Source organism: Schistocerca cancellata, chromosome 11, assembly GCF_023864275.1.
Source record: "Schistocerca cancellata isolate TAMUIC-IGC-003103 chromosome 11, iqSchCanc2.1, whole genome shotgun sequence".
NCBI lineage: Eukaryota > Metazoa > Arthropoda > Insecta > Orthoptera > Acrididae > Schistocerca > Schistocerca cancellata.
This window is the reverse complement of record NC_064636.1, coordinates 105,208,527-105,280,615: the sequence shown is the minus strand read 5'-3', so window position 1 is coordinate 105,280,615 and position 72,089 is coordinate 105,208,527. Positions and strand designations below refer to the sequence as shown.

Genomic DNA, 72,089 nt, shown 5'->3' with positions numbered 1-72,089 from the left:
CAACACTACAAAGGGGTGCACAATAATGTATCCACTGTTTAAAAGTCCATAACTTGCAAACTAACTGACGGATTTGTCTCATTTTTGGTGAAAGTGTAGCTTAAAGTCCAACTTAAAATATCACTGTAGGTATTCGAAATGGTCACCATTAACACCCACGTACAAACGATGCAGCCGAACTGCAGCACGAATTACTGACTGCAATGCACAGGAATGTACGATGGAGTCTCGAAGTTCATCCAATGTGCGTGGCTTTTGTCGATAAACGACGTCCTTTAGTGTTCCCCACAGGTAAAAGTCCAGAGGAGTTAGGTCTGGGGGACGTGGTGGATACTCCACAGCACCTCTACGGCCTATCCATCTTCCTGGTAGATTTTCGTCGAGATACGCCCTACCACGATTTTGGTAGTGGGCTGGGGCACCATCTTGTTGACAGTAAACTCTTCCGTCTCCATACAAGTCTCGGATGGCAGGTAAAATGGATGTCTGAAGCTTCTGAAGGTACACCTCACCGGTAACTGTACCGGTGGAAGATGGATAGGCCATTAAAATTGCTACACCAAGAAGATGACTTTCTACGGACGCGAAATTTAACCGACAGGAAGAAGATACTGTGATATGCAAATGATCAGCTTTCCAGAGCATTCACACAAGGTTGGCGCCGGTGGCGGCACCTACAACGTGCTGACATGAGGAAAGTTTCCAACCGATTTCTCATACACAAACAGCAGTTGACCGGCGTTGCCTGGTGAAATGTTGTTGTGATGTCTCGTCTAAGGAGGAGAAATCCGTACTATCACGTCTCCGACTTTGATAAAGGTCGGATTGTAGCCTATCGCGATTGCGGTTTATCGTATCACGACATTTCTGCTCGCGTTGGTCGAGATCCAATGACTGTTAGCAGAATATGGAATCGGTGGGTTCAGGAGGGTAATACGGAACGCCGTGCTGGATCCCAACGGCCTCGTATCACTAGCAGTCGAGATGACAGGCATCTTATCCGCATGGCTGTAACGGATCGTGCAGCCACGTCTCGATCCCTTAGTCAACAGATTGGGACGTTTGCGAGACAACAAACATCTGCACAAACAGTTCGACGACGTTTGCAGCAGCACGGACTATCAGCTCGGAGACCGTGGCTGCGGTTACCCTTGTCACTGCATCACAGACAGGAGCGCCTGCGATGGTGTACTCGGCGACGAATCCGGGTGCACGAATTGCAAAACGTCATTTTTCGGATGAATCCAGGTTCTGTTTACAGCATCACGATGGTCGCATCCGTGTTTGGCGACATCGCGGTGAATGCACGTTGGAAGCGTGTATTTGTTATCCCCATACTGAACTATCACGGGCGTGATGGTATGGGGTGCCATCGGTTACACGTCTCGGTCAGCTCTTGTTCGCATTGACGGCACTTTGAACAGTGGACGTTACATTTCAGATGTGTTACGACCCGTGGCTCTACCCTTCATTCGATCCGTGCGAAACCCTACATTTCAGCAGGATAATGCACGATCGCATGTTGCAGGTCCTGTACGGGCCTTTCTGGATACAGAAAATGTTTGGCTGCTGCCCTGGCCAACACGTTCTCCAGATCCCTCACCAACTGAAGACGCCTGGTAAATTTGAAAGCTCTCGTCTACGCAACCCCGGTACCAAATGTAGAGACTCTTCGTGCTCGTATTGTGGACGGCTGTGATACAATACGCCATTGTCCAGGGCCGCATGAGCGCATCAGGGATTCCGTGCGACGGAGGGTGGATGCACGTATCCTCGCTAACGGAGGACATTTTGAACATTTCCTGTAACAAAGTGCTTGAAGTCACTCTGGTACGTTCTGTTGCTGTGTGTTTCCATTCCATGATTAATGTGATCTGAAGAGAAGTAATAACATGAGCTCTAACGTGGAAAGCAAGCGTTTCCGGACACATCTCCACATAACATATTTTCTTTCTTTGGGTGTGAGGAATGTTTTCTGAAAGTTTGGCCGTACCTTTTTGTAACACCCTGTATACACCAAAAAGCGATTGTACAAGTTAGTAAAAAGGAACAAACATAGATGAGAAGCACACCATAGAAAAAATTTTAAAAAACTTTTTTAAAATTTTTTAAAAATTATTTATCATTATTTATCATTATTTATATTATGGAAGAGCAAAAGTTAATCATAATGCCAAAACGTAAAACGGTGTTGGCATCCATCTGGCGTACAGTTAATAATATTCAGGAAGATCGGATTTTTTTTTGGCAGATGGCGCCACATTGCTGAATGCACATGTAAAGTAAACTAAGTTGAAATAAGAAAATTACGGACCGAACGAAACATACGTACTAAAGAAACAAGAACAAATGCAGAAATAAAGTGCAAGCACACTTCATACATGGGAAAATTAACACAGGCTCGATAGGATGAATTGAGAACTCGTAGGGGCTCTTACGGTGTGCTCGTATATCATGAGACATAAATCCACACCATGTGTGTTCCTCCCTCCTCGTTTCTCCCCCTCCTCCAGGTCCCCCCCCCCCCCCCCCATCTGCGTTTGGTTCGGGAGTGCCATATTTGTGCCGCCATTTTCGTGCAGTGTTTTCCAGTGTGTGTGTTTTCCAGTGAGTGTTCCGTGTTGTGTCTTTTGGGAACTGTAGCGAACAGCCATCATACTGTCGCTGGGTGTGAATTTTTGTCTCTTGCGAACAGAAACCAGACTGTCGCCCTGTTCTTTAATTGTGTGTCTACTATGTTACTTGTCTGATTCCTGTGTATTTTATCAACATTGCCAACCCCTTTTGCTTTCTGTTTTACCTTTCCGCATTTTTACGCCATTTTACACTTTAAGTCACCATTTTATCGCCTGTTTTTCCTTGTTTCTTTCTTCTTCCTTTTTTTTAAAAAAGAAAGTCTGTAGGCTGTAGAGCAGCGTACTAAGCTGCTGCCAGCCCGCCCCATTCGGGGGGAATCGAAAATCAATAAAGGAAAAAAAAAAATACACCATGTGTCTGTTGGTGCGGCCGACAAGACGGCAAAAGCCAAATTAAAGGGCGTCAGTGCAAACTCAGTCACAATAACATCATTCATATCACCTATCTACACTTCTGGAAATTGAAATAAGAACACCGTGAATTCATTGTCCCAGGAAGGGGAAACTTTATTGACACATTCCTGGGGTCAGATACATCACATGATCACACTGACAGAACAACAGGCACATAGACACAGGCAACAGAGCATGCACAATGTCGGCACTAGTACAGTGTATATCCACCTTTCGCAGCAATGCAGGCTGCTATTCTCCCATGGAGACGATCGTAGAGATGCTGGATGTAGTCCTGTGGAACGGCTTGCCATGCCATTTCCACCTGGCGCCTCAGTTGGACCAGCGTTCGTGCTGGACGTGCAGACCGCGTGAGACGACGCTTCATCCAGTCCCAACGATGCTCAATGGGGGACAGATCCGGAGATCTTGCTGGCCAGGGTAGTTGACTTACACCTTCTAGAGCACGTTGGGTGGCACGGGATACATGCGGACGTGCATTGTCCTGTTGGAACAGCAAGTTCCCTTGCCGGTCTAGGAATGGTAGAACGATGGGTTCGATGACGGTTTGGATGTACCGTGCACTATTCAGTGTCCCCTCGACGATCACCAGTGGTGTACGGCCAGTGTAGGAGATCGCTCCCCACACCATGATGCCGGGTGTTGGCCCTGTGTGCCTCGGTCGTATGCAGTCCTGATTGTGGCGCTCACCTGCACGGCGCCAAACACGCATACGACCATCATTGGCACCAAGGCAGAAGCGACTCTCTTCGCTGAAGGCGACACGTCTCCATTCGTCCCTCCATTCACGCCTGTCGCGACACCACTGGAGGCGGGCTGCACGATGTTGGGGCGTGAGCGGAAGACGGCCTAACGGTGTGCGGGACCGTAGCCCAGCTTCATGGAGACGGTTGCGAATGGTCCTCGCCGATACCCCAGGAGCAACAGTGTCCCTAATTTGCTGGGAAGTGGCGGTGCGGTCACCTACGGCACTGCGTAGGATCCTACGGTCTTGGCGTGCATCCGTGCGTCGCTGCGGTCCGGTCCCAGGTCGACGGGCACGTGCACCTTCCGCCGACCACTGGCGACAACATCGATGTACTGTGGAGACCTCACGCCCCACGTGTTGAGCAATTCGGCGGTACGTCCACCCGGCCTCCCGCATGCCCACTATACGCCCTCGCTCAAAGTCCGTCAACTGCACATACGCTTCACGTCCACGCTGTCGCGGCATGCTACCAGTGTTAAAGACTGCGATGGAGCTCCGTATGCCACGGCAAACTGGCTGACACTGACGGCGGCGGTGCACAAATGCTGCGCAGCTAGCGCCATTCGACGGCCAACACCGCGGTTCCTGGTGTGTCCGCTGTGCCGTGCGTGTGATCATTGCTTGTACAGCCCTCTCGCAGTGTCCGGAGCAAGTATGGTGGGTCTGACACACCGGTGTCAATGTGTTCTTTTTTCCATTTCCAGGAGTGTAATATATGTTGTTCGCGGTTTGTGTACCTTCTACTGAAATAATTTTGAACTCCCAGCAATGGGAACAATTGTGTTACCTGGCTTTCTACTTAGCTAACCTACGATACCCCCACTTCACCTACACATTTTTTTTCTTTTGGCTACCCTGCACGGCGCCTTGGAACTAGCTGTGTGTCGATGACCCCCCGGCCTGCAGGAGGCGCTTCTGGGAATGCGTGTTGAGCAACGCCCTCACCCCACAGCCGTGCGTGTCCAAGCAGCGGCGCGCCGCGTTGCGTACTCGCCAGCCTGCCCTGCGCGTGTCAGGTGTCAGCTGTTACGAGTGTGGCGGACGCAGCAGTGTTCCCTGTCGCGCCCGACTCTGACGCTTAAATGCTCAACCGCCCATCAACAGAGACATTTTTTAATATTTTTGTTATTTTTATCCTTTTAAAATGCGGCCCGCCACGAATTCATCTCCTGTGCCAACCCGTCCCTCTCCGAGTACCACTTGCAACGTACGTCATCAATTATCTACATCATACTCTGTAAGCCACCTAATGGTGTGTGACGGAGGGTACTTTCGGTACAACTATCTGATCCCTCCAACGCTCTTCCACTCGCGAATAGTGCGTGGGAAGAATTATTGCCGGTAAGCCTCTGTATTGGCTCCAACTTCTCGAATTTTCTCCTCGTGGTTAACATGCAAGATGTATGTGGAGGGAATTAATATGTTGTTCAAATGTGTGCGGATTCCTAAGGGACCAAACTACTGACGTCATCGGTCCCTAGACTTACACACTACTTAAACTAACTTATGCTAAGGACAAAACACACACACACACACACACACACACACACACACGCGCCCGGGGGAGAACTCGAAACACCGGCGAGAGGGGCCGCCCAATCCGAGACATGGCGCCTCAAACCACGCGGTCACACCGTGCGGTTAATACGTTATACGACTCCTCCTGAAGAGTGCTGTCCCGAAATTTCAGTAGTAAATCACTCCGCGGTGCACAACGCCTCTCTTGTAACGTCTACCAGTGGAGTCTGTTCAGCATGTCCGTAACGCTCTCGCGTCAACTAAACGGTCCCGTCACGAAACGCGCCTCTCTTCGTCGGATCTTCCCTATCCCCTCTATCACTCCTATCTGACAGAGATCCCAGATAGACGGACAACACTCAAGAATCGGGCCAACAAGCGCCTTATAAGCCACTTCTTTCGTGGATGAGCTACATTTCCTTAAGATTCTTCCGATGAACCTGAGTCTCGTGTCTGCTTTTGCCACTATCTGTTGTATATGCGCATTCCACTTAAGGTCGGTCTGGATAGTTTCGCCTAGATATTTTACGGCAGACGCTGTCTCCAGCTGTTTGTCATCAATGGTGTAGCTGTACAAAAAACGGCTCTGAGCACTATCGGACTTAACTTCTAAGCTCACCACTCCCCTAGAACTTAGAACTAGTTAAACCTAACTAACCTAACGACATCACACACACCCATGCCCGAGGCAGGATTCGAACCTGCGACCGTAGCGGTCGCGCGGTTGCGAACTGTAGCGCCTAGAACCGTTCGGCCACCACGGCCGGCGTAGCTGTACAGTAGTGGATTTCTTTTCCTGTGTATGCGCAATATGTTACATTAATTTACGTTCACACTCAACCGCCAGAGCCTGCACCATTCATCAATTCTCTGCAGGTCGTTCTGCAAATTGTTACTATCCTTTGGCGTTGCTACTTTGGTATAGACAAGTACATTATCTCCGAATAGCCTTAAAGAGCATCCGACGCTTTCTACTAGATCTTTTATATATATTGTGAACAGCAGCAGTCCTATAACACTTCCCTGTGGTACTTCACATATTGCCTTTACATTTGTCGATTTACACTACTGGCCATTAAAATTGCTACACCTAGAAGAAATGCAATGGACAAATATATTATACTAGAACTGACATATGATTACATTTTGCCGGCCGGTGTGGCCATGCGGTTCTAGGCGCTTCAGTCCGGAACCGCGCGACCGCTACGGTCGCAGGTTCGAATCCTGCCTCGGGCATGGGTGTCTGTGATGTCCTTAGGTTAGTTAGGTTTAAATAGTTCTAAGTTCTAGAGGACTGATGACCACAGATGTTAAGTCCTATAGTGCTCAGAGCCATTTGAACCGTTTGATTACATTTTCACGCAATTTTGGTGCATAGATCCTGACAAATCAGTACCCAGAACAACCACCTCTGGCCGTAATAACGGCCTTGATACGCCTGGGCATTGAGTCAAACAGAGCTCGGATGGCGTGTACAGGTACAGCTGCCCATGCAGTTTCAACACGATACCAGAGTTCATCAAGAGTGCTGACTGGCGTATTGTGACGAGCCAGTTGCTCGGCCACCATTGACCAGACGTTTTCAATTGGTGAGAGACCTGGAGAATGTGCTGGCCAGGGCAGCAGTCCAACATTTTCTGTATCCAGAAAGGCCCGTACAGCACCTGCAACATGCTGTCGTGCATTATCCTGCTGAAATGTAGGGTTTCGCAGGGATCGAATGAAGGGTAGAGCCACAGGTCGTAACACATCTGAAATGTAACGTCCACTGTTCAAAGTGCCGTCAATGCGAACAAGAGGTGACCGAGACGTGTAACCAATGACATTCCATACCATCACGCCGGGTGATACGCCAGTACGGCGATGACGAATACACGCTTCCAATGTGCGTTCACCCCGATGTCGCCAAACACGCATGCGACCATCGTGATGCTGTAAACACAAGCTGGATTCATCCGAAAAAATGACGTTTTGCCATCCGTGCACCCAGGTTCGTCGTCGAGTACACCATCGCAGGCGCTCCTGTCTGTGACGCAGCGTCAACGGTAACCGCAGCCACGGTCTCCGAGCTGATAGTCCGTGCTGCTGCAAACGTCGTGCAGATGGCTGCTGTCTTGCAAACGTCCCCATCTGTTGACTCAGGGATCGAGACGTGGCTGCACGATCCGTTACAGCCGTGCGGATAAGATGCCTGTCATCTCGACTGCTAGTCATACGAGGCCGTTGGAATCCAGCACGGCGTTCCGTATTACCCTCCTGAACCCACCGATTCCATATTCTGCTAACAGTCATCGGATCTCGACCGACGCGAGCAGCAATGTCGCGATACGATAAACCGTAATCGCGACAGGCTACAATCCGACCTTTATCAAAGTCGGAAACGTGATGGTACGCATTTCTGCTTTTTACACGAGGCATCACAACAACGTTTCACCAGGCAACGCCGGTCAACTGCTGTTTGTGTATGAGAAATCGGTTGGAAAGTTTCCTCATGTCAGCACGTTGCAGGTGTCGCCACCGGCGCCAACCTTGTGTGAATGGTCTGAAAAACTAATCAGGGAAACATTCCACGTGGGAAAAATATATCTAAAAACAAAGATGCTGTAACTTACCAAACGAAAGCGTTGGTATGTTAATAGAGACAATAAACACACAAACACACACACACAAATTTCAAGCTTTCGCAACCCAAGGTTGCTTCATCAGGAAAGAGGGAGGATCTGGGTTTTAAGGGAGAGGGAAAGGAGTCATTGCAATCCCGGGAGCGGAAAGACTTACGTTGTGGGGAAAAAGGACAGGTATACACTCGCGCGCACACACATATCCATCCGCACATATACAGACAGTGTGCGGGTGTATACCTGTCCTTTCTTCCCCCCAAGGTAAGTCTTTCCGCCCCCGGGATTGCAATGACTCCTTACCCTCTCCCTTGAAACTCATATCCTTCCCTCTTTCCTGATGAAGCAACCTTGGGTTGCGAAAGCTTGAAATTTGTATGTGTGTTTGTGTGTTTATTGTCTCTATCAACATATCAACGCTTTCGTTTGGTAAGTTGGGTAGCCATTGATTTTCTCACCGATAAGAACATTTTGAATTAAGTGATGTCCAAGAATTCTAATATCTTTGAGGTCTGCTTCGTCATGTGTGAACTCGATGGATAAAGGAAGGAGGTCAGTGATGGAATGGCCAAGTCATTTGTTCGTAGTGGACAGCCAGCCGCGACTCAGGCACGCCAGTGCAAGAGCAGTAGTGCCGCTGCAAAAACGGCGGAGTTTTTGTGGCGAACCACAGGCTGGGACAGGACGGGACGGCAAGAAGGCGTTGGCGGAACACGACAGAGGGAAGGCGTTCCCCAGGACACCGCAACTGTGCCACAGGCCGGCACCGGGGCCTGGTCTGCCGTCACACGTGCTGAGCCCAGCCTCTGTAAACTTGACTCAGAGGTCGGTTTACAAGGCGCGTTTTTTAAGTAAGTACCGTTTTGAAATTTAAAAAAAAGACGTGCTAATATATCTCAATAATTTTATTTTTACATGAAAGCCTGTACCTTATCTACACTCCTGGAAATTGAAATAAGAACACCGTGAATTCATTGTCCCAGGAAGGGGAAACCTTATTGACACATTCCTGGGGTCAGATACATCACATGATCACACTGACAGAACCACAGGCACATAGACACAGGCAACAGAGCATGCACAATGTCGGCACTAGTACAGTGTATATCCACCTTTCGCAGCAATGCAGGCTGCTATTCTCCCATGGAGACGATCGTAGAGATGCTGGATGTAGTCCTGTGGAACGGCTTGCCATGCCATTTCCACCTGGCGCCTCAGTTGGACCAGCGTTCGTGCTGGACGTGCAGACCGCGTGAGACGACGCTTCATCCAGTCCCAAACATGCTCAATGGGGGACAGATCCGGAGATCTTGCTGGCCAGGGTAGTTGACTTACACCTTCTAGAGCACGTTGGGTGGCACGGGATACATGCGGACGTGCATTGTCCTGTTGGAACAGCAAGTTCCCTTGCCGGTCTAGGAATGGTAGAACGATGGGTTCGATGACGGTTTGGATGTACCGTGCACTATTCAGTGTCCCCTCGACGATCACCAGTGGTGTACGGCCAGTGTAGGAGATCGCTCCCCACACCATGATGCCGGGTGTTGGCCCTGTGTGCCTCGGTCGTATGCAGTCCTGATTGTGGCGCTCACTTGCACGGCGCCAAACACGCATACGACCATCATTGGCACCAAGGCAGAAGCGACTCTCATCGCTGAAGACGACACGTCTCCATTCGTCCCTCCATTCACGCCTGTCGCGACACCACTGGAGGCGGGCTGCACGATGTTGGGGCGTGAGCGGAAGACGGCCTAACGGTGTGCGGGACCGTAGCCCAGCTTCATGGAGACGGTTGCGAATGGTCCTCGCCGATACCCCAGGAGCAACAGTGTCCCTAATTTGCTGGGAAGTGGCGGTGCGGTCCCCTACGGCACTGCGTAGGATCCTACGCTCTTGGCGTGCATCCGTGCGTCGCTGCGGTCCGGTCCCAGGTCGACGGGCACGTGCACCTTCCGCCGACCACTGGCGACAACATCGATGTTCTGTGGAGACCTCACGCCCCACGTGTTGAGCAATTCGGCGGTACGTCCACCCGGCCCCCCGCATGCCCACTATACGCCCTCGCTCAAAGTCCGTCAACTGCACATACGGTTCACGTCCACGCTGTCGCGGCATGCTACCAGTGTTAAAGACTGCGATGGAGCTCCGTATGCCATGGCAAACTGGCTGACACTGACGGCGGCGGTGCACAAATGCTGCGCAGCTAGCGCCATTCGACGGCCAACACCGCGGTTCCTGGTGTGTCCGCTGTGCCGTGCGTGTGATCATTGCTTGTATAGCCCTCTCGCAGTGTCCGGAGCAAGTATGGTGGGTCTGACACACCGGTGTCAATGTGTTCTTTTTTCCATTTCCAGGAGTGTACTTTTCTACATAATTTCGGTCAATACTGAGGCACTTGCGATAACGTTGTACCAGTTTTAGAATACCCTCCTCATAGAAGTCTGCCGCCTGACTTGTTAACCACTGCATCGCCACTGTTTCGACTTCGTCATCGTCTCGAAGACGCTGACCGCCCACGTGTTTCTTCAAGTGCAGGAACAGATGGTACTCACTGGGCGCAAGATCGGGGCTGTACGGAGGATGATCTAGAGTTTCCCATCGAAAAGGTGTGATGAGATCTTTGGTCTGATTCGCCACATGCGGACGGGCATTGTCGTGCAGCAAAACGATGCCCTTGCTCAACTTCCGTGGACTGTTGCTTTGATTGTGGTGTGACGTAGGCCACCCACGTTTCATCGTCCGTAACAATTTGGCTTAAGAAATCGTCACCGTCATTGTGGTACCGGTCAAGGAAAGTCAATGCACTGTCTGAACGCTCGGTTTCGTGCACATCCGTCAACATTTTCGGTACCCAACGTGCGCACAATTATCGGTAATTCCAGTGCTCGTCCACAATGCCATACAAAACACTACGAGAAACATTAGGAAAGTCATCCCGCAAGGAGGAATTCGTAAAGCGTCTGTTTTCTCTCGCCTTATTGTCCACTTCCTGCACCAATCTTTCATTAACGACCGAAGGACGTCCACTTCGTTGTTCATCGTGCACATTTGTGCGGCCATCTTTAAGTTTCTCTCACCCGCTTTCTTACCATTCCATCACTCATAATGTTTTCTCCGTAAACTGCACAGATCTCACGATGAATATCGATCGCTTTTAGGCCTTTAGCACTGAGAAGTCTTACAGCAGCCCGTACTTCGCAGTCTGCGGGACTCGCGATTCTCGGAGGCATCTTAAACACTCAGTACGCAACGTAGACAAGGAAGAATCAAACTGTAATGGCGTCAGTGCGTAGATTAAGGTACAGGCTTTCACGTAAAAATAAAATTATTGAGATTTCTCAGCACCTCTTTTTTAAATTTCAAAACGGTACTTACTTAAAAAACACGCCTCGTACTTACGCATTTCCCGGGTACTGTGACACCATACGAGCCGAAGCTACTTGGTCGTGGAAGGAGTCACTGGCTCCCTATTATAAAACCGCGATCTCGGAACTCAATACGTATCGCAGATTCCATTGCTAACGGGTTGGGTTGTTTTTGGGGAAGGAGACCAGACAGCGAGGTCATCGGTCTCATCGGATTAGGGAAGGACGGGGAAGGAAGTCGGCCGTGCCCTTTCAGAGGAACCATCCCTGCATTTGCCTGGAGCGATTTAGGGAAATCACGGAAAACCTAAATCAGGATGGCCGGACGGCGGATTGAACCGTCGTCCTCCGGAATGCGAGTGCATTGCTAACGGCTTCCAGGGGAACGATAATTTGACTTTCGGTTTTTCATATAACTATTCACTAAACTTGATCATTTAAAATGCTGTCGTAATCTACTCAACAAGAGGTATAATTCTATGTTAAAGTTTCAAATATGTGTGTTAGTCTTGAGGCAAGGACTGTTGGTGTTTTTAAAAATAAAACTTCCTGGCAGATGAAAACTGTATGCCGGACGAAGACTCGAACTCGGGAGTCGTGAGTCCTACTTGGGTAGCGCAGTTGCTAGAGCACGTGCCTGCGAAAGGCAATGGTCTCGAGTTCGAGTCTCGGTCCGGCACACAGTTTTAATCTGACGGAAGTTTCATACCAGCGCACACTCCGCTGCAGTGTGAAAATTTCATTCTGGATTTTTAAAAGTATCGGAACTATGATACATGAATATCCGAAAACCTACCGATAACGGCTCTCGATACGTCGGAAAAAATATCGATTGGTTCCTATAACGACGGAGAAGATGTCTCTACGCACCGGCCTATAAGAATATCGACTGCAGTTCTAAGAGTAAACTGAAGCGCCAAAGAAACTGATATAGGCCTGCGTATTCAAATCCAGGTGTAAACAGGAAGAGCACGTCACTGCGGTCGGCAACGCCTATGCAAGACAACAAGTGTGTGGCGCAGTTGTTAGACCAGGCTGTTCCAGCTGGTCGGCTCCGTTGTGAGCCGCGGAGCGCTCCCTGCTCCAGGGAGCCGTGTCGCTCGCTGTGGCCATTCCAGTGGGCCGGCACGGCTGGCTGAGGCAGGCGGCAAGGCGAGCGTTTTGAAGTGCCAGCTGCGTCTTACAAGATCGACAACCTCATACTCGTAGCTGCTCAGACGGGGTGACATACGATGTTCAGGAAATAAATAAGAAACAACTGTTTTACAAGAAATTGCATACTAAATTTGTTGGGCCTCTGTAGCTTGACATTTTCTTTTCATTACAAGATGAGAAATAACAGGCGTCAAAGTGTTCGCAGCGTTAATGCGGAGGATGGTCTACATTGTTACACCCTGAAGAAATGAATGTTCCTTATTTTTTACTCTTTTCGTTGCTGAGAAGAGCTGCTCACAACAATACGCAGATCCAAACATGCACATGATCTGAGCGGCATTGTTGTGAAGCTTGTTTTTTTTTCTGTAATGAACGATACCATCATGACAAATCCAACGTGTTGTAGTACCTCTCTTTCAACAAAGTTGAATTTTGCAAATCAATGATCTCCAATTGAAGTGACGATGACAAGTCATCGGGGGAAACTGAAAAAGGTGTGCTGAACACCTAAGTTCCATTCCCAAACTAGTGAGGTCTCAGAATCGTGTTTCAAACGACGTGATGAGCAGCTTTAACTTTGCTTGGTAATCGCCGAAAGTAGTACCTTCAGGTAGTTTTAAAGAAGCAAGACGAATGAAGAACGTTAAATGTGTTACTCATCTGCCTCTCAAATAAACGTAACTTTTCCATGAACGCTTTGATCAATAGTGTTTCCTCCGCTCTCATTCACCTGAAAATTATAAACGCGTTACAGAACACGAACTATATTGCATGTTTTGATACACTCCGTATTACGAAACCGTTTTTAAACTTACGTCTCCTGGTATGTCGTTCTTGAGCCTGGCTACCAGTTCTCTGCGTGCAACGCCTTCTACCTGATCGTAGTGTGCCGCGTGAAGACGTGTATAATGTCGTTGTATATTGTACCTCTTCGCAGAATTAAATACTTTATGTCATACAAGACACTGCGGACGACCATCCCTCTCAATGAATAGAAAGGTATCCTCCAATAGAGGTACAGGGCTCCCGCGGTTAGTCATAGCTGTCATTGAACACGGATTATTGCGTCAGTTGCGGCTGCATGCGGCCAGGGGGCAGTGAGTTCGCTTTCCCCCTCCACGCGGGCCCCGAGCTGCCGCAGTGAGCGCTCCGGAGCGCTCCGGCTGCCTGGAGCTCGGTTGGAACAGCCTGTGTTAGACCGCTTATTGCTGCTACAATGGCACGTTATCAAGATGTAACTGAGACTTGAACGTGGTGTTGTAGACGTCGCACGAGCGATGGGACGCAGCATCTCCGAGGTAGCGATGAAGTGGGGATTTTTGCCGTACGACCATTTCACAAGTGTACCGAGAATATCAGGAATCCGGCAAAACATCGAACCTCCGACATCGCTGCGGCCGTAAAAAGATCCTGCGAGAACGTGACGAATGAAGAGAACCGTTCAGCGTGACAGAAGTGAAATCCTTTCGCAAATAGCCGCACGTTACAGTGCTGGTCAATCAACAAGTGTCAGCGTGCGAGCCATTCAACGAAGCGGGGGGCCTCCGATGGAAAATTTCCCTTGTGACAAGCAAGCCTTGGATTCAATAGACCAGAGCGTGCTGAAAGGTAATACCTCGGAATTTTTTATGTGAAAACTCGTAAAGCTGTTTGAGTAAAGCAAGCCGTATTCACTGGTGTAGGTATGCTTATTCAGTTACGGATACGCGTAAAGACGCAGACTGCGGCGCTGCTGTCGGCAGCTCCTATAAAAGACTACAAGTGTGTGGCGCACTTGTTATATCGGTTACTGCTGCTACAATGGCAGGTTATGAAGATTTAACAGGGTTTGAATGTGGTGTTATAGTCGGCGCACAAGCGACGGGACACAGAATCTTCGAGGTAGCGATCAACTGTGGATTTTCTCGTACGACCATTTCGCGAGTGTGCCGTGGATATCAGGAATCCGGTGAAACATCAGATCTCAGACTGTAATGTCTCTTGCAGCGGTCTCTCCGCGATATTTTCAGAAATTTTATAAATTATATAACTCAGTACATATCTTGAAATATGTCTTCTTATCTTACCGATTATCAATGCAAAGTAGTTTCAAGCCCAATTATTCCTTAGAGCGTCCATTTACTCCATGGAATAGCTTCTCTGCTATCTGTGTTTTCTCTTATGAAAAGAATAGGGACTTCTTGCCGATTAGTCGTGAAAGAAGGATGTATATGTATGTACTGTTGAGCTAGTCGCCATCTTGATGAGATTCTGTATGAGGAGGAATTTAATACATGAACTACACTAAAGTAAGTGTGTTCTCGTGTTATTTAACTGATTACTATTGACAGTGTCTGCTCACTACGCTGTGTTGCACGGGATCAGTGGGGAACGTCTGAGTTACACTGGACGAACCTGCCGTTTTGTACGCTCAAGATATCCAGTTTATTACTTCCAATAAATGGGCTAACACGGTCTTACCAGCAGATCTGCGGTCTTCCCCATGTGATCACCCAAAGTTAATAATTATTACAAATGTTTTCAGGAGATCGACTGACAATTTTCGTCGCACCGAGACTTCGAAATGGCTTCACTACGTTATGGAATTTAAGTTAAGCTCAATTTAATCAGGATAGAACAGTATTGAACTGTGTGAATGTGATAAGCCTGCTTTGTGAATGAAAATTCCCTTAACATACGCATGTTTTTACTATCCTGATCAGTGAAGCTAAATCAGGCCGGTGTGAGAGAGGTTTTTTAAAATTTTAGATCCCACGCAAAATATATTACAAGACATTGCTGCGGCCTGAAAAAGATCCTGCAAGAAAGAGATCAACGGCGACTGAAGAGAATCGCTCAACTTGACAGGGGTGCAAACATTCCGCAAATTGCTGCAGATTTCTATGCTGGACCATCAACAAGTGTCAACGTGCGAATTATTAAACGAAACATCATCGATATGGGCTTTCGGGGCCGAAGGCCGACTCGTGTACCATGATGACTGTGGGACACAAAGCTTTGCGCCTCGACTGGGTGCGTCAATACCGCGGTTGCACTGTTGATGACTGGAAACATGTTGCCTGTTCTGACGAGTCTCGTTTCAAATTGCACCGAGCGGATGGACGTGTTTGGCTACGGAGAGAAACTCATGAATCAATGGACCCTGCACGTCAGCAGCGGACTGTCGAAGCTCGTGGAGGCTCTGTAATGGTGTGGGGCGTGTGATATGGGACCCCTGACACTTCTAGAGACGACTCTGATGAGTGACACGTATCCAAGCATTCTGTCTGATCTCCTGCATCGATTGGTGTCCATTGTGCATTCTGACGGACTTGGGCAATTCTAGCAAGACAATGCGACACCCCACACCTCCTGAATTGCTACAGAGTGGCTCCAGGAACACTCTTCTGGGTTTAAACACTTCCGCCTGCCATCAAACTGCCCAGACACGAACATTTTTGAGGATATCTGCGATGCCTTGCAACGGGTTCTTCAGAAGAAATCTTTACCCGTCATTCTTTTACGGATTTATGGACAGCCCTGCAGGATTCACGCTGTGAGTTCCCTCCAGTCGTGTCCATGCCACGTGCTATTGCTGCACTTCTGCGTGTTCGTAGGGGACATTAGGTAGGCGTACCAGTTTCTTTGGCTTCAGTGTATTTACAAAAGATGTGAAGATAGGCTTCAGCTTATAATTGCACTCCCGTCCACCGCTCGACGTTTTCCATACAGCGCACCGAGCGAGCCCCCCCCCCCCCCCTCGACGCCCGCTCTCCCCCCAGTTCCCCAGCCCACTCAACACCTAGCGACCGCGTGCGAGCACTGTACGCTAGACCAGGGCTTCCCAACGTGTGGTCCGCGGACCCCTTGAAACGTCCCCTTAGAACAATTTATATACGACTGTGCTTAAACTGACACACAATATTTTTTAGCGCAACGCAATTTGACTTTCAGAAATCCCTACAAAGGAATGGCCCTAAAAAAACATTAAAAAAATCAAATAAAATTAAAAAAGAAAAAAAAAAGAAAAGAAACAGAAACAAAAAAGAAAAAGAATAAAAAATAAAATGAAAAAATGAAAAAACAAAAAAACCAAAAAATTTCAAACCTCCGCCATTTCTCTCCCCACATCCACCACTGCTGGCGGCTCACCTGCAACTCCGCAACTCTACACGCTGTTCACATCCAGCTGCCGCTGCCCAACACTACAATGGCAGACAACAATGCAAACTAGCCACAGACTGCACACAACACAGCCAGTGATTTTCATACAGAGCGCTACGTAACGTTGCCAATAAGAAAACATAAACAGCCTACTTACTTAAAGAAAACATAAACAGCCTACTTACACCCTTAGGGGTCCGCCGGCTCTTTCTAGGGGGTCCGCGGCCGCCTTTCACCAAATCGTGTAAAATAATGAGTAATAATGTGAAAATGAAATTCATCATTTTTTTCGTGTGAAAAACACGTGTACTTCTACTTCAGGTCGTATTCCCAAGCAGCCTTTGCGGTTCCTATGTGAGAACGCAGACACAGTTCAGTGCCGGAGAATGCGGCTTCTCTGATCGACTGTTTCGCAGCAATACGGGGGTCGTTTGTGCGCCGGCACACGGCGCTAGATGCGCTGAAGCCTTTTACGCGTGAGCGGAGCGAGCTTTGTCGACCAATCACAGCGCTCGCTTGCCCGTATGCGGCCCCAGGCATCATTAAATGTTAAACTTGCCTTGTCAGTGCACTACCTATTTCATAAGTCGATTTTTGACCTTCAAGACTATTGATACTTAGTTGGGAGGAGAGGGGGGGGGAGGGGAGTCATTGGGAACATGGCACTTGCATTAAGAAGCTTTCAGTTTCCATGGCTTTCGCTCTGAAATTTAAAGTTACTGTGCTCTTGACTGACTAGGTGTCCGCCAGCTGAAAAGGTTGGGAAGCCCTGCGCTACGCACTGCTAGAGCCCTGCTTACTGCCCCCTACACACCCGCGCGCGGCGGCTGCCGGTGTTGCGGAAGCAGTCGCCGCTATGCGGGCGCCGTTGCGTCCCAGTGGAGAAAGCCCCTTGCGTAACGAGAGCCACTGCACCTCTGCTTGTCTAGCGCACCGCACCGCCGCACTGCGCGTCGCATCGCCGTGTGTGCAGCTGTGTGTGCACCCCTGCGAGACCGCCCACCACCCCTGCCTGCAGTAAGGCGTCAGCCGGTGCACACCACCCACCTCTCTCCGCCCCCGCCCCCCCCCCTCCACCAACATCATTACCACATAACTCTACTTCACAATGAAACAGAAATTTTTTTCAACACATTTACACTACTGGCCATTAAAATTGCTACACCAAGAAGAAATGCAGATGATAAACGGGTATTCATTGGACAAATATATTATACTATAACTGATATCTGATTACATTTTCACGCAATTTGGGTCCATAGATCCTGAGAAATCAGTACCCAGAACAACCACCTCTGGCCGTAATAACAGCCTTGATACGCCTCGGCATTGAGTCAAACAGAGCTCGGATGGCATGTACAGGTACAACTGCCCGTGCAGCTTCAACACGATACCACAGTTCATCAAGAGTAGTGACTGGCGTATTGTGACGAGCCAGTTGCTCGGCCAGACGTTTTCAGTTGGTGAGAGATCTGGAGAATGTGCTGGCCAGGGCAGCAGACCAACATTTTCTGTATCCAGAAAGGCCCGTACAGGACCTGCAACACGCGGTCGTGCATTATCCTGCTGAAACGTAGCGTTTCACAGAGTAGAGCCACGGCTCGTAACACATCCGAAATGTAACGTCCACTGTTCAAAGTGCCGTCAATGCGAACAAGAGCTGACCGAGACGTGTAACCGATGGCACCCCACACCATCACGCCGTGTGATACACCAGTATGGCGATGACGAATACACGCTTCCTAATGTCCGTTCACCGCCATGTCGCCAAATACGGGTGCGACCATCGTCATGCTATAAACAGAACCTGGATTCATCGAAAAAATGACGTTTTGCCATTCGTGCACCCAGATTCGTCGTCGAGTACACCATCGCAGGCGCTCCTGTCTGTGATGCAGTATCAAGGGTAGACGCAGCCACGGTCTCCGAGCTGATACTTTGTGCAGCTGCAAACGTCGTCGAACTGTTCTTGCAGATGGTTGTTGTCTTGCAGATGTCCCCATCTGTTGACTCAGGGATAGAGACGTGGCTGCACGATCCGTTACAGCTATGCGGATAAGATGCCTTCATCTCGACTGCTAGTGATACGAGGCCGTTGCCATCCAGCACGGCGTTCCGTTTTACCCTCCTGAACCCACCGATTGCTAACAGTCATTGCATCTCGACCGATGCGAGCAGCAATGTCGCGATACGATAAACCGCAATCGCGATAGGCTACAATCCGACCTTTATGAAAGTCGGAAACGTGATGGTACGCATAGCTCCTCCTTACACGAGGCATCACAACAACATTTCATCAGGCAACGCCGGTCAACTGCTGTTTGTGTAAGAGAAATCGGTTGGAAACTTCCCTCATGTCAGCACGTTGTAGGTGTCGCCACCGGCGCCAACCTTGTGCTCTGAAAAGCTAATCATTTGCAAATCACAGCATCTTCTTCCTATCGGTTAAATTTCACGTCTGTAGCACGTCATCTTCGTGGTGTACCAATTTTAATGGGCAGCAGTGTATTTTTACGACAATGCATGTAAACTCTGATGCATTCATCGATATAAACTCCTGGAAATTGAAATAAGAACACCGTGAATTCATTGTCCCAGGAAGGGGAAACCTTATTGACACATTCCTGGGGTCAGATACATCACATGATCACACTGACAGAACCACAAGCACATAGACACAAGCAACAGAGCATGCACAATGTCGGCACTAGTACAGTGTATATCCACCTTTCGCAGCAATGCAGGCTGCTATTCTCCCATGGAGACGATCGTAGAGATGCTGGATGTAGTCCTGTGGAACGGCTTGCCATGCCATTTCCACCTGGCGCCTCAGTTGGACCAGCGTTCGTGCTGGACGTGCAGACCGCGTGAGACGACGCTTCATCCAGTCCCAAACATGCTCAATGGGGGACAGATCCGGAGATCTTGCTGGCCAGGGTAGTTGACTTACACCTTCTAGAGCACGTTGGGTGGCACGGGATACATGCGGACGTGCATTGTCCTGTTGGAACAGCAAGTTCCCTTGCCGGTCTAGGAATGGTAGAACGATGGGTTCGATGACGGTTTGGATGTACCGTGCACTATTCAGTGTCCCCTCGACGATCACCAGTGGTGTACGGCCAGTGTAGGAGATCGCTCCCCACACCATGATGCCGGGTGTTGGCCCTGTGTGCCTCGGTCGTATGCAGTCCTGATTGTGGCGCTCACCTGCACGGCGCCAAACACGCATACGTCCATCATTGGCACCAAGGCAGAAGCGACTCTCATCGCTGAAGACGACACGTCTCCATGCGTCCCTCCATTCACGCCTGTCGCGACACCACTGGAGGCGGGCTGCACGATGTTGGGGCGTGAGCGGAAGACGGCCTAACGGTGTGCGGGACCGTAGCCCAGCTTCATGGAGACGGTTGCGAATGGTCCTCGCCGATACCCCAGGAGCAACAGTGTCCCTAATTTGCTGGGAAGTGGCGGTGCGGTCCCCTACGGCACTGCGTAGGATCCTACGGTCTTGGCGTGCATCCGTGCGTCGCTGCGGTCCGGTCCCAGGTCGACGGGCACGTGCACTTTCCGCCGACCACTGGCGACAACATCGATGTACTGTGGAGACCTCACGCCCCACGTGTTGAGCAATTCGGCGGTACGTCCACCCGGCCTCCCGCATGCCCACTATACGCCCTCGCTCAAAGTCCGTCAACTGCACATACGGTTCACGTCCACGCTGTCGCGGCATGCTACCAGTGTTAAAGACTGCGATGGAGCTCCGTATGCCACGGCAAACTGGCTGACACTGACGGCGGCGGTGCACAAATGCTCCGCAGCTAGCGCCATTCGACGGCCAACACCGCGGTTCCTGGTGTGTCCGCTGTGCCGTGCGTGTGATCATTGCTTGTACAGCCCTCTCGCAGTGTCCGGAGCAAGTATGGTAGGTCTGACACACCGGTGTCAATGTGTTCTTTTTTCCATTTCCAGGAGTGTATTAGGCGCCTACGTCACTGTCTGCGGAGAAGGCGTGATCTATAAATTACTTAGTGTGATCCGATGCAAACAGACGGTTAGTTTGCTAAATGAAAAAATGGTTCAAATGGCTCTGAGAAAATCTGAGGTCGCCAGTCTCCTAGAACTTAGAACTGCTTAAACCTAACTGACCTAAGGACATCACACACATCCATGCCCGAGGCAGAATTCGAACCTGCGACCGTAGCAGTAGCGCGGTTCCAGAGTGAAGCGCCTAGAACCACTGCTTGCTAAATGACATGCCAAATGACAGAACATTGTAAGTTATCATGGGGACGAACGGAAGCTCGGCACGAAAATTCGACAATGGGCTGCCACATGGATCCAGCCTATATTGTGTCATCAAAAGTATCCGGACACCCCCAGAAACATACGTTTTTCATATTAGGTGGATTGTACTGCCAGGTACTCCATATTAGCGACCTCAATAGTCATTAGACATCATGAGAGAGCAGAATGGGGCGTTCCGCGGAACTCCTGGACTTCGAAAGTGGTCAGGTGATTGGGTGTCACTTGCGTCATATGTCTGTACGCCAGATTTCCACACTCCTGGACATCCATAGGTCCACTGTTTCCGATGTGATAGTGAAGCGGAAACGTGAAGGGACACGTACAGGCCGATCTCCTCTGTTGACTGACAGAGACCGCCGACAGTTGAAGAGGGTCGTTATGTGTAATACGCAGACATCTATCCAGACCAACACACAGGAATTCCAAACTGCATCAGGATCCATTGTGAGAACTATGACAGTTAGGCGGAGGCCAGAAAAGATGAATTTCGTGGTCGAGCGGGTGGTCATAAGCCACACATCACGCCGGTAGATGCCAAACGACGCCTCGCTCGGTGTAAGGAGCATAAACATTGGACGATTCAACAGAGGAAAAACGTTGTGTGGACTGACGAATCACGGTACACAATGAAGCTATACGATGGAAGGCTGTGGGTGTGGCGAATGCCCGGTGAACGTCATCTGCCAGCGTGTGTAGTGCCAACAGTAAAATTCTGAGACGGTGCTGTAGTGGTGTGGTCGTGTTTTTCCTGGAGAGGGCTTGCACCCCTTGTTGCGTGACACTATCACAGCACAGCCCTACATTGATGTTTTATGCTCTGTCTAGCTTGCCATTGTTGAAGACCGATTCGGGGATGGCGATTGCATCTTTCAACACGATCCAGCACCTGTTCATAATGCACGGCCTGTGGCGGAGTGGTTACACGACAATAACATCCCTGTAGTGGACTGGCCTGCACAGAGTCCTGACCTGAATACTACAGAACACCTCTGGGACGTTTTGGAACGCCGACTTCGTGCCAGGCCTCACCGACCGACATCGAAACCTCTACTCAGTGCAGCACTCCGTGAAGAACGGGCTGCCATTCCCCAAGAAGCCTTCCAGAATCTGATTGAACCTGTGCCTGCGAGAGTGGAACCTGTCATCAAGACTAAGGGTGGGCCAACACCATACTGAATTCCAGCGTTACCGATGGAGGGCGCCACGAACTTGTAAGTCAGTTTCAGCCAGGTTTCCTGATACTTTTCGTCACGTAGTGTACGTTACCATTTAATACAAGTGCACTATTTTGAATCTCCTGTGGCGATTTGTTCTAGCGAGATGAACAAAAAAGTCACAGGGAGGTGCCGTACCGCGAACATTGCTGAGCTACAGTGGTGTGCAGTGTTCAAGTTTGTGCGGCTTTAGTGCTGATGTCCGCAATGTTGCCCGGCAATATTGCCGGGCGATGTTCTCTGCAGTAGGGTATATTTTTGCCCCGAGTATACGTATCTCTACAGAAAAGCCGAGGTGTTGCGAGAACCGCGAAAGGAAGTGGGCTGTGACGCCAGTGACAGAGAAGAAATAAGTCGAGCTGTGGTCAGCCGCCGGCGGCTTTCTGCTCCGGCATTTGGTCCACTTGGGGCGGCCACGCGACGCAGAATAGAAACTGCGTCTTACCTAACTCTACGACGTGTCTTGACAGGCGGTGGGACCGTACCTAACGGTTATTGCTCTTCTAAACAGAGTCCCACAGGAGCATACCAGCTACGTCTTCACTCGTACTTCATGCACTGGGGCTACGCACCGCTCTGTTTAAAAACAATAACTCGATGTAGTCAAAGGGGCCAGCCGCGCACGTCAGTTTTCGTGTCCCACGGCTAATCGGCAGCAAGTAATAAAGCTGTAGCTGTCAACCAGCAGTCCAGTACTCCCTGCACTGGCCAGAATTGCGAATTACTAAAACACACAAAAGTACAAAATGAAAGTTAAATGAATAAATTAATGACAACTGTTCTATTCTAACGTCTGTAATCGATATAGATGACTGAGAATTATGTTGAATAATATTTATTCAAGACATGACATCCCAAATAAACGGTAAGTGGTCCTACGATATTCACCTAAAATACTGACACAGCATCTCTGAGGTAGCGATGAAATGGGGATTGTACCGTACGCCCATTTCACGAGTTCGAGGTGCGACAATAAAGTAATGAGACTGATTTTCTTTGCAAGATGTGGCGACCCTCCAGGCTTGCTTAGGCACAATATCTTTGACCTCGGTCTATAAGCTGCTTCTAGTCCGAGCGGCACATCAATGCAACTGCTCAGCTGTGAGTTGTGCTGGAATACGTTAACACGTGTTTGTGTCTCTTGTCGCGGAAATGGAACCGCATAATATTGCGCAAAGGTATGCCATTTCTTTTTGTGTTAAATTGGGTGAAAAGGCGACGACAACTTACGGTAAGCTTCAGAAGGCTTTTGGAGAGGAGGTTATGTCAAGAGCTCAAGTTTTTCGTTGGCATAAAATGTTTAGTGAAGGCAGAACGTTGTTGACGATTAAGACCGCAGTGGACGACCACCAACCTCACGGAGGGATGTCAACTTGGCCAGGGTGCCTGAACTCGTACGATCTGATCGTAGATTATCGGCGAAAATGATTGCAGAAAAACTGAACATCGACCGAGGAACGGTTCGTCTAATAATAACTGAGGATCTTAGAATGAGAAAGATTTGTGCATAAGTGGTCCCCAAAAATCTCACATCAGAGCAGTGAGAAACACGGCAAAATCTGGCAGCCAATCTGTTAGAGCAAACGGAAATCAATACAGAATTGTTGAGCCGTGTTTTCACTGGTGCTGAAAGTTGGCTTTTTCATTGCTATCCAGAGACAAAACGCCAAAGTTCGCAATGGTGCTCAAAGGGATCACCCAGTTAAAAAAAAAAGCTCGCATGTCAAAGTCAAATGTATGCTTCGGTGCTTCTTTGATTCCAAGGGAATTGTAAATAAAGAGTGGGTGCCTCCTGGACAAACACTTAACCAATATTACTACAAAGAAATTTTAGAAAGGCTTCGTAAAAGAGTTCTTCGTGTCCGTGCCAACATTGCTGATAATTGGATTCTGCGTCATGATAATGCGCTATCCCATACTGCTCCGTCAGTACGGCAAATTTTAACCTCAAAACAAATTTCTACCACAGCCACCTTATTCACCAGATATCGCTCCGTGCGACTTTTTTCTATTTCCAAGAGTCAAAACGGCGGTCAAGGGACACCATTTTCAAACAACGCAACATGTCCAAAAAGCTGTGACACGAGGGTCTTCGAGGACATTACAGAAGATGAGTTACAGAAATGTCTGCCGAAGCGCTGGAAAAAAGTGTGTGCAACCACAAGGGAACTACTTTGAAGGAGGTGACACTGAACTTGACTAAAACGGTAAGCAACGCCTTTTTTTTCACAACAGTCTCATTACTTTATTGTCGCACCTCCTACATGGTGAATATCACGAATGCGGTGAAACATCAAATCTCCGACATCGCTGCAGCCGGAAAAAAATCCTGCAAAAACGGGAGCAACGATAACTGAAAAGAATCGTGCTACGTGATACAAGTGCAGCCCTTCCGCAAATTTCTGCTCATTTCATTGCTGGACAATCAAGTGTCAGCGTGCGAACTATTCGACGAAACATCACCGAATGGGCTTTCGGAGCCCTTGTACCCTTGATGACTGCACGACACAAAGCTTTACGCCTCGCCTGGGCCCGTCAACGCTGACATCGGACTGTTCATCACTGGAAACATGTTGCCTCGTCTGACGACTCTCAGATTGTATCGAGCGGATGGACGCGTATGGATATGGAGACACCCTCATGATTCCACGGTCCCTGCGTGACAGCAAGGGGACTGTTCAAGCTGGTGGAGGCTCTATAATGGGGTGTAGCGTGTGCAGTTGGGGTCATACGTGACCCCCTGGTCACCTGCATCCATTCGTGTCCAGTGTGCATTCCGGCGGACTTGGGCAATTCCAGCAGGACAATGCGACACCCCACACGTCCAGAACTGCTGCAGGAACACTCTTCTGAGTTTAAGCACTTCCGGTGGCCACCAGACTGCTCAGATATGAACATTATTGAGCATATGTGGGATGGTTTGCAACGTCCTGTTTAGAAGAGATCTCGACGGCCTTGTACTCTTGCTGATTATTGGTTTCACCTCCCTCCAGCACTACTTCAGGAAAGTAGTGTAATTCTAGCTGTGTCAATGCTCTCCTCTACAAGACTAAACTCCCATCGACGGGTTGGCCAACTCTTTGTTAAGCAATATTGTTGACAGGAGGCAAGACTACAGAAATGGAGAAACTGTATTCTTTATACAATATTCATCTATTGTCGCAGCGGTGTTCCCCATTCACATATGTCAGAATTTTAGAATATTGCCACTGTACAGATCAGCCTTCAAGAGAGTAGTTTGCAAACCATTCTCTGCTTAATGCGGCCTGCTTCAAATAACTATTTCTGTTAATGTTAATAATTATTGCTGTTAATGTTAATAATTATTGGTATTAATGTTAATAATTATTATTGTTAATGGTAATAATTATTGCTGTTGATGTTAATAATTATTACTGTTAATGGTAATCATTATTGGTGTTAATGAAAAAGCGTCATCAGCAACTAAAATCGTATCTTATAGCATGCCGAGTGTTCTCGATTGTAATGCACGCAATATGATACGTAATTTCACTTCTGGCGACAGTGCTTCGTTCATTACAGTACCTTTATTCCTTATCGTATCATTAACTCTATTTAGAAGAAACGTTAACAGTTCTGGTGACGTTATAAGATAATTAAAAGAACTTCTTGGATCTTCCGTTATAAATTATTTCAGCAAGGATGCTGAGCAACCGAGCTGGCGTCTTTTCTTCATCCAGTCACGCATCGAAACACGTTTCTTATTTTTTTCTTATGCAGCGATTCCACGCAACACGACCGGTTTCGGGCTTGCGCCCATCTTCAGCAAGGATACTGAGCAACCGAGCTGGCGTCTTTTCTTCATCCAGTCACGCATCGAAACACGTTTCTTATTTTTTTCTTATGCAGCGATTCCACGCAACACGACCGGTTTCGGGCTTGCGCCCATCTTCAGCAAGGATACTGAGCAACCGAGCTGGCATCTTTTCTTCATCCAGTCACGCATCGAAACACGTTTCTTATTTTTTTCTTATGCAGCGATTCCACGCAACACGACCGGTTTCGGGCTTGCGCCCATCTTCAGCAAGGATGCTGAGCAACCGAGCTGGCATCTTTTCTTCATCCAGTCACGCATCGAAACACGTTTCTTATTTTTTTCTTATGCAGCGATTCCACGCAACACGACCGGTTTCGGGCATGCGCCCATCTTCAGCAAGGATACTGAGCAACCGAGCTGGCATTTTTTCTTCATCCAGTCACGCATCGAAACACGTTTCTTATTTTTTTCTTATGCAGCGATTCCACGCAACACGACCGGTTTCCGGCTTGCGCCCATCTTCAGCAAGGATACTGAGCAACCGAGCTGGCATCTTTTCTTCATCCAGTCACGCATCGAAACACGTTTCTTATTTTTTTCTTATGCAGCGATTCCACGCAACACGACCGGTTTCGGGCTTGCGCCCATCTTCAGCAAGGATACTGAGCAACCGAGCTGGCGTCTTTTCTTCATCCAGTCACGCATCGAAACACGTTTCTTATTTTTTTCTTATGCAGCGATTCCACGCAACACGACCGGTTTCGGGCTTGCGCCCATCTTCAGCAAGGATACTGAGCAACCGAGCTGGCATCTTTTCTTCATCCAGTCACGCATCGAAACACGTTTCTTATTTTTTTCTTATGCAGCGATTCCACGCAACACGACCGGTTTCGGGCTTGCGCCCATCTTCAGCAAGGATGCTGAGCAACCGAGCTGGCATCTTTTCTTCATCCAGTCACGCATCGAAACACGTTTCTTATTTTTTTCTTATGCAGCGATTCCACGCAACACGACCGGTTTCGGGCATGCGCCCATCTTCAGCAAGGATACTGAGCAACCGAGCTGGCATTTTTTCTTCATCCAGTCACGCATCGAAACACGTTTCTTATTTTTTTCTTATGCAGCGATTCCACGCAACACGACCGGTTTCCGGCTTGCGCCCATCTTCAGCAAGGATACTGAGCAACCGAGCTGGCATCTTTTCTTCATCCAGTCACGCATCGAAACACGTTTCTTATTTTTTTCTTATGCAGCGATTCCACGCAACACGACCGGTTTCGGGCTTGCGCCCATCTTCAGCAAGGATACTGAGCAACCGAGCTGGCATCTTTTCTTCATCCAGTCACGCATCGAAACACGTTTCTTATTTTTTTCTTATGCAGCGATTCCACGCAACACGACCGGTTTCGGGCTTGCGCCCATCTTCAGCAAGGATACTGAGCAACCGAGCTGGCATCTTTTCTTCATCCAGTCACGCATCGAAACACGTTTCTTATTTTTTTCTTATGCAGCGATTCCACGCAACACGACCGGTTTCGGGCTTGCGCCCATCTTCAGCAAGGATGCTGAGCAACCGAGCTGGCATCTTTTCTTCATCCAGTCACGCATCGAAACGCGTTTCTTATTTTTTTCTTATGCAGCGATTCCACGCAACAAGCTTTAACCCCATCACATCTCGTGCGACGTGCAGCTGCCAAAACTTTCAATTCAGACACGACTCAGGGACCGACAAACCGACGAAACTGAAGTGCATACTGGTTTCGCCGTGTCTACAGTCATATATGAAACCACTTGCGTGCAACTCATTCCACGAAACGAATGGCGCAACCCAATGTCGCCGTGTAAACTAGGCTTTAGTTTAAGTAGTGTGCAAGTCTAGGGACCGATGACCTCAGCAGTTTCGCCGGCCGTTGTGGCCGAGCGGTTCTAGGCGCTTCAGTCTGGAACCGCGTGACCGCTACGGTCGCAGGTTCGAATCCTGCCTCGAGCGTGGATATGTGTGATGTCCTTAGGTTAGTTAGGTTTAAGTAGTTCTAAGTTCTAGGGGACTGATGACCTCACATGTTAAGTTCCATAGTGCTCAGAGCCATTTGAACCATTTTGAACCTCAGCAGTTGTTCCCTTATGAAAACACACACTTTGAACAGAGAGTGCGGGGTGAGTGGCAGTGCGCTAGGACGTAAGTAACTTTACGGCTGTGTAAAGGAATTAGGGGCGGGTATACGCTGACGCTTCGGATTCCTTATTGCGTTTGAAAGCGCCTGTCTATTTTTGTGGTGCCGTGTTGAGGTACCAGCTTTCGCAACAGGTGTCATTCTGCCGACGACACCACAGAAAACTGAATGACTAACTGTATTTCACAAAGTCAAATGGTTCAAATGGCTCTGAGCACTGTGGGACTTTTCTGAGTTCATCAGTCCCCTAGAACTTAGAACTACCTAAATCTAACTAACCTAAGGACATCACACACGTCGATGCGCGAGGCAGGATTCGAACCCGCGACCGTATCGGTCGCGCGGTTCCAGACTGTAGCGGCTAGAACCGTTCGGCCACCCTGGCCGGCAACTGTATTTCACAATATCCGACATTGCAGTGTACTACTAAAACAATTCTGGTATATGTCAACACTAGTATGGATCATTTTCCATATAAACATAATTGTGATAGTTTCTATTTGGCTTATTTAGTATATTATAAGGTAATTCCCCATCTGGACCAGTGCAACAAGTAGATATCCCCTTTAAATGAATTTTATCCATAGTGGATACTGTCGAACTCCGTGACTGTTCCTTTATTGGGTGTAGAAAAATATCCGCTACCAGTCACAATGAAAGGTTATTTATTTGTCACACGACCGGTTACGGGCTTGCGCCCATCTTCAGGTGTTTATACATTCATGTACATGTTTGTACTGTTGGAGATCACAGTATGAATACAAAAAAAAATTATTTTCTGGTGACTACACAGATACAAGTTGGATAATTGTAAGTGGTAAGACAGCATTTGACTAAAATATATCTGTACTTACATAAAGATGAAGCACCATTATTACAGTTATGCTGTGGTGATAGTTTTGCCACTTAGTTACACACTTATGGTCATTTTCACGTCCATATTTCAGTTTTACCAAGTATAGCTTCATATTACACTATTATGATGTTGTTGTTGTTGTGGTCTTCAGTCCTGAGACTGGTTTGATGCAGCTCTCCAAGCTACTCTATCCTGTGCAAGCTTCTTCATCTCCCAGTACCTACTGCAGCCTACATGCTTCTGAATCTGCTTAGTTTATTCATCTCTTGGTCTCCCCCTACGATTTTTACCCTCCACGCTGCCCTCCAATATTAGATTGGTGATCCCGTGATGCCTCAGAACATGTCCTACCAACCGATCCCTTCTTCTGTCAAGTTGTGCCACAAACTTCTCTTCTCCCCAATCCTATTCAATACTTCCTCATTAGTTATGTGGTCTACCCATCTAATCTTCAGCATTCTTCTGTAGCACCACATTTCGAAAGCTTCTATTCTCTTCTTGTCCAAACTATTTACCGTCCATCTTTCACTTCCATACATGGCTACACTCCATACAAATAATCTCAGAAACGACTTCCTGACACTTAAATCTATACTCGATGTTAACAAATTTCTCTTCTTCAGAAACGCTTTCCTTGCCATTGCCAGTCTACATTTTATATCCTCTCTACTTCGACCATCGTCAGTTATTTTGCTCCCCAAATAGCAAAACTCCTTTACTACTTTAAGTGTCGCATTTCCTAATCTAATTCCCTCAGCATCACCCGACTTAATTCGACTACATTCCATTATCCTCGTTTTGTTTTTGTTGATGTTCATCTTATATCCTCCTTTCAAGACACTGTCCATTCCATTCAACTGCTCTTCCAGGTCCTTTGCCGTCTCTGACAGAATTACAATGTCATCGGCAAACCTCAAGGTTTTTATTTCTTCTCCATGGATTTTAATACCTACTCCGAATTTTTCTTTTGTTTCCTTTACTGCTTGCTCAATATACAGATTGAATAACATCGGGGAGAGGCTACAACCCTGTCTCACTCCCTTCCCAACCACTGCTTCCCTTTCATGCCCCTCGACTCGTATAACTGCCATCTGGTTTCTGTACAAATTGTAAATAGCCTTTCGCTCCCTGTATTTTACCCCTGCCACCTTTACAATTTGAAAGAGAGTATTCCAGTCAACATTGTCAAAAGCTTTCTCCAAGTCTACAAATGCTAGAAACGTAGGTTTGCCTTTCCTTAATCTTTCTTCTAAGATAAGTCGTAAGGTCAGTATTGCCTCACGTGTTCCAGTATTTCTACGGAATCCAAACTGATCTTCCCCGAGGTCGGCTTCTACTAGTTTTTCCATTATATGATGTAGGTTGAGCAAAGCATGCGTGAAGACCGGCGGGTCACCCTGGATGACCTCTGCTCGTTGGTTCCTGAGGTTTCCCGAAGCACCGCTCAAAGAATTTTATCGGAAACATTGAACTACCAGAAGGTGTGCGGAAGATGGGTGCCACGCGTGCTGACTGAGGACCACTTGCGGTAACGAGTTGATGCTCCCTGCGCATTTCTTCACCGCCTTGCAGCCGAACAGGACAACTGTCTGGACTCAGTTGTCACGGGTGACTAAACCTGGCCGTACCACTTTACACCTGAGACCAGGCAACAATCACGCCAGTGGCGGCATCCTTCTTCGCCAAAACAAACACAGTCTGCCGGTAAGGTCATGACAACAGTTTTTTTGCGATCGGAAAGGGGTACTGTTGGTCGACTTTATGCCCACTGGAACCACAATTAACGCCGACAGGTACTGAGAGACTCTGGAAAAACTCAAACGGGCATTTCAGAACCGGAGAAGAGGAATGTTGAGCAAGGGCGAACACATTCTCCATGACTAGGCTCGCCCACACATCGCTCGGCAAACCGTTGCTCTCCTGCAACAGTTTCAGTGGAACATAATCACCCTAGTCCCGACTTGGCGCCCAGTGACTATCACCTGTTCCCTAGGTTAAAAGAACATTTGGCCGGAAAGCGAGTCAGCTCCGACGATGAGGTCAAAGAAGAGGTTCAAAACTTTCTGAACAGCATGGTGGCGAGCTGGTCTGACATGGGCATACGAAAACTGCCACAGCGTCTACAAAAATGCATCGACGGAAATGGTGATTATGTCGAAAAATAGCTAAATGTTCAAGCTGTAAACTGATGTAAACCATTGTAGAAATAAACAGGTCTATGTACTTATAAAAAAAATAGCAGACCTTACTTTTTGGAATACGCTCGTACATGCATTGAGGGGTGATAGTATTAGTGTTTCTGTACAAAACACTTCATATCGACATATGCCCTATTCCGAATGGTTTCCGAGATATGTGGACGTATGCCCTATTCCGAATGGTTTTCGAGATAGAACACATTTAATATCACTTTGGTACGTTTTTCTTGAATAACTCGAAAACCGCACCCTCCAGCGAAAACGAGTCGCAGTACGAAATAAATCTACATTAAATTTCCTACAAAAAAAGGTCTTATACGTTTTTTCTCTAGAACTAATGGTTTGTGCGAAGAGAGTGCGACAATGTTGAAAAACTCGATCGACGCGCATGCGAGGTAGCTTACGTAGTTTTTGTACACCAATTTGAGGTTCACAATATACTGCAGTAGTTTAGAGCAAGTGAGACGAACAGTTTGATACGGAACACTTGTGGTCCATCAGGCCGGGAAACTACTTCATTTGGCCTACAAAAAGTACACAAGTTACAGCGCATGCGAGTCTAGCGAGTTTTTCAACATTCTCGCGCACTCTTCGCACAAACCATTAGTTCTAGAGTGAAAAAAATTAATACCACTGTTTTGTAGGAAATTTAATATAGTTTAATTTTGTACTGCTACACGTTTTCGCTGGCGGGTGCTGTTTTCGAGTTATTCAAGAGAAACGTACAAAAGTGATATTAAATGTGTTCTATCTCGGTAACCACTCGGAATAGGACATATGACAAAGGGGTTCAAATGGCTCTGAGCACTATGGGACTTAACTGCTGAGGTCATCAGTCGCCTAGAACCTAGAACTACTTAAACTTAACTGACCTAAGGACAACACACACATCCATGCCCGAGGCAGGATTCGAACCTGCGACCGTAGCAGCAGCAGCGCGGTTTCGGACTGAAGCGCCTAGAACCGCTCGGCCACAGCAGCCGGCTGCCATACGTCCATATGAAGTTTTTTTTGTTCAGAATCACTAATACTATCACCGCTCAAAGCACACACGTTTCCTCCTGTTACATAACAGACCCGTAAACTCATGCGATTTTCTTGGAATCTCCATAGTATTGCACCTTACTGTTTGCAAATTATAATGTTTTAATGACCCACTAGCGTCTCCTATCTTGCTCCTGAGATGCCTTCCTCTTCATCTATCTCAATTAGCTACGAAATCTTCTTTTCCTTTATATTTCCTTAATTATGTTTCATCATGTCTCTCTATTCTTGTCCTCCCTTCACCATGAGTCTCCCTCATACTCCCTGCTGCCAGCACTCCTATCTAAAATTTGTCTCTTCAATAATGTCTAATTATAACAGTACTTATGATCTACGATTATAAACTCTATATGTATGTATTTCTAATTGTTTATTTCACTTTTTGTACTAGATGTAGTTTAACATGCCCACTAAAACGCATGAATGTAAAATAAGTAGAATGCCTGGTTAGATGTAAGAGAGGGCCTGATGGCCCTAATCTTGCCAGGTTAAATAAATCCTTAGGTTAGTTAGGTTTAAGTAGTTCTAAGTTCTAGGGGACTTATGACCTAAGATGTTGAGTCCCATAGTGCTCAGAGCCATTTGAACCATTTTGAAATCAATAAATAAATAAATAAATGTGTACAAAGTTTGAAGTAAATCCGTAATAACAACGTCTCTGCCTGCCATTGCTAGTGATTTCACGTGGTTCTGAAAAAGCACTGACTCTTGCCACTCATCTTTGCAGCGGTGCGAGAATTAAGTTGTGATTACACATCCGTATTTTCATTGGTAAAAGAAACGCCGCATAAGTAAGAATATTAATGAAAATAAAAAATTAAAGAAAAAGTGTTGTGTGGTTGAGCGATGCCATCGCTTTCCCGTTTACTCTTCTTCAATGCGCGCGGATTATTTCGGCTCATCGTCTCGGTAGAGTTCGTCTTCACGAAGTGCTGCTTGCGCAGTGTTACCGATCAATTGCTTGACCATTGTCACGGATTTTCCGTCAATGTGCTTGTTTTTCTCCCGAAGGAAATGTCTGGTAGGCGCTGCGGTTTCCCGAGCGTGAATTGCGTCTTCTCTAACTCTGGCTCGACGATACGACGAAATTCTTGCACTGCCATCTTCGTTGAGTCCACGGGTTTACGAAAGCACCGCGGACGCTTGTGAGCTCATGAAGCGGCCGAAACTGCAGTTGAACTCCAGTTCTCTCCCACACAACGGCCTCCCAGTAGCTTTTTTTTTTTTTTTTTTTGCTCTACCATCTTTTTTTTACCAACCTTTTTTTTCTTTTTTTTTTCTTTTTTTTTTTAATGGCAGACGCTCTATCCATCTTTTTTTTAATTTTTTTTTTTTTTTTTTTTTTTTTTTTTTTTGCTTTAGGTACTCAGACCGAACAAAAAATTGTAGAACACAACTGTTTTTTTTATGTCAGGCTTACCACCTTTGCTGACATACATGTTGTTGTACTATCGCATAAATAGTGTCTACAAATTCCATATGTTGACAAAAGTGGCTAATTAGAAAATTAATTAATTAAGGAAATAAATAAAACTGAAAATGCTCAAATGAAAGACATGAAGACATTGCGGATAGTACAAATACAAAAGAAACATGCTCCTGTAGCAATGAAATGAAATTCGTGTCGGGGGCGACACCTGCTCACGACCCGACGTTCGATAGAGCAAGAGAGCCATCTATCGACTCGTTCTCCAGACGTTGGTGTAAGACTGGGTCGTCTTCTCGAAATTAACTAAGGGTCCGTAAGTGTGATCGATGTCAATCTCGGCTTCTTCGGCTATCTCATCTCTCACCCGTCACACCCCATCTGGCCGGCGGGTCGGTAAATGTAAGTCGCAAGTAATTAGCGAAGTCTTGCCTATATTTCTTATGCTGTTGCAGCTTCGTGTGCCCATCCAAGAGAAAATGCCAAAAATCAATTTTGTCCTTTTCCGAATCGTTATACACGTAGCCCACCACCATTCCCCGCACCCATGTCACTGCATTTGTTTTTTGGACCGGGAAATAAGATTCTTGGGGGAAAAAAAGTGTGTCTGATGAAATTGTGTGAGGGGCGGAGCGTAACAGGAACGCCAATATCTGTTGTGTCAACTGCCACACTGGAGCCGTCCCACTACATGCTAAACGATGTTCATCAGTGTCCACTGTTGCGCAGCCTAAACATAGTGGAGTGTCTGCCAAATGAATCGCGTGCCGCCGTTGATTCGTTGCGAACTTCCTATTTATCACCACATACCATGTTGAGCGTACCGACGTTGGGAGGTAAACGTTCCGTATAACGCGCCAGATCTGTCGCCAGTTCTTGTCTGGGTACTTCTTTTCCAGGGTATTCCTGGGACACCGGCGCAGTAAGAGATGGTATACGTCTCGCGTCGTCGGTAGTCGTGTTGTTGGGAAGGAATCTCTGACATAGCTAAGCTCCAAAAAAAAAGACTTGAAGTGTGACAGCTTCGGTGAAATATGGCCCACATCGACTGGTGGCAGCATTGAGGCGGGCGCTAGTACATCGGCCAACGCACCCGAGATATTGCGAAATTGGCCGCGCCACTGTCGGAAAATCGTACTGACGAATAACGCCCGTGCCTTTTCATATACGTTCACTAGACCAAGTCCACCCTCTCCAGGTGGTAGCGTAAGCGTTGTGTATCGGATCTTAAACAGGTGTCCCACACTCACGTAGGTTCCGAAAGTTGCTTGTATGCGTGATGCCATTGTGCGCGTTAAAGGCAGAACATGCGCTACGTGAGTGAGTCTCGGTGCTAGGTATACATTAACATAGGTCACCCTCTGAATCATATCCAACGCTCTTAGTTTCTGTAACAGCACCATTGTCCGCATCAGCTTTAATATGCGTCGGTAGTTATCCGCTGCTGTCCGCTGCACATCCGTGTGGAACGTAATACCTAGGCATTTTACGGTCTTAACTAAGATGAGCGGCCCTTCCTCCCCCGGTTGTAATCCTCGACCGACATTCATGCAGCGTGATTTTTGTAGATTAAGCACGCTTCCTGCCGCCATCCCGTATCGCTGTATCCATGCCAACGCCGTACGTACTTCTTCGCCTGTCCGTGCCACCAGCATCACATCGTCAGCATAAGCGCGGCAATGAAAGGTCAGTTGTGGCAACGGCACTCCCTCCAACCGTCTTCGGAGACCATATAAACAGGGTTCCAAAGCCATTGCATACAAAAATATCGACAGGGGGCAACCTTGACGAACTGACCTTGAAATAACAATGTAGTCAGTGCCCCGTCCATTCACCGAGACCCTTGATCGTACGCCGTGTAACAGTCGCATGATCACTAGGATGAAGGCCTGTGGGATTCCCAATCTGTCCATCACCGCATGCAAAAAGGTATGATCCACTCTGTCGAATGCATGATCGAAGTCAATAGCGACGAGTGCCGCACGCACTCGGCATGCCGCTGCTAATGCGATGATATCTCGATAGTCACTGAGCGCCGTATGTACGTTGCTCTTACCGCCGAGGCAAGTTTGATCTATGAGGAGTCTATCAGATAGTGAAGACCGCAGGCGAGCCCCAAGTATGCGCGCGAAAATCTTGTAGTCGCAGTTCAAGAGAGTGAGTGGTCTATAATCTCCTGGATTTCTGCCACCGCGTGGTTTGGGTATGGGGATGATGATACCCTCCGTGAACTCGGCAGGTATCTCAGTCTGCGGTAACAGGAGTTCGTTGTACATCTGAATCCAGGTCCGTCCCATGAGGTATGCAAAGGCGCGGTAAAATTCAATTGGGAAGCCGTCCTGTCCAGGGGACTTGTTCGGAGCCCCCCTGGCAATTGCGTCTGTCAGCTCATCCTCTGTTATCGCTGTGATGAAGGTCTCTGCATCCAGCGGTGGTCCTCTATCTGGCATTTCCGAGATGACATCATGTAGTGTCTCGTGGTTCACATGTACAGGTCCATATAACTGGCGGAAATAGTCGGTAAACACATGCGCAATATCACGCTGGTGCACGACTGGCTGGCCAGTTTCAGAGATTAGTTCCCTGATCAATGTCCTGCGTCGTCGTTGGCGTTCACGTACCACGTGGTGCATGGAGGGGGTTTCGGCAGCAACTGTGTCCGCCAATCTCGCCCGGACCATTATACCTTCCATTCTTAGTCTCGTCAGCTGTAATAACTTGGCTTTTATCCTGCGCATGGCCGTGTGCCTTTCCGGCGATGGTTGTTGGGTCATCAGCTCCCTCAGGGCTGTAAAATAAAAATCAGCCGTTGTGCGGTTCCACTGCGATTTGTCCTGCCCGTATCGTATCAACGTTCTCCGTAACGTTGGTTTTGCGCATTTAATCCACCACTGGAGAACCGAGGTGTATGCTCGTTGGCGACGAACGCAGGTCTCCCAGGCCGCCTCTATCGACCGGTGACATTCAGTGTCACGTAAAAGTGCACAATTCATTTTCCAGTGACCTTTACTCCGCCATATCTTCTGACGCGTTAGTGAAATCGTACAGACGTACGCCATATGATCCGTAAAAGCCGCTGGCCAGATTTCGGCATCCAGTATCGTCGTCCGTAGAGCTCGTGTCACGTACACTCTATCAAGTCTACTCGCCGAGTGTCCCGTGACAAACGTATAACCCGGTCTGTCACCATGCTGCAGTTCCCAGGTATCCAGGAGTGCCATTTCGGTAATCAACGCACGCAGTTCCATGCATGGCACATAATGAGGTACTTGGTCCTTTTTGTCGACGACACAATTAAAGTCGCCGCCCACTACATAGTTATCAAAGCGTCCAGCGAACAACGGTGCTATCTCTTCGGTGTACAAAGTCGCCCTTTCTCTTCGTTTTGTGGAGCCAGATGGTGCGTATAAATTGATGAAACGAACGCCGTCGACAGTGATCGCTATGCCGCGTGCCGAAGGGAGAGACCTGACGTCCTCCACTCCTATTCCTTCCCTGGTGAGAATCGCCACACCGCATCCACTTTCATCGTGCACTGAATAATGTGCCTCGTAACCGTAGAACTCTGGCGGCGATGTGAAACGCACTTCTTGTAAGAGGACAATATCCACGTCCGCAGCGCGTAACATATCTTTCAGCATTTGAATTTTAAGCGGTGACCGTATGCCATTAATGTTTATCGTGGCAACGCGGTACGCCTGGCTTGTGTTCATCAGTTGTAGGGCGGTGTCATTAAGCGTCCATCTGCACCCCCGGCGCTCCTCAACACACTAAGTTGGTCAACATTTCCCGACCCCTCCCGGCCTCCGGCCAGGACTGTCCTCAATCGTCGCGTTCGTATTTTCATCCCGTTCCTGTTGGTCCATTTCTTGCGCCCAGTCCCCCAGAATATTTCCGGAACTGGTCGAAAGATGGGAGGTAACGTTGTCATCGCTCTGATGTTGGACAGTTGTCATCTCCACTTCCGCCTTCCGGTCACCAGAAGGAGAGTTCAAGTTTTCGTCGCTGTGTAGTTCCTGCATCGTCATCTCGGTATCTGTTGAATCCACTGGTCTCAGGTCGATACTGTCGTTGTCGTCCACTGTCTCCTCGGGACTATGGCTATCGTCAGCAGAAGTCAGTCGACGCTTCTTTCTTCTCTTCGGCGAACGCTGTTTCCGTTGCCTTGCTTCCGCATCGGCTGTTGGGGTTGCGTATCCTCCGTCTTGGGCCTGGCCTATCACGCTCTCGGTGGAAGCACTGGCAGCCACCACGGATGATCCTGGAGCCGCCGTCAGCTGCATCTCTTCTGTGGTGTCTTGCGTCTGCTGTGGTGGAACCGGTGGTGGGGGTTCCAGTCCGTTGGTGTCCATGTTCTCTATAGGGGGTAGCTGCTGGTGCCCATCGGAAGTCTCCCTCACGTCGCTTCTCAGGGCTTCCACAAAGGTCAACGGTAAGACAGTCGTCGGTTGTGGCGCCTGAACGTCAGCCCGTGGAGTTTGCACTAAACGTCGCTGGAGGCATTCCGAGCGGACGTGACCTTCTTTCCCGCACCCCGAGCAAGTGCGAGGTTGCCCATCATAGATTATAATTGCTCGACAACCTCCTATGTACAAATAAGAGGGGACGTGCTTGCGCAGCTCTATCCGTATTTGTCTCACCCCATTTAAAACGGGGTACGTGGTAAAACTCGTCCATTTTTCGGCCACATGGGATAGAACTGTACCGTATGGTCGAAAGGCGTCGGTAACAAGTTCAGACGGGACCTCAAACGGAAGTTCGAAGACTCGTATAGTGCGGATCCCCATTCCCGCGTGATCGACTGTAACTGCACCAACATTCCCGTCGGCATGACAGAAACGATACCCGTTCGGTGATCGTTGTAGAAGTCTTTCGCAAGCAGCCTCGTCAACAAGCTTGACATAGACGACGCTTGAAACGAGCGATAAATTGATTCCCACGATTTCCTGTGGATCGATTTTCACCTCTTCTCTGAAGAAACGTTCAACCTCGTGTGCCTTTGGTCGTGTGTAGTCGTTCGCAAAACTGAACTTCAAAGTCGTTTGTCTGTACGAGTGTGCCATCTCGTTCGATACTCACAACACCGCACACGCGAAGCTGCTCCGGCGTAAACAAACAGGCACGCGCACCACAGCGCGGCCGGCAGGCAACACGGTCCGCACTGTGTCACTGCCGAAGGCAGACTGTTAAAATGATTCAAATGGCTCTGAGCACTATGGGACTTAACTTCTGTGGTCACCAGTCCCCTAGAACTTAGAACTACTTAAACCTAACTAACCTAAAGACATCACACACATCCATTCCCGAGGCAGGATTCGAACCTGCGACCCTTAGCGGTCACGCGGTTCCAGACTGAAGCGCCTAGAACCGCACGGCCACACCGGCCGGCGTAAAACTTTCATTTCAGAGACGACTCAGGGACCGACAAAACGACGAAACTGCATACTGGTTTCGCCGTGTCTACAGTCATATATGAAACCACTTGCGTGCAACTCATTCCACGAAACGAATGGCGCAACCCAATGTCGCCGTGTAAACTAGGCTTTAGTTTAAGCAGTGTGCAAGTCTAGGGGCGATGACCTCAGCAGTTTCGCCGGCCGGTGTGGCCGAGCGGTTCTAGGCGCTTCAGTCTGGAACCGCGTGACCGCTACGGTCGCAGGTTCGAATCCTGCCTCGGGCGTGGATATGTGTGATGTCCTTAGGTTAGTTAGGTTTAAGTAGTTCTAAGTTCTAGGGGACTGATGACCTCACATGTTTAAGTTCCATAGTGCTCAGAGCCATTTGAAGCATTTCGAACCTCAGCAGTTGTTCCCTTATGAAATGACACACATTTTGAACAGAGAGTGTGGGGTGAGTGGCAGTGCGCTAGGACGTAAGTAACTTTACGGCTGTGTAAAGGAATTAGGGGCGGGTATACGCTGACGCTTCGGATTCCTTATTGCGTTTGAAAGCGCCTGTCTATTTTTGTGGTGCCGTGTTGAGGCACCAGCTTTCGCAACAGATGTCATTCTGCCGACGACACCACAGAAAACTGAATGACTAACTGTATTTCACAAATTCAAATGGTTCAAATGGCTCTGAGCACTGTGGGACTTTTCTGAGGTCATCAGTCCCCTAGAACTTAGAACTACCTAAATCTAACTAACCTAAGGACATCACACACGTCGATGCGCGAGGCAGGATTCGAACCCGCGACCGTATCGGTCGCGCGGTTCCAGACTGTAGCGGCTAGAACCGTTCGGCCACCCTGGCCGGCAACTGTATTTCACAATATCCGACATTGCAGTGTACTACTAAAACAATTCTGGTATATGTCAACACTAGTATGGATCATTTTCCATATAAACATAATTGTGATAGTTTCTATTTGGCTTATTTAGTATATTATAAGGTAATTCCCCATCTGGACCAGTGCAACAAGTAGATATCCCCTTTAAATGAATTTTATCCATAGTGGATACTGTCGAACTCCGTGACTGTTCCTTTATTGGGTGTAGAAAAATATCCGCTACCAGTCACAATGAAAGGTTATTTATTTGTCACACGACCGGTTACGGGCTTGCGCCCATCTTCAGGTGTTTATACATTCATGTACATGTTTGTACTGTTGGAGATCACAGTATGAATACAAAAAAAAATTATTTTCTGGTGACTACACAGATACAAGTTGGATAATTGTAAGTGGTAAGACAGCATTTGACTAAAATATATCTGTACTTACATAAAGATGAAGCACCATTATTACAGTTATGCTGTGGTGATAGTTTTGCCACTTAGTTACACACTTATGGTCATTTTCACGTCCATATTTCAGTTTTACCAAGTATAGCTTCATATTACACTATTATGATGTTGTTGTTGTTGTGGTCTTCAGTCCTGAGACTGGTTTGATGCAGCTCTCCAAGCTACTCTATCCTGTGCAAGCTTCTTCATCTCCCAGTACCTACTGCAGCCTACATGCTTCTGAATCTGCTTAGTTTATTCATCTCTTGGTCTCCCCCTACGATTTTTACCCTCCACGCTGCCCTCCAATATTAGATTGGTGATCCCGTGATGCCTCAGAACATGTCCTACCAACCGATCCCTTCTTCTGTCAAGTTGTGCCACAAACTTCTCTTCTCCCCAATCCTATTCAATACTTCCTCATTAGTTATGTGGTCTACCCATCTAATCTTCAGCATTCTTCTGTAGCACCACATTTCGAAAGCTTCTATTCTCTTCTTGTCCAAACTATTTACCGTCCATCTTTCACTTCCATACATGGCTACACTCCATACAAATAATCTCAGAAACGACTTCCTGACACTTAAATCTATACTCGATGTTAACAAATTTCTCTTCTTCAGAAACGCTTTCCTTGCCATTGCCAGTCTACATTTTATATCCTCTCTACTTCGACCATCGTCAGTTATTTTGCTCCCCAAATAGCAAAACTCCTTTACTACTTTAAGTGTCGCATTTCCTAATCTAATTCCCTCAGCATCACCCGACTTAATTCGACTACATTCCATTATCCTCGTTTTGTTTTTGTTGATGTTCATCTTATATCCTCCTTTCAAGACACTGTCCATTCCATTCAACTGCTCTTCCAGGTCCTTTGCCGTCTCTGACAGAATTACAATGTCATCGGCAAACCTCAAGGTTTTTATTTCTTCTCCATGGATTTTAATACCTACTCCGAATTTTTCTTTTGTTTCCTTTACTGCTTGCTCAATATACAGATTGAATAACATCGGGGAGAGGCTACAACCCTGTCTCACTCCCTTCCCAACCACTGCTTCCCTTTCATGCCCCTCGACTCGTATAACTGCCATCTGGTTTCTGTACAAATTGTAAATAGCCTTTCGCTCCCTGTATTTTACCCCTGCCACCTTTACAATTTGAAAGAGAGTATTCCAGTCAACATTGTCAAAAGCTTTCTCCAAGTCTACAAATGCTAGAAACGTAGGTTTGCCTTTCCTTAATCTTTCTTCTAAGATAAGTCGTAAGGTCAGTATTGCCTCACGTGTTCCAGTATTTCTACGGAATCCAAACTGATCTTCCCCGAGGTCGGCTTCTACTAGTTTTTCCATTATATGATGTAGGTTGAGCAAAGCATGCGTGAAGACCGGCGGGTCACCCTGGATGACCTCTGCTCGTTGGTTCCTGAGGTTTCCCGAAGCACCGCTCAAAGAATTTTATCGGAAACATTGAACTACCAGAAGGTGTGCGGAAGATGGGTGCCACGCGTGCTGACTGAGGACCACTTGCGGTAACGAGTTGATGCTCCCTGCGCATTTCTTCACCGCCTTGCAGCCGAACAGGACAACTGTCTGGACTCAGTTGTCACGGGTGACTAAACCTGGCCGTACCACTTTACACCTGAGACCAGGCAACAATCACGCCAGTGGCGGCATCCTTCTTCGCCAAAACAAACACAGTCTGCCGGTAAGGTCATGACAACAGTTTTTTTGCGATCGGAAAGGGGTACTGTTGGTCGACTTTATGCCCACTGGAACCACAATTAACGCCGACAGGTACTGAGAGACTCTGGAAAAACTCAAACGGGCATTTCAGAACCGGAGAAGAGGAATGTTGAGCAAGGGCGAACACATTCTCCATGACTAGGCTCGCCCACACATCGCTCGGCAAACCGTTGCTCTCCTGCAACAGTTTCAGTGGAACATAATCACCCTAGTCCCGACTTGGCGCCCAGTGACTATCACCTGTTCCCTAGGTTAAAAGAACATTTGGCCGGAAAGCGAGTCAGCTCCGACGATGAGGTCAAAGAAGAGGTTCAAAACTTTCTGAACAGCATGGTGGCGAGCTGGTCTGACATGGGCATACGAAAACTGCCACAGCGTCTACAAAAATGCATCGACGGAAATGGTGATTATGTCGAAAAATAGCTAAATGTTCAAGCTGTAAACTGATGTAAACCATTGTAGAAATAAACAGGTCTATGTACTTATAAAAAAAATAGCAGACCTTACTTTTTGGAATACGCTCGTACATGCATTGAGGGGTGATAGTATTAGTGTTTCTGTACAAAACACTTCATATCGACATATGCCCTATTCCGAATGGTTTCCGAGATATGTGGACGTATGCCCTATTCCGAATGGTTTTCGAGATAGAACACATTTAATATCACTTTGGTACGTTTTTCTTGAATAACTCGAAAACCGCACCCTCCAGCGAAAACGAGTCGCAGTACGAAATAAATCTACATTAAATTTCCTACAAAAAAAGGTCTTATACGTTTTTTCTCTAGAACTAATGGTTTGTGCGAAGAGAGTGCGACAATGTTGAAAAACTCGATCGACGCGCATGCGAGGTAGCTTACGTAGTTTTTGTACACCAATTTGAGGTTCACAATATACTGCAGTAGTTTAGAGCAAGTGAGACGAACAGTTTGATACGGAACACTTGTGGTCCATCAGGCCGGGAAACTACTTCATTTGGCCTACAAAAAGTACACAAGTTACAGCGCATGCGAGTCTAGCGAGTTTTTCAACATTCTCGCGCACTCTTCGCACAAACCATTAGTTCTAGAGTGAAAAAAATTAATACCACTGTTTTGTAGGAAATTTAATATAGTTTAATTTTGTACTGCTACACGTTTTCGCTGGCGGGTGCTGTTTTCGAGTTATTCAAGAGAAACGTACAAAAGTGATATTAAATGTGTTCTATCTCGGTAACCACTCGGAATAGGACATATGACAAAGGGGTTCAAATGGCTCTGAGCACTATGGGACTTAACTGCTGAGGTCATCAGTCGCCTAGAACCTAGAACTACTTAAACTTAACTGACCTAAGGACAACACACACATCCATGCCCGAGGCAGGATTCGAACCTGCGACCGTAGCAGCAGCAGCGCGGTTTCGGACTGAAGCGCCTAGAACCGCTCGGCCACAGCAGCCGGCTGCCATACGTCCATATGAAGTTTTTTTTGTTCAGAATCACTAATACTATCACCGCTCAAAGCACACACGTTTCCTCCTGTTACATAACAGACCCGTAAACTCATGCGATTTTCTTGGAATCTCCATAGTATTGCACCTTACTGTTTGCAAATTATAATGTTTTAATGACCCACTAGCGTCTCCTATCTTGCTCCTGAGATGCCTTCCTCTTCATCTATCTCAATTAGCTACGAAATCTTCTTTTCCTTTATATTTCCTTAATTATGTTTCATCATGTCTCTCTATTCTTGTCCTCCCTTCACCATGAGTCTCCCTCATACTCCCTGCTGCCAGCACTCCTATCTAAAATTTGTCTCTTCAATAATGTCTAATTATAACAGTACTTATGATCTACGATTATAAACTCTATATGTATGTATTTCTAATTGTTTATTTCACTTTTTGTACTAGATGTAGTTTAACATGCCCACTAAAACGCATGAATGTAAAATAAGTAGAATGCCTGGTTAGATGTAAGAGAGGGCCTGATGGCCCTAATCTTGCCAGGTTAAATAAATCCTTAGGTTAGTTAGGTTTAAGTAGTTCTAAGTTCTAGGGGACTTATGACCTAAGATGTTGAGTCCCATAGTGCTCAGAGCCATTTGAACCATTTTGAAATCAATAAATAAATAAATAAATGTGTACAAAGTTTGAAGTAAATCCGTAATAACAACGTCTCTGCCTGCCATTGCTAGTGATTTCACGTGGTTCTGAAAAAGCACTGACTCTTGCCACTCATCTTTGCAGCGGTGCGAGAATTAAGTTGTGATTACACATCCGTATTTTCATTGGTAAAAGAAACGCCGCATAAGTAAGAATATTAAATGAAAATAAAAAATTAAAGAAAAAGTGTTGTGTGGTTGAGCGATGCCATCGCTTTCCCGTTTACTCTTCTTCAATGCGCGCGGATTATTTCGGCTCATCGTCTCGGTAGAGTTCGTCTTCACGAAGTGCTGCTTGCGCAGTGTTACCGATCAATTGCTTGACCATTGTCACGGATTTTCCGTCAATGTGCTTGTTTTTCTCCCGAAGGAAATGTCTGGTAGGCGCTGCGGTTTCCCGAGCGTGAATTGCGTCTTCTCTAACTCTGGCTCGACGATACGACGAAATTCTTGCACTGCCATCTTCGTTGAGTCCACGGGTTTACGAAAGCACCGCGGACGCTTGTGAGCTCATGAAGCGGCCGAAACTGCAGTTGAACTCCAGTTCTCTCCCACACAACGGCCTCCCAGTAGCTTGGATTACAGGAGCGCGCCAACACTCCCAGCCGACAGTCATGCGCTTCTGAGGGGATGAGGTGACGTTGCCGCTTCTCAAAGTCTCCTGCACCCCTCTCTTCCTCGATATGTGTCATGACGCTGATTTCATTTTAATCATTTTCAACCGCACGGGCTCCACTCAACAAGTCACTGCCACCAGGTAAAAATCGCAAATTACCAAAATGTAAAGCAAAATTAAAAAAAAAAAATTGTACGGTCTACAAAACTAGGGCTGTCAACGTCTGATTAATTAGACAATATATTGTAATCTACTACTCCGCAGAAAGTACAAAGCATGTTTCTGCCAGTATGTAACCGTCTTTCTGTTCCATTTAGATATTTCCGTTATTACCAGCTATATAATACGGCGGGAGCGACAGGCGACGGTTGGAGCTTGCCGAGTTTGCATTTTCGGCGGACAGATGGCGCGCGCGTCGATGCGCTGCTAACCAGAGCCGCCTTGTTCCTTCACAAAAGGCACTGTTGGAAGCTTCGGAAAGGCGTAAACACACAGCCATTTTCTGTCCAACTTAGCGCTAGCGCTTACATTTTCAAAACAACACGCAAACACACATCCGCATTCATGCGTACTCAATTTCTTCGAAGTGGAGATCATGCTTCTTAACGCAACTATTGCTTCTCCGATCAGGTGGGAATCTCTTGTTGCTATTTAGCAGACGACAACCAACTAGTGCCCATGGGTGTTTTCGCTGCATGGTGACTTGAGACTACGTTTCAGAGCGGTTTGAGTGCAGTAATGTCCGTTAACTCGAAAAAAAGCACGCTGGAATTCACAGACGATTTACAGAATGCCGCGTCTAAAGGTTACTTGAACAAATATTTGAGATGTGGTGTCCTGAGCATTAAGTTTTTAGTGTCATAATACTGTAAATAAAAAGATAAGTGCTATTTTGTTGGAAACTGAAATTCCGATGCTGTGGTTGTGTGAAAAATGCAGGTTGATTCTTGCAGAGAAGAGAACAGCAAGCAGCCAATTTTAAATAATGCCATTTATTCATATAAATATCACCGCTACCAGTTTCGAACTGAGGTTCATCGTCAGATAGCTGTTCACGTTGGGATAACGTTGTGTTGTTGTTTGCCGGCCACGGTGGCCGTGCGGTTCTAGGCACTCCAGTCCGGAACCGCGTGACTGCTATGGTCGCAGGTTCGAATCCTGCCTCGGGCATGAATGTGTGTGATGTCCTTAGGTTAGTTAGGTTTAAGTAGTTCTAGAGGACTGATGACCTCAGATGTTGAGTCCCATAGTGCTCAGAGCCATTTTTTGTTGTTGTTTACATTAGCTTTCACTTTTTATTCCTTTTTGTGGCAAAAATTCCATGCCTTTCAATCAAAACACGATGTGAGAAACGTCCTATTTAATTTTATTTGGACCTACTAATCTATACAAATCACTAAAGTAAAACTGTTTCACTTTTAAGTTACTTAGGTCGAAAATCCCGCGTTATTACGTTGAAATACTAACTGCTTGTGTTCATGCAGTAGTGAAGAGTATATGAAGCACTTTTTCGATATGTATGTACGCACATACTGTAAAGAACGTATCATAAATGTTCTTCACTACTCCATTAACACAAACAGAAGGCATAGCACCGTAATAACAAGGGATTTCCGACGTAAGTAATCGAAAATTAAATCTATTTAAACGTAATTTATTCTTTGCATTGTTTTCAATAGTTATTTGGTACAGTTACAGTTAAATAGGCCCGTCTTTCACATTGTATTTTGGTTGTAGCACCACCCGCTGGAATTTTCGCCACAAAAGGAAGTAAAAAGTAAAATCTAATGTAAGCAACGAATGTTCATCCTAACGTGAAAGGCCGTCTGATGAACCTGTCGATTTGACATCTGAACAAAAGAAAATCTCCTCAACAGACTACTAGAAATTGAAGTAAAGGATACAGACCGCAAAGAACAGAAAATTGGAAAACATAGCCGCCGTTTTAGTGGGGGAAAAATGGTTCAAATGGCTCTGAGCACTATGGGACTTAACATCTGTGGTCAACAGTCCCCTAGAACTTAGAACTACTTAAACCTAACTAACCTAAGGACATCACACACATCCATGCCCGAGGCAGGATTCGAAACTGCGGCCGTAGCAGTCACGCGGTTCCAGACTGAAGCGCCTAGAACCGCACGGCCACACCTGCCGGCCGTTTTAGTTGATTCCAAGGTCTATGGCATTGCGGAATTTGTCGAGCTCGTGGATGTTAATCTATGTGTAGTAGAATTCGCTCAAAGTGAGATCGGATGGGACTAAAATAATTCCCCAAAATGGGCAAGTTTCCGGATACAAAACACGCTGCGCTGTATGAAATCTTTGAAGTAGGACATGCAACAAAAGTATGTACGTATTTAAGTGTACAGTAGGTATTCACTTATGTATACAGTACGACGGAACAGTAGACCATTCCACTAACTGATACATAATATCGAATACCCGTATTTTAGAGAAACTTTAAATTCGTATATTGTTGTGCGTACATATTATTCCTGCGTTTACTTGCTACACATGTCACTTTTTCGCTACATATCAGGGAGGGAAACCTGTTTGAAATTTCTTTCCGAAACTGGGTTTTCTACGTAATTTTCTTGCACTGTACAACAGTTCCAACAGTTTCGGAGAATTTGTGTGTACTGCAAATTTCGTAACATCGCTTACAGATGCAATAGATTCTTCAGACATTAATTTTTTAGGGGCATAATATTGCTTCTCTGCTTCTTCTTTTGCTTCCTCGTCATCAACACGTGCATTGCGGATTACTATTACCTCTGTTGCCGAAGTAAAAGTGGAGTGAGTTTATAGAAAGCCCTTACTTCAAATGTAGTCACCTGGACAGGACGGTATGTTTCACATGTGAAATAGTCCCGCAATTGCTGCTACATTTTCTTGAGTTTCCACGGGTACGGAAGGGTTCAAAAATGTTCAAATGGGTGTGAAATCTTATGGGACTTAACTGCTAAGGTCGTCAGTCCCTAAGCTTACGCACTACTTAACCTAAATTATCCTAAGGAGAAGCACACACCCCCATGCCCGAGGGAGGACTCGAACCTCCGCCGGGATCAGCCGCACAGTTCGTGACTGCAGCGCCTGAGACCGCTCGGCTAATCCCGGGCGGCTACGGAAGAGTCTTTTTCATCACTTCCGCACCGCACTTTGCTGAAACTTAATGGTGACTGTTTCGGTCTTTATTTCCCTGACTATCTAGCCAGCCCAATTTGCTGTATCTAGGGCAAAAAACGCGCAAGAGCAAGTGTATTTTCGGCTTCTGCAACACTCAGAATGACCGCCTCGATAGCCGAATGGGGGCCGGCACGGTAGCTCAGTGTATTCTGTCAGAGGGCTGGTTGTCTTCTGTAATAAAAAAAAAAAAACTGTGTAAAGGAAGAAACGGGCAACTTGAACGGATGTCATGTGATGTCCGTCCAGAGCAAACGCAACGAACCACACCGAGCAAAGAACGGAATGGCATGCAAAGGCGCCCGAGTCCGACCCCGGCTGGGTCGGAGATTTCTACATCTACATCCATACTCCGCAAGCCACCCGACGGTGTGTGGCGGAGGGTACCTTGAGTACCTCTATCGGTTCTCTCTTCTATTCCAGTCTCGTATTGTTCGTGGAAAGGATTGTCGGTATTCCTCTGTGTGGGCTCTAATCTCTCTGATTTTATCCTCACGGTCTCTTCGCGAGATATACGTAGGAGGGAGCAATATACTGCTTGACTCCTCGGTGGAGGTATGTTCTCGAAATTTCGACAAAAGCCCGTACCGAGCTACTGAGCGTCTCTCCTGCAGAGTCTTCCACTGGAGTTTATCTATCATCTCCGTAACGCTTTCGCGATTACTAAATGATCCTGTAACGAAGCGCGCTGCTCTCCGTTGGATCTTCTCTATATCTTCTATCAACCCTATCTGGTACGGATCCCACACTGCTGAGCAGTATTCAAGCAGTGGACGATCAAGCGTACTGTAACCTACTTCCTTTGTTTTCGGATTGCATTTCCTTAGGAGTCTTCCAATGAATCTCAGTCTGCCATCTGCTTTACCGATGATCAACTTTATATGATCATTCCATTTTAAATCACTCCTAATGCGTACTCCCAGATAATTTATGGAATTAACTGCTTCCAGTTGCTGACCTGCTATTTTCTAGCTAAATGATAAGGGACCTATCTTTCTATGTATTCACAGCACATTACACTTGTCTACATTGAGATTCAATTGCCATTCACTGCACCATACGTCAATTCGCTGCAGATCCTCCTGCATTTCAGTACAATTTTCCATTGTTACTGTTGTGTCTAGACAAGACAGCCTAGACACAATGAGAGGAAGCCGAAAGGCACGCGCTTAAACTCACGCAGGCTGGCGTGAGGTGTGAAACAGGATACCTAATGAATGCTATAAAGAAAAGTACGTAGCTTCTGGAATAACTTTAATCCACATTTGTAGAACATCGCTCTTGATGATACATTAATAGAATCTCAATATCAATTGAATACGGCGCCTTGCTAGGTCGTAGCAAATGTAGCTGAAGGCTATGCTAACTATCGTCTCGGCAAATGAGAGCGTAATTCTCTGTGAACCATGGCTAGCAACGTCGGCTGTACAACTGGGCGAGTGCTAGTACGTCTCTCTAGACCTGCCATGTGGCGGCGCTCGGTCTGCAATTACTGACAGTGGCGACACGCGGGTCCGACGTATACTAGCGGACCGCGGCCGATTTAAAAGCTACCACCTAGCAAGTGTGGTGTCTGGCGGTGACATCACAGTTACAACCTCTCGATACACCACAGCATCGTCCGCAAAAAGCCTCAGTGAACTTCCGATGTCATCCACGAGGTCATTTACGTATATTGTGAATAGCAACGGTCCTACGACACTCCCCTGCGTCACACCTGAAATCACTCTTACTTCGGAAGACTTCTCTCCATTGAGAATGGCATGCTGCGTTCTCCTTCGGTCACGGAGTGGGTGATGTGTTGTCTTCATCATCATCATCTCATCCTCGTCGACGCGCAAGTCAACTCAAAAGAGTTGCACCAGGCTTCTGGTCTACCCGACGGGAGGCCCTAGCCACACGGCATTTCATTTCAACACTGAGAATAAGAGACTGCATCAGTGGTAGGACTTCAACTCCCTGGCCCCTGGGTTGTGTGAGACTAGTTGAACCCGGCGCGAACCAACGCAGTTTCACGTTTACGAAATTTATTGGCCAACTGCGAATTATTTCTGATATTAGATGTATTAGCTGAAACCTTCCCACCTCCTCTATATCTCTTTTGTTACGCAACCTTCCCTTCTACAATAACCTATGAAAAATTTCCTTAGGATTTCTATCTCTTGTTTAATAATAACAAATGAAATCTTCCCTCTGAAATTAATTCTCTTTCTCAGTCTTCTCATACAAATTTAAATGCTGCTTATTAAAAGTTATTTTCTGGTTATTTCGCCGAAACATAGAATGTGTCATCGTCGTGGCCCTCAGTCGTTACCTGCAATAACCCAAAACTGTTCCTTACCTTTTTACTGTTACTGGATCGCTACATCGAACTGCGACGTGAATATACTTACTCTGGTTTACTGTACTCTATTAGCTGCTGGTGGGCTGTCATAATAAGTGGCTGTATTTATTACCAAAGCTGACGTTATTCTTTAATCAAAGTGACTGAAGTTGCGTAATTCATAGTTACACTTTTTCTTGACAACAACAAAATTTTGCAAAGTTTTACGTTGATGGTTTCTCGGATGGATAATAATCAGTAATGCAATATTGCTGGCAAAAATTAATTATATTCTGAATTAAATGATTTTTACAAACGTTCAAATGGGACTTACTTTTTACAACAATCTTACAACTAGCATTGAGCAAACATACTGTCAGTAGTCTTGAGTTTCTAAAAAAAAAATAATTCAATAATATTAGTTCCTCTTACGATAATAGTTAGCTGATGTCTCTGTACATCCGTTCATAATCTCTTGTAAGTCACAGCTGGTGGCTGGCAGGCACACCTCTCCTCTCAACCTCTTGCTTCAGAACTGCTACCGACTCGCTTCACATCTCGCTTACTACTGACTTCCTACGAACGCTAAAGTGCGGTCCCTCCCGCCAACAATGGTTTCTGGTGCAGACAATCCCTGCTACCATTACAAAATGTATCAATGCGCGGTCTTTCCCACTCTTTTCTTAAAATGTACCCATACGCGGTCTCTCCCGCCCTTTTTAAAATTATGTCAGTGTGCGGTCTCTCCCGCCAACAATACTTTGGTGCAGACATTCCCTGCTACCACAGTTACTTCCAACATGACAAATATTAATTATACCTACTTAATCCTATTAATAAAATATAAACATCTTTCATAAATTGTAGTTTGACAATAGGCAATAGAAATACGCACGTCTTACACAGCTACGGAAATATTACCTGTGGGTGACACATAAAAATTTGTGCCAGCCTCTGTTTCGAAAACGGAGTTCCCATTTATCGCGATCGGTCGACTTAAACATTTCGGCTATCCGTGCACGCTTCGCTAACCAATCCAAACCTCGCCGGCCGCTGTGGCCGAGATGTTCTAGGCGGTTCAGTCCGGAGCCGCTCTGCTGCTACGGTCGCAGGTTCGAATCCTGCCTCTGGCATGGATGTGTGTGCTGTCCTTAGGTTAGTTAGGTTTAAGTAGTTCTAAGTCTAGCGGACTGATGACCACAGATGTTAAGTCCCATAGTGCTCAGGGCCATATGAATTTGAATCCAAACCTCTATACGCCACGCTGTCCGCACCCCTATTGCTGAGAACATTACTTGCGTCCACACAACGGGGTTAGTGAGACAGACGTGTTCAACGTTTAGATTTACTATCGTCTTTTCGCCCGTCTAGGCTACAGAGGTCAAGTGTGGACTGTAATTATCGTACGGCAGCAAACTATGGTAGGTATTCTAAAGGCGTTACCGCGTAATGGATTTGAGCTGGGAAAAAGTTCCAATTTTGGCCACGAGGTGCAAAACCTGGTTCTGTCAACGCTAAAAAGACGTATAGATATAGATCTCAATTGACTTATCGAGTAGGTATACTTTCCTATGTAGCACGCGCTTCCGCGGCATCGTATTTTATACGTCTGCTTGTGTCTGTGTATGTGCGGTTGGATATGGGTGTGTGTGCGAGTGTATACCTGTCCTTTTTTCCCCCTAAGGTAAGTCTTTCCGATCCCGGGATTGGAATGACTCCTTACCCTCTCCCTTAAAACGCACATCCTTTCGCCTTTCCCTCTCCTTCCCTCTTTCCTGATGAGGCAATAGTTTGTCGCGAAAACTTGAATTTTGTGTGTATGTTTGTGTTTGTTTGTGTGTCTATCGACCTGCCAGCGCTTTCGTTTGGTAAGTCATATCATCTTTGTTTTTAGATATATTTTTCCCACGTGGAATGTTTCCCTCTATTATATATAATTCGGAGGTTTCAAGCGTCAACTTTAGGTTACAATATCTCCGGATGTAATTAACATTTTACAATGCAACAAACGGCACTGATTACGTATTTGTTTATATGTTCAGATGTGCTAACAAAACTAACGGGGTTCCCTTTAAAAAAACGTAGGTTTGTGTTAAAAAACATACTTCCGTGCATTTTTTTATGGTTTGTATTAACCAGTTACACTAGCCCCTCTCCTCACGTTCGGTCTGTGGAATCGATTCGTCACTATTTGATATGGTTTACGAAATATATGCAGCGGTAATGTTAGGTGACTCACCCTGTATATATATATATATATATATATATATATATATATATATATATATATATGTTGGAAAGTATTTAAACCGACGGACTCTGGTAGGTTGTAGGAGACATCAAAACAAATATTTTTCACTAATGTCATTTCTTCCTATGAGGATTATTTAAACTGGTGGAGGCCGTATTACGATATTCAGTTGTTGGAGGGCTGGGCGTATTACGCTCTTCAGTTGTAGGCAACTGCTGTCCAACAGTGTAGCAGTGACCAGAATGAGATTTTTCACTCTGCAGCGGAGTGTGCGCTGATATGAAACTTCCTGGCAGATTAAAACTGTGTGCCGGACCGAGACTCGAACTCGGGACCTTTGCCTTTGGCGGGCAAGTGCTCTACCAACTGAGCTACCCAAGCACGACTCACGCCGCGTCCTCACAGCTGTACTTCTGCCAGTACCTCGTCTCCTACCTTCCAAACTTTACAGAAGCTCTCCTGCGATCCTTGCAGAACTGGCACTCCTGAAAGAAAGGATATAGCGGAGACATGGCTTAGCCACAGCCTGGGGGATGTTTCCAGAATGAGAATGCCTGCTGCACATCATCGTTTAACGGGAATCACTGATCCTTAAAGACATTTTTAAAGGAACAGAAGGCATGTAAATAACATAGGGAGAGATCAGGTGGCCGAGTGCCACGCACTTGAGTTGGCATAACGCCTATAATCTCTCCGAGATCGACCAGCATCCTCTGTCGAACTGCGATGAGCACAGAACGTGGCACGCCATTCCACAGTGGTGGTTTTCAACAAACATGCTGCCCCATACACATTTTCCATTCTCCAGTGTATGTCTGCCTGTTTGTGCTTCAACGAGCAACAAAAGAATAATAGTGCATTGTTGTTGTTTAAACACATTTGGTAATAACGTCGCCACAGTTCACATTTTTGCATTTACCTCATACATGTTAAAAAGACACAATTGCGATACTAATCCCTTGCCTACATGTCAGTGCTTATACAGGGTGAAAAGTAATTAAACCGACAAACTCTGGGAGGTTGTAGGGGACATCAAATCAAATATTTTTTCCTAATGTCATTTTTTCCTATGAGGATTATTTAAACCGGTGGAGGCCCTATTACACTCTTCAGTTGTTACAGGGCAGGCCGTATTACGCGTATGAGTTGTAGGCAACTGCTGTCCACCAGCGTAGCAGTGCACTGTCTCTGTTTACTAATGCAGCGATACACCTGCAGTGAGTACACTGATATGGTTGGTGCGTACTACGTAGCGCACCACAACGGACGAGCCGCACAGCGGGTTTATCAACAGCAATATCCTAATCGCCGTATCCCGCATCATACGACCTTTGCTGCTGTGTACCAACGTCTGCGTGAGACCGGGTCATTTAGCAGATTACCTGGACATGGACGCCGTCGCACGGTAAGAACGCTGCAATTTGAGGAAACTGTCTTGCAGCGTGTGGAGCGGGATCCTTCAATCAGCACTCGTGCAATTGTAACATGGGGACGAATCAGAGGAATGTAAGAACTGTTCTTCGAGAGCAATTGTTACGTCCATTTCACTTACAGCGTGTCCACAACCTGGAACCAGTTGATTATCCACCCAGAGCACAGTTTTCGCAGTGGTACCTGAAACAGTGTGAAATGCATCCTACATTTCCATCCTCTGTGTTGTTTACCGTTGAAGCAATGTTCGGGCGTGATGGAGTCTTGAGCATGCACAATGTTTGGAGTGAGGATAACCACATGCCACAGTTACTAGCGTTCACCAAGTGCGGTTCTTCGTTAATGTGTGGGTCGGTGTTGTTGGGGACTGTTTAATTGGGCCGTATCTGCTAACTAGGCCATTAAATGGCTGGCGCTGTTATAATTTTCTCGCCGGAGCATTGCAACTGCTGGAAGACGTCCCGCTCCCTACAAGACAACGCTCATGTGGTTCCAGCATGACGGGGCGCCGGCACATTTCAGTCGTCGTGTGCGTCGATTGCTGGACCGACAGTTCCCAGAAAAGTGGATTGGCAGAGGTGGTCCTGTACCGTGGCCTATCCCCAGATATGTCCCCTCTGGACGTTTTTGTGTGAGGAGAAATGCGCAACCTTGTTTACGCAACTCCTGTCGCATCAGAAGAGGATCTGGTTGCCCGGATAGTAGCAGCAGCAGCAGGAACAATTCAGGATACTCCTGGGGTTTTTGCCCGTGTCAGGCAGAACATTATCCGACGGTGTAACCTTTGTTTACGTGTCAATGGAGGAATTTTTGAAAATCTACTGTAATTGAAATTGGGTTTTGTGAATGTGTTGTCCCTAGTTCGTAAAAAAATAGATAAGTGTTTGTTGGTTTAATTAATTTGCCGCCAGAGAAATCTTCCTCTACCAGTTTAAATTCTCCTCATAGGAAAAAATGACACTAGGGAAAAATATTTGTTTTGGTGTCCCCTACAACCTCCCAGAGTTTGTCGGTTTACATACGTTTCACCCTGTATAGCTAAAACATACCTGCATCTGTTGCTACAGTAGAAAGAAGTTTTTCAACATTGCGGCGTACAAAGACATGGCTGAGGTCAACAGTGAAGGAGGACCGACTTAATGGCCTAGCTCTGTTCAACACTCACCCTCACATTGATTGTCCTATTGACGATGTAATTAACCATTTTCCAGGAAGAATAAGCCCACAGAATTCATCATTTAAGGAAGAGAAGCACAACTGTAACTTTTTTATATCATACCTCATGCATTATAGTCGGTGGCGACTTTAATCTACCCTCGATCATCATCATCATCATCATCATCATCATTTAAGACTGATTATGCCTTTCAGCGTTCAGTCTGGAGCATAGCCCCCCTTATACAGTTCCTCCATGATCCCCTATTCAGTGCTAACATTGGTGCCTCTTCTGATGTTATACCTATTACTTCAAAATCATTCTTAACCGAATCCAGGTACCTTCTCCTCGGTCTGCCCCGACTCCTCCTACCCTCTACTGCTGAATCCATGAGTCTCTTGGGTAACCTTGCTTCTCCCATGCGTGTAACATGACCCCACCACCTAAGCCTGATCGCCCTGACTGCTACATCTATAGAGTTCATTCCCAGTTTTTCTTTGATTTCCTCATTGTGGACACCCTCCTGCCATTGTTCCCATCTACTAGTACCTGCAATCTACCCTCGATATGCTGCAAAAATTATACCTATAAAGCCGGCGGCAGGCATAAAACGTCATCCGAAATTGTACCGATTGCTTTCTCAGAAAATTATTTTGAACAATTAGTTCATTAACCTACTCGAAGCGTAGATGTTTGCGAAAGCATTGGTTCAAATGGCTCTGAGCACTATGGGACTTAACAGCTCAGGTCATTAGTCCCCTAGAACTTAGAACTACTTAAACCTAACTAACCTAAGGACATCACACACATCCATGCCCGAGGCAGGATTCGAACCTGCGACAGTAGCAGTCGCGCGGTTCCGGACTGAAGCGCCTAGAACCGCTCGGCCACCACGGCCGGCTGCGAAAGCATGCTTGACCTCTTACCAACAAATAATCCTGTACAAATAGGAAGTATCATGAAGGTTACAGGGATTACCTACCACAAGGCAGTTGCTGCTAGGCTGAATACCGTAACACCCATAACCATCAAAAAGAAACACAAACTACATCTATTCAAAAAAAAGCTGATAAAAATGCTCCTAACGCCTTATTAAGAGACAGTCTCCACTCCTTCCGATCTGATCATGTAACCGTAGAAAAGATGTGGAATGATTTCAAAGAGATAGTATCGACGGCAATTGAGAGATATAGCCTATATACCAGATAAATTAATAATTCGTGGTACTGATCCCCCATTGTGCACAAAACGGGTCAGAAAGCTGTTGCAGAAGCAACGAAAACAGCATGCCACATTTAAAAAGACGCAAAATCCCCAAGACTGGCAAAGTTTTGCAGATGTTCCAAATATAGCACGTGCTTCAATGCGAAATGCTTTCAATAATTTCCACAACGAAACGGTGAATCTGCAGAAAACGCAAAGGGATTCTGGTCGTACATAAAGCACACCAGTGGCAAGACGCATTCAATACCTTCACTCCGCGATAACAACGGTGAAGTCACTGATGGCAGTGCCACTAAAGCAGAGTTATTAAACACGGGTTTCCGAAACTGCTTCACCAAAGAAGACGAAGTAAATATTCCTGGATTCCAATCAAGCACAACTGCCAAGATGAGAAACATAGAAGCAGATATCCTCGCAGTAACGAAGCAGCTTAAATCACTTAATAAAGAAAAGGCCTCTAGTCCAGATTGTGTACCAGTCAAGTTCCTCTCAGAGTATGCTGATAAAATAGCTCCATATTTAGCAATTATATATAACCCCTCGCTTACAGAAAGATGCGTACCTAAAGACTGGAAAACTGCTCAAGTCGCACCAATACCCAAAAAGGGAAGTAGGAGTAATCCGCTGAATTACAGGCCTGTATCACTAAGGTCGATTTGCAGTACGGTTTTGGAACATATACTGTATTCGAACATTCTGAAGTTCAAAATGGTTCAAATGGCTCTGAGCACTATGGGACTTAACATCTGAGGTCATCAGTCCCCTAGAACTTAGAACTACGTAAACCTAACTAACCTAAGGACATCACACACATCCATGCCCGAGGCAGGATTCGAACCTGCGACCGTAGCGATCGCGCGACTCAAGACTGTAGCGCCTAGAACCGCTCGGCCACTCCGGCCGACCATTATGAAGTACCTCGAAGAAAACGATTTATTGACACGTAGTCAGTACGGATTCAGAATATATCGTTCTTGCGAAACACAACTAGCTCTTTATACTCGCGAAGTAATGAGTGCTACCGACAGCGGATGTCAGATGATTCCATAGTTTTAGATTTCCAGAACGCTTTCGACACCGTTCCTCACAAGCGTATTCTAACCAAACTGCGTGCCTACGGAGTATCGCCTCACTTGTGCGAATGGATCCGTGATTTCCTGTCAGAAAGGTCACAGTTCGTAGTAACAGACGGAAAGTGATCGAGTAAAACGGAAATAATATCCGGCGTTCCCCAAGGAAGTGTTATAGGCCCTCTATTGCTCCAGATCAATATTAACGACATAGTAGACAATCTGAGTACCCCTCTTGGATTGTTAGCAGATGATGCTGTCATTTACTGTCTTGTAAAGTCATCATATGACCAAAACGGATTGCAAAATGATTTAGATAAGATATCTGTATAGTGCGAAAAGTGGCAATGGACTCTGAATAAAGTAAATTGTGAAGTTATTCACGTGAGTAGTAAAAGAAATCGGCTAAATTTCGATTACGCGATAAGTCACACAAATCTTAAGGCTTTAAATTCAACTGAATACTTAGGAATTACAATTACAAATAACCTAAATTGGAACGATCACATAGATATTATTGTGGGTAGAGCAAACCAAAGACTGCGATTCATCGGCAGAACAGTTTAGAAGGTGCAACAGGTCTACTAAAGAGACTGCTTACACCACGCTTGTCCGCCATATTCTGGAGTATTGTTGTACGGTGTGGGATCCGCATCAGGTGGGACTGACGGATGACATCGAAAAAGTACAAAGAAGGGCAGCTCGTTTTGTATTATCGCAAAATAGGGGAGATAGTGTCACAGACACGATACACGAATTGGAGTGGCAATCATTAAAACAAAGGCGTTTTTCGTTGCGACGGGATCTTCTCATGAAATTTCAATCACCAATTTTCTCCTCCGATTGCGAAAACATTCTGTTGGCACCCACCTACATAGGGAGAAATGATCATCACGATAAAATAAGAGAAATCAGGGCTCGCACGGAAAAATTTAAGTGCTCGTTTTTCCCGCGCGCCGTTCGAGAGTGGAATGGCAGAGAGACAGCTTGAATGTGGTTCATAGAACCCTCTGCCAGGCACTTTGTTGTGAATAGCAGAGTAATCATCCTTCGGGCCATAATTCGCAATTAGGTACTGCAGTGTTGTCTTCCATTTTGTGCTCCACTTCCCTTTCCCCACACACTTCATTCAACACGATATTCCGTCTAGTTTTGAAAGTGTCCAGCCATCCTGTGTGGTGCGTTAATCTCGTAATCCCAGTCCCTTTAGCGACTTTCACTGCCTCACTCTCATTCAACAACGTGGGTCCAGAACAAAACAAGATAAGTTTTTTGCCTACGCACTTACGAATCATCCCCACAGTATCTCGTTAATCTGAAGTGCCCTGTTCTTCGCCTTTCTTTTCATTTGCCCGTTCCCTTTCATCCATTCATCCTGTATTTTCGCCTTGTTACTTAAAGTTTCGGAAATCGTGTTTCACCGCATTTGGAACGCAACATTATTCACGCATGGAGAGTTTATTTTTCTCATCGCCTCGACTACCTTCATCTTTTCGTTGTTAGATACAGACCTTTTATTGGACGTCATGACGGCACCCAAGTCATGTAAAACTGGCAGAAAATAATGCGGGAATGCATTTCTTTCCCTTGCCGCGTAAAATCATTGTTTAGCGAAACAACACTCACCTCTTTCACATAACTGCATTGCGAGGGCTGTATAGTCTTGGTGTTAGAAAGTAGCCGTGGTCGTCTTTTCGATGCTTATTTGGCACCAGTGAATGCGGGTAATTTTTTTATTGTATGTATTGTATGTTATACAGGGTGCATCAAAAAGGTTGGCGCTAGCTTACACGGCTGAAAGTACACGATAATAGAAGCACAGCTCTAAAACGCACACCTTAAGAGCTGTGAGACATTCTCGATTGTCGATATTGTGAAACAAATCTCTTCTACTGCAAGGTGTTTGCTTTCTATATTTCGGGAAGTGGTAGTATGGACCAAAACAAGAAAAAAATGTGCAGTAAACACGTGCTATAAAAAGCATACCGTAACAGCTATGAGCACCTGTTCATCTTCGGTACTTTCGAACACAACTCTTCTAATGAACAAGTGCTCATAACCTAAGTGGTCACGATGTTGGACTGCCATGTGGACGAGCCGTGTTCGAATCTCCCTCGTGCCAGTTGCATTTATTTATTTACTTTTTCACAATATTATGAACTGTCTGTCAGAAAAGAAAAAAAAGGTCGATTTTCTCGGCTCTTGCGCTAGTTGTTGTCATTGCCTATATCGTCATTATCGACACGCGCGTCGCCCAGTGTGGCGTCAACCGAAAGACTTATTTAATGAAGGCAGGTATACAGGGTGGCGCACGAAATGCGTTACCACTTGTTTCTTTCACAATTTACGGCGCACATTAGATATCCCGCTGGGATCTCTACAGCAGTACCAGCGGAGCTTGGAAAAACAAATGAGTTACGAAATGACGTGTAATTCACGATACTGCCGCTAGGAGACTAGTAAGCAGCAACGGCTGACAATGGAAGACTGACGACACAGCAACGATCGGCAATTGTGTTACTTTTTCATGAAACAAAAAGCCTTGTTGTGACTCAGGAGCGTTTTCGACTACAGTTTAACACACGATGGGTCCTTTGCAAGAAGACCATCGACAGGTTGTACGATAAATTTGTACAGGAAGGAACAGTACTGGAAGCGAAGCGACCTCGGCCTAAGCCTGTTTGTTCGCCGGAGAATATTGAAGCGGTACGAGTTGTTGTACAGTGAAGTCCCGGGAAATCGTGTAGAAAGGCAGCAGTGCAACTGGGAATGTCCAGACGTTCCGTTCAACGCAGTCATAAAAGTGACCTCCGTATGTACCCATACAAGATGACCTGTGCACAGAAGCTCACTGAAGGACACAAGCACCAGAGACTACTGTTTGCTCAGTGGGCGGAGTATAGGGAAGAAACTCTCAACAACGTTTGGTTTTCAGACGAGGCGAATTTTCATTTAGACGGTGTGGTTAACAAACAAAATGTACGCTTTTGGACCACTGAAAACCCACAAGTACTTCATGAACGACAACATAATGCTCCGAGGATTCCAGCGTGGGCAGCAGTTTCCAGTCACGGACTTATTGGACCCTTTTTCTTTGAAGAAACTGTGAACAGCGAGGGTTATTTGAGCACGCTTCGCAATAGCTTCATTCCACAGCTTCTTGCTACTGCCTTGCCCTTCAACACGCAGTGGTTCGTGCAAGATGGAGGAACGCCACATACTGCAAACACTGTGTTGGAGTTTTTACACGAGCATTTCGGCATGGGGATCATTTCACTCAGGTTTCCAGGTCGCTTCAATCACGGACAAAATTGGCCCCCCAATAGTCCAGACCTCAATCCATGTGACTTTTTTCTTTGGAGGTACCTAAAGGGAAAATTTTTCCCGAAACTTCCACGTGATTTAATGGAGCTCAGAAGACTTATTCTTCAAACTTACAGTGAAATTACGGAAGACATGTGCCGTAGGGTAAACTTCAGTGTTCGTTTGAAGGAAGTTAGGAAACGAAATGGTGGACATATTGAGCATGTGCTGAGTTAGAACAAATCTCCATGGACGGCTCTTCATTGTAGTACATGTTCCTTTCGGATTGTATTGACAATAAAGTTTATATTCAAAAACAAAATGGTAACACTTTTCGTGCGCCACCCTGTAGTTACTGCAGTTGTATAGTTTCATACCTTGCAAGGCTACCGTCATTTACGATTCGGTTTAATTTGAGCAGGAACAGCAACTGCGTCTTGCTCCGCAAGGAATGTTGGTAGAGGAGCCGCCACATCCGATTCTTGAAATGGAAACGCCGCGAGCCAGTGAAACGGATAATCCGTCATAACGCTGGTAGCTGTGTGTGAAACCGAAAGTCGGCGACGGGGGATTAGCTTTTGCCGTCATGGTGCAGAGTAGCCTTTCACAGGCGCGCCTTCTCTCTAGTAACAGGAGAAAGTCGCGTTTAAAAGCGCGCAGTCAGCTGCGGCGGCCGGCACTTGTTTTACCCCCACCTCCTCCTCCTCCTCCGCTACCCCAGTCAACAGTCAGTTGGCGCTCTCGTGAAGGTCAAACAGAGCAGGAGCGGCGCATGCGCACTGCGCCGCGGAGAAAGCGCACGCTATCGCGGGCATTTTAGCTGGCGCGCCTAGTCCGGGCAGCAGAGAGTCTTAATTGAGTTTTTATAATCACTCTGTCGCAGAATCACCAGGGCCGGCCCAAGTTCCAAACGTCACGAGCTGCCGCTAGGGGTACCAGAACCGACAAAGATCCCTCTGTACAGGAAATGCCGAGTCGCAGATTTGCGCAACAAAAAGACCGTCACAAATAAAGCTTTAGGCCAGTAAGGCCTTCGTCAAAAATAGACGACAAACATGCACACACACGCAAAGGCAACTCACACACACATAAAGCAGTCTCAGACAACTGTTAAGTGTTGGCTACAGTTGTCTGAGACTGCGTCACGTGTGAGTGAGTTGCGTTTGCGCGCGCGCATGTGTGTGTGTGTGTGTGTGTGTGTGTGTGTGTGTGCTGTCGTCTATTTCTGACGAAGGCCTTACTGGCCTAAAGCTTTATTTGTGACAGTCTTTTTGTTGCGCAAACCTGCGACTCAGCATCTCCGCTATAAGGTGAGTGGCAACTTCCCTTTTTAATAATATTGTTACGTTCCATCGTGGATTTTCCATTGTTTGATCTCAGTACAGCAAGTATCACAATTAGTGACGGCGGCAGCACTCAAATTTTCGAATAACCAGGCATGTTATAAGACTGAAAGGAGAAACGTTGCCTTACATCGTCGCGAAGATTCGTGGTGACCTTGAAAAGCAAGTTTACAAACAGTCTGTTTTGCTCAATTTATTTGTAGTTGTGAAAGTGAAGACATTCATCAATTAACCTTTTATGACTATCACTCAGCATGTATGTGAAAGTCAAACATAAATTTTAAAATAAGGTACCCAGCACACCTTTAGAGCTGAAAAGTTGAAACACGCTCACACCACATTGGCAAACCACTTCACGTAAAAGTAACACCACGCTTTTGACACAGAAGCGCTAGTAAGCAGTAATCGGTGCTGTAATCATGTTCCATCGAGGTTTATCAGATGCGGAAGTCGCGCATTTTATTAACGATACCGACACTCCGGATATAGTACAGAGCGATTCAGATAATTTTGAACAGTGAAGTGCTTGAAAATACGTCTTCACTCACAATTACTTTCCGTAATTCTGCAGCATTCGCATTTCTGCAGAACGTGTATGTACTGTAAGCGACGTATGCAGTTTCATATAGCGTGATATTCTTTTTAGTGAACGAGATCAAAATGCCTCTGAGCACTATGAGACTTAATTTCTGAGGTCATCAGTCCCCTAGACTTAGAACTAATTAAACCAAACTAACCTAAGGACATCACACACATCCATGCCCGAGGCAGGATTCGAACCTGCGACCGTAGCAGTAGCGCGGTTCCGGACTGCAGCGCCTAGAACCGCTCGGTCACAGGGCCGAGATCGATAACAGCTTGATTTCGGGTGCGGACGAGAATGACGTTGAAGGCGTTGGTTCAAATCCAACGGCTGTGCCATGTGCAAAAGACGATGACTGAACTGAATTTGATAGTTTCCGACCCCTGCCCCTGCACACGACAGCCACGCCGATACTAGCCAATACTGATGACTTTTTTTTAAATTCTTAAAACACTTTAGTGAGTTCTGTAATTGTAACTCAACGCCGTGCATTTCAGTGAAGTTTCTTTCACGTCATATCAAGCAGAAAAGTGCAACATTTAAACGGTACTAAATTTTTCACAATCCAATCTGTGGATTTGATGCGGTGATTTTTTTAAATATTAATAAAACTGTTTAGTTTCTATGAACTGATAGCTAAAAAAAGGCCTGCTACTGACTGTCAAGAAGAGCTGAACAGAGTTTATATTCTGCCTACAACTTGTTTCTGTATGAAATTTAACCCAAATTTATCTCCCACTCTATAAAACTCGGTGCATTTCGAAAACTACAGGGTGATCAAAAAGTCAGTATAAATTTGAAAACTTAATAAACCACGGAATAATGTAGATGGAGAGGTAAAAATTGACAAACATGCTTGGAATGACACGGGGTTTTATTAGAACCAAAAAAAGACAAAGTTCACAAAATGTCCGACAGATGGCGCTGGACAGCAAAACTGCTACCGTGACGGCTGAGAGGTACACCGATATGTTACAGAATCGCACCATCCCCAGCCTGGCTGATAAACACCTGCTGGAACGTACGATGTTTATGCAGGATGGCGCTCCACCCCATATTGCTAGACGCGTGAAAGATCTCTTGCGCGCGTCGTTTGGTGACGATCGTGTGCTCAGCCGCCACTTTCGTCACGCTTGGCCTCCCAGGTCCCCAGACCTCAGTCCGTGCGATTATTGGCTTTGGGGTCACCTGAAGTCGCAAGTGTATCGTGATCGACCGACATCTCTAGGTATGCTGAAAGACAACATCCGACGCCAATGCCTCACCGTAACTCCGGACATGCTTTACAGTGCTGTTCACAACATTACTCCTCGACTACAGCTATTGTTGAGGAATGATGGTGGACATACTGAGCATTTCCTGCAAAGAACATCATCTTTGCTTTGTCTTACTTTGTTATGCTAATTATTGCTATTCTGATCAGGTGAAGCGCCATCTGTCGGACTCTTTTTGAACTTTTGTATTTTTTTGGTTCTAATGAAACCCCATGTCGTTCCAAGCATGTGTGTCAATTTGTACCTCTCTATCTACATTATTCCGTGATTTATTCAGTTTTCAAATTTATACTGGCTTTTTGATCACCCGGTATGTTCCCACAAACTGTTATCCAAGTTAAACTCGTATGCTAACCATTGACTAAACAGAACCTGATCTAAACTGATCTGAATGAAACTTGTCTTTGTATGAAATGCGGAACTGAAGTAAAACAGTAATCAAAATTTCCACATAGGACACTGTGGTGTCACCGCCAGACACCACACTTGCTAGGTGGTAGCCTTTAAATCGGTCGCGGTCCGTTACTATACGTCGGACCCGCGTGTCGCCACTATCAGTGATTGCAGACCGAGCGCCGCCACACGGCAGGTCTAGAGAGACTTCCTAGCACTCGCTCCAGTTGTACAGCCGACTTTGCTAGCGATGGTTCACTGACAAATACGCTCTCATTTGCCGAGACGATAGTTAGCATGGCCTTCAGCTACGTCATTTGCTACGACCTAGCAAGGCGCCATTACCAGTTACTATTGAGATTATGAATAATGTGCCGTCAAGAGCGATGTTGACCAGTTATTGATTAAAGTTAAGTATTCCACCAGCTACGTCCGTTTTTTCTAAATTCTAATTTCCTTGTCGTGTTCCAGACCTCACGCCAGCCTGCGTGAGCTAAAACGCGTGCCTTTCGGCTTCCTCTCATACCAGTGTTGGCTCTCCTGCCAACCCACATAGGACACACTCATTGGAGGTGATAGACAGATCACAATCGAACACCCACCTGCTCAACTCGACGTTCCTTGGAGGGTAGTGCTGACACACTTGTCGAGCAGGTGTGTTCGCGCTGCGCTCCTCGCCGTGAATCTCTCGGCCAGCACGAAGTCCCAAGCGACTGGAAAAAAGCGCAGGTCATTCCAGTATACAGGGTGTTACAAAAAGGTACGGCCAAACTTTCAGGAAACATTCCTCACACAAAAAGAAAGAAAATATGTTATGTGGACATGTGTCCGGAAACGCTTACTTTCCTTGTTAGAGCTCATTTCATTACTTCTCTTCAAATCACATTAATCGTGGAATGGAAACACACAGCAACAGAACGTACCGGCGTGACTTCAAACACTTTGTTGCAGGAAACGTTCAAAATGTCCTCCGTTAGCGAGGATACGTGCATCCACCCTCCGTCGCATGCAATCCCTGATGCGCTGATGCGGCCCTGGAGAATGGCGTACTGTATCACAGCCGTCCACAATACGAGCACGAAGAGTCTCTACATTTGGTACCGGGGTTGCGTAGACGAGAGCTTTCAAATGCCCCCGTAAATGAAAGTCGAGAGGGTTGAGGTCAGGAGAGCGTGGAGGCCACGGAATTGGTCCGCCTTTACCAATCCGTCGGTCACCGAATCTGTTGTTGAGAAGCGTACGAACACTTCTACTGAAATGTGCAGGAGCTCCATCGTGCATGAACCACATGTTGTGTCGTACTTGTAAAGGCACACGTTCTAGCAGCACAGGTAGAGTATCGCGTATGAAATCATGAAACGTGCTCCATTGAGCGTAGGTGGAAGAACATACTGACGAAACTAAAATGAGCTCTAACATGGAAGTTAAGCGTTTCCGGACAGATGTCCACGTAACATCTTTTCTTTATTCGTGTGTGAGGAATGTTTCCTGAAAGTTTGGCCGTACCTTTTTGTAACACCCTGTATAAGATGCGTAAAAGAGCAGCTAGCAAAATTACAGTCCGATATACATAACTTCGGTTCGCTGCAGAATTCCTGAATATATTAAACTTTCAGAATAGACGGAGAAGCTTATGTCCACGTATGAGCATGGATTTAGAAAGCATTGTTGGTGTGAAACTCAACTTGCTCTCAGATGAAGAGCAACAGGCAGATCCTGTATTTCTAGATTTCCGGAAAGCGACTAACATGGTGCCCATTGCAGGTTGTTAACGAGCGTACGGCAAGTGTTCATCAGAAGCAATTTGGGCTAAATTTGGTACAGAAACATGTGGCGCTGGGGAAGGGGTGGGGGCGCTTACATCCTTTACTAAGAAATGTTTTATTTTAACTTATATTTCAAGAGGATTCCCTTTTGATTAGGCGTTCCAGAGAAGAACTGTAACGGCACTGGAGCAGGTTGAGAAGGCAGATTAGTGGCGAGCAGAGGCAAGGACTCGAGGGGAGGAAGGAGGGCCCAATAAAAAATGTATGTAATTAAAAAGCTGCTGGAGCACCTGCACCTGTCCAGTCGCGCTCTGATAAACAGTTTTAATGTGCTGAGAAGTGTCAAATGACTGCACACTTAGCTGCAGACTGAAAATTCATGTTCATTCGGTATGGGACTTAATTAAATAGTAACATTAACATGATTCACGAACTCGAGATATTTTCTTCACTGAGTCTGCCATATGCCAACGGCCTTGCCGCAGTCGTAACCCCGGTTCCCGTCGGATCACTGGAGTTAAGCGCTGTCGAGCTGGGCTAACACTTGGATGGGTGAACATCCGGTCTGCCGAGCGCTGTTGGCAAGCGGGGTGCACTCAGCCCTTGTGAGGCAAACTGAGGAGCTACTCGACTGAGAAGTAGCGGCTCCGGTCTCGGAAACCGACATACGGCCGGGAGAGCGGTGTGCTGACCACATGCTCCTCCGTATCCGCATCCGGTGACGCCTGTGGTGTGAGGTCGACACGGCGGCCGGTCGGTGCCTTTGGGCCTCCATGGCCTGTTCGGGCGGAGTTTAGTTTAGTTTTCCGGCCGCGGTGGCCGAGCGGTTCTAGGGCTTCAGTCCGGAACCGCACTGCTGCTACGGTCGCAGGTTCGAATCCTGCTCCGGGCATGGATGTGTGTGGTGTCCTTAGGTTAGTTAGGTTTAAGTGGTTCTAACTTCTAAACGACTGACGACCTCAGATGTCAAGTCCCATAGTGCTCAGAGCGATTTCAACCATTTTTTAGTTTAGTTTAATCTTAGTCATAGTGCACGGGAAAAGCGGATTTGATGAACCGCTTTCATCGGCATGTCGAAATTCGCATTCATGAGCTCAAAAGTTGGAAACTACCTTTTGAGAGATCCTGTACTTCACACCTACATGAAATGAGGCATTTAACTGCGTTAAATTGGAAACGGCTGTATACAGAGTGTATCGAAAAGAATGATGCGATTTTAAAAAATCATAGCTTGTATCGTATTTGAGTTGTGTGCATGAATTACATACTGTTGGAAAGAGCAAACTCTCGAGTTTTATATGGCTCCCGCTAGGTGGGAGCAGTGTGCGCACACTCCTGTTCTAGTGAAAATGGTGTCAGGAAAACAGTAAGCGTTTTGTGTTGTACATTTTGCTCAGTGTGTTTCAGTAATATTCAGCGTGACTTTCGTACTAGGTATGGTGTGGATGCTCCTGCAGCACAGGGCATTAGACGATGGCGTGAACAGTTCCGAGAAACAGGTTGTGTGTGTAAAAGCAAATCGCGGGCCGTCCCCGAGTGTCTGACAGACGTCGAACGCGTCCGCCATAGCTTCACAAAGAGTTCGCGGAAATCCGTTGGCCGTGCAGCTCGACAGCTCAACATGTCCCAGAAGTCCGTCTGGCGTGTGCTGCGTCGACGTTTACACACGAAAGCGTACAAAATTCATCCACTGCAAGCTCTTCGTGAAGATGACAGACAACAACGTGTAGAGTTCTGTAATTTCGTTCTTCGAAAGATGGAGAATAACGGTTGTTTAGTGTTTAGTGACGAGGCAACATTCCGTTTAAATGGAAAGGTGAACCGTCATAACGTGAGAATTTGGTGTACGGAACAACGACATCAAATTGTACATGAGAGGGACTCTCCAAAATTTAATGTGTTTTGTGTAGTTTCACGAGAAAAGATGTGTGGTCCAGTTTTGTTTGCCAGGTAGACTGTTACAGGATGCACATATTTGTTTCCCCAGTGTTGGAGACAGATTGGAAAGACTTCATTTACCAACAGGATGGGGCACCGCCACACTGGCATCTGGAACTGCGGGAATTTTTAAATCAAAGGATTAGTGAATGGTGGATCGGTCGCACTGCAGCAATCGATTAAGCCTCCAATATCACCGGACCTGACTGTATGTGAGAATGTCTTGTGGGGGTTTATAATATAATCTGTTTATGTTCCTCCGTTACCAACAACAACGAATGAACAGAGACATTGCATAACAGCAGCTGTAACTCGAGACATGCTGGCTGCAGTGTGGCAACAATCTGAATACCGCACTGACATATGCCGTACATCTCTCTGAACACCTATGAAAACATATAATTTTTTTTGTGTTTCCCATTCATGAAAAAAGAAAATTCATTGTATATGTTTATTAGTTTCAGAAACATAGACGTTCCAAATCGGACGATTCTTTTTTATACACCTTGTATAATGTCTTGTTCTTTGTTAATTTTTCAGTGGTGCAATTTCTGTTGACACGCAGTAACAGCTGTATTTTTCTCCTTTATTTCCAGGTCAGTACTTCTGAGTGAGTGGGAGCGGGCGCAGACTCGACGGTAAGCCGCTGAGAGTAGACAGAAACGCGTGTGACGAGTTCGTGTCTTTCAAAATTTGTGCCAGACCGGGACTCGTAGCTGTACCTGCTGTTTGTCACCAGCGGTCTACTGTTTCTTCTCCCCTTTCTTTTTTTTATCTTGGAGCCTCTTTCCAGACCTATGGCGCCTCCTAACGCCCGCCAAACAAAAGCAACCTCCTGGACAATTTTTGACTAGGAACTGGTATTCCTGTATCATGAGTGTGAACCCAATACTTTTTTTTTTTAAAAAAAAAAGAGAAAGACATTACCTTCATTGAGATTGTCTGTTAAGTGTCATCTACGAAAATTATCGTTCTTGGATTGAAGATTCTTGTTGGAAGTATTGTAACCCTCCTTCCTCTCCGACTAATTAGGCTTTTCCGTATGACAGCGTACCTAAGTCCCTAATCTGTGGAGAAAAGGCATCTACTCCGAAGAATAATGCAAAACCGAGAGAAGTACATCAAGTTACAACCCAGTCACCAGCGCTCAGTACTTTAGCAATGACGATTGGAAACAAAGTTCGCTTAACATTATATATTTTTATTACGTGAACTAGTTTTTAATTAATAGTAGTTAGTGGCACTTTTGGAAAAAAAGCTTTTCAAAGTATGTCGTCAATGAAAATAAGCAACGGTCGCCTGTTCCTCATCGCAACAAGAATAATTCAATTGAGACTGAACTTTATACTCGTGAGCAATCTTACGTAAGAATATTTACTGGCGTCATTACGTAGGAACAGTACCTAACGCACACTTTCAAGTACTCCACACCACACATGTCATAGTAGTCAGATAACAATCAAATAGCAGACACATACAGCATATAATATCAATTGTCAAAGATCAATTAAAGTAAGAATGTTTACTGGCTGTGAACAGAAACTTTTTGTCACGTTGTGTGTCTGTCTATGCTGCATTGAACTTGGGACCTAGAAACGACGGAGAGGCCTCACCCCGACGTAGCCCTCAGTGGTTCACAACCCCACAACACGCCGCAGCAGTCCACCCACACCACCGCCGCCCCACACCGAACCCAGGGTTATTGTGCGGTTCGGCTCCCAGTGGACCTCCCCCCCCCCCTCCTCTTTTCCATCCAGCTGGCCGTTGTGTCCGAGCGGTTCTAGGCGCTTCAGTCTGGAACCGCGCGACCGCTACAGCCACAGGTTCGAATCCTGTCTCGGGTATGGATGTGTGTGATGTCCTTAGGTTAGTTAGGTTTGAGTAGTACTAAGTTCCGACGCGCGGGATTAGCCGAGCGGTGTAAGGCGCTGCAGTCGTGGACTGTGCGGCTGGTCCCAGCGGAGGTTCGAGTCCTCCCTCGGGCATTGGTGTGTGTGCTTGTCCTTAGTATAATTTAGGTTAAGTAGTGTGTAAGCTTAGGGACTGATGACCTTAGCAGTTAAGTCCCATAAGATTTCACACACATTTGAACATTTTCGACTTCTAAGATTCAGGGGACTGATGACCTCAGATGTTAAGTCCCATACTGCTCAGAGAACCCTCCTGCCCTCGGGTACATCTCATACCAGACGAGTGTAACCCCAAATGTCTGCGTGCTAAACTAATTATGGTGTACGCGTATGTAGAGACAGTGTTTCCACAGCAATCGCCAACACAGTGTAACTGTGCCATATTAAGGAACCAGCCCTCATTCGCCGAGGCAGATGGAAAACCGCCTTAAAAACCATACACATGCTGCCTGGCACACCAGACCTCGACACTAATCCGTTATTGCATTAATTTTATTATTTTGCACAAATTAAAGACATGATTTTGTATTTAAAAATGTGATTGCAGAATCGTAGCGTTTACGTTGTCTCATGGTGCCAGAAGAATTAATGTTTTAAATACACTACAGGCCATTGCTACACCACGAAGATGACGTGCTACAGACGCGAAATTTAACCGACAGGAAGAAGGTGCTGTGATATGCAAATGATTAGCTTTTCAGAGCATCCACACAAGGTTGGCGCCGTTGGCGACACCTACAACGTGCTGACACGAGGAACGTTTCCAACCGATTTGTCAATCACAAACAGCAGTTGACTGGCGTTGCCTGCTGAAACGTTATTGTGATGCCTCGTGTACGGAGCAGAAATGCGTACCATCACGTTTCCCACTTTCATAAAGGTCGGATTGTAGCCTATCGCGATTGAGGTTTATCTTATCGCGACATTGCTGCTCGCGTCGGTCGAGATCCAATGACTGTTAGCAGAATACGGAATCGGTTGGTTCAGGAGGGTAATACGGAACGCCGTGCTGGATCCCGACGGCCTCGAATCACTAGCAGTCGAGATGACAGGCATCTTATCCGCATGGCTGTAACGGATCGTGCAGCAACGTCTCGATCCCTGAGTCAACAGATGGGGATGTTTGCAAGACATCAACCATCTGCACGAACAGTTCGACGACGTTTGCAATAGCACGGACTATCAGCTCGGAGACCGTGGCTGCGGTTACCCTTGACGCTGCATCACAGACAGGAGCGCCTGCGGTGGTGTACTCGACGACGAACCTGGGTGCACGAATGCAGTAAAAAATTCCATAAAATCTAGCGAGGTTGTCATGGATTCCGAATGTGAATTAATGTGGGTGAAACTGAGTATCAAAGAGAACGGTCAAAAATGGTGATCGGATGCTTTTATTGACCACCTGGGTCGGGATCTCATTTGTAGAGCGCTTCAGACAGAACTTGCAGAATCTCGTTAGTAATTTTCCGCATCATGACGTTGTAATAGGGGGTGACTTCTATTGGACAGGTATAGATGAGTGTTATGCCATCAAAACTGGCTCCAGAGACAGCGACACGTGTGGCATTGTTCCGGATGCCTTGTGCGAAAATTACCTTGAGCAGATAGAGGACCAACTCGTGTGGGTAACATGTTAGACCTCCTGGCAACAAACAGACTTGAACTTATCGACTTAACGTCGAGGAAGATATCAGTCATCATAAGGCTGTGACGACGGACTGTACAAGGAATGTTAAGAAACGTAGGAAGATATATTTGCTCAGCAAGGGTGATAGGATACAAATTTCAGAACATCTCAGCAGTCAGCACGAAGTATTCGTTTGTGAGGACGAAGTTGTGGAGAACAAATGGAAAAAAATTTAAAGGCATCGTTCAATATGACCTATACGTGTTCCGAGTAGGGTTTTAAGGGATGTGGAAGATCCACCATAGCGTAATAGCCTTGTTAGAAAAGCGGTATGTAAACAAAGAGCACTTCATCTGAGATTCAAGACCAGTGAAAACCTAGCCGATAAACAAAAGCTGAACGAAGCGAAAATCAGCGTAAGGAGAGCCATGAGAGAAGCGTTCAGTGTACTTACCTGTTGCCGATAACGTTTGTAATTAACTGCAGAGTTTCCCGGGGG

General features: G+C 46.4%; 1 non-coding gene across 1 annotated transcript; it reads right to left on the bottom strand.

Annotated features, from left to right (window-relative positions):
• Positions 1-52,879: 52,879 nt before the first annotated feature.
• Trnaw-cca (transfer RNA tryptophan (anticodon CCA)) lies at positions 52,880-52,954 on the bottom strand. The gene has a single exon. It is a non-coding gene; the product is annotated as a tRNA-Trp (tRNA).
• Positions 52,955-72,089: the final 19,135 nt, after the last annotated feature.